Consider the following 72,089-nt stretch of genomic DNA (forward strand, 5'->3'; position numbering starts at 1 on the left):
AATTAAAAGATACATGTCCAGTTTTTTTTTTTTTTTTTTTGGAATGTTGTTTTGGTCGAGATATAGATTTATTCTTGTGATGGTTACATTATCGAGATTAGATTTTTTTATTATTATTTTTTTAACGGAGGAATCCGTAACCACTATCTTTCAGGAGTGCACTGGGTAAACCCTCAAATTGACGTAATAGCATGTAAATCACGCCAACCAGATAAACTACACTAGGTAAGCCAGGTGGGACAGGCTCGACTAAGAAAGTATTGGTAGGGAGAATCGAACTCGTGACCAAAGATTTTTGGCAAAAGCCACATGCCACATTTGGATTGGGGGAAATGGAGGCTTTAACAAAAAAAATTTCAAGAGACTTTTGTTTTAAAAATAGTTTGTATCCAATTCCTCCTTTATCAAAAAACATATTTTTGTTCACCAAGCATTAAATCAAAAAAAAAATTTCCTTGAGTGAATTTGTGAACAATTTGAGTAAAATCTAAAAAAAATTTCTTGTAAAGAGGAATTTTCCTTAATTAAAGAATCATAGTTGACTTTTTCTTTTTCAAAATCATTTTGAGCTTCCAAAAGTTTCTTTAGCTCTTTTTCTAATAAAGAAATTTTCTTTTTGAGAGTAAAGTTTTTGAGCACAAGTTTTTCAAATTCTACAAGAAGTTCATCAAATGAGATACATAATTCATCATATAAACAATTTTTATTTGAATTTACCTCATCATCTATAGTCATGAAGCACATGTTGGCAATTTTCTCTTGACTTTCATATTCTTCATGGTCATCGTTATCACTCTCGTCCCATGTTGATTGAAGTGCTTTCTTTTTTATAAATCTATTCCTTTGTTCACCCTTTTCTTTTTCCCTTTTGGAATCAATGATTGTAGCCGAAACTTTTCCTTTTCTTAACAAAAAGGGCTAGATCATCAAGTTCTTCATCATTCACATTTTCTCTTGAAGTGCCTACATCAAATATTGATTCTAAAGCAATTTGGCATTTTTCTTCTTCTTTACTTTTCCTTGTTTTCTCCTTTATCTCGGTGCGATTTAGCTCATATGTCATCAATGCTCCATAGAGATCTTCCAATGGATATTTGTTGATATCTTTGGTGTTTTCTATCAACATCCTCAATGGGCTCCATTCTTCCGAGAGTCAACTAATTACTTTCCTCAAAAGTTCACCGTTAGTGAATTTTCGATCAAAGCCTTTGAGGTAATTAACAATAACAATAAAATGATTGATCATGTCAACAATTGGTTCATTACTTTCATAAAGAAATATTCTTCCGAGAGTCAACTAAGCACTTTCCTCACAAGTTCACCGTTAGTGAATTTTCGATCAAAGCCTTTGAGGCAATTAACAATATCGATAAAATGAGTGATCATGTCAACAATTGGTTCATTATCTTTCATAAATAAATTTTCAAAATCTTTAACTAAGAGATTTAACTTGGTTTCTTTTATTTTTCTAATTCCGACATGAGTAATTTCTAATGCATACCAAATATCATAAGCTAAATCAAATATACTAATAGAGTTAAATTTATTTTTCATAAAGCACAATAAAGTATATTTTTGCTCTAACATTTAAAGACAATTTTCTTTTATCCTCTTCAATAAAATCTTCTCTAGATTTAGAAATTATTTGATTTGGTTTACCATCCTCTTTAAATCTTTTTAGGCATATCTAGACTGAATTCAATAACATCCCAAATATTATAATCTATTGATTGAATAAATATTGTCATTCTAGCCTCCAATAATTATAATTAGTACCATCAAAGAAAAGAGGGCGATTTATAGAACGTCCCTCAAGATTTTGAAAAGTATGGTTAGCCATTGTTCAAGATTATAGAGTCTTAATTTCAAAGTAAGCACCTCGCTCTAATAAAAATTGAAAGAGCTAGTGATGTGATCCAGGAGCCGCAAGCAACCAAATTAAGTCCAACGTCAAGCCTGGAAAAAGATCCGTTGAAAGTCGAAGGTGGACCTATAACACGAGCGAGGACAAAGCGAGTGAAAGAAGTGATGGGATTACTCATCAAGACAACCATTGATGAAATCATGTTCGAGACTCAAAATGGGACAAGTTTGGTGTTCGGGTCGAAGGCTAAAACCAATTGGATCAACACGATACAGACAGCCGAAGATGGAGCGAGAGAGAAGAACCATGTGATGCATGGTTAAAACCGTCTTGCGGTCACACGAAGTGAGACAAGGAATTATTCGGGATTTTTGAATGTTCCATGCGGCCGCATGGTTAAAATTTGACGTTTTTTTTTTTATTTTTTTCGCGAATTTCCTATTTTTGATAGAATTTGATACTCAGTAGATTTCTTACCATATTTGAAATATTAGGCACGTTTTTTACCTAGTTTTTTAGACCTAGTACAAATACTATTTTATTTTCAATTGTAAGAACCTTTTGACATTATTCGTAATTTGAGAGGCTATATTGCTTTCAACTCTTATTCTACAATTGAACAATTCAAGAACTTATCAAGATTTAATCTTGTGGCGTTCAAATCAACCGGGTGAGATTTCGTATTTTTGTGTAATCAAAAGGTCCGCACATCGTCGGCGATTCGGGTTGCTTGGTTCCAGATCTATTGACTTTAATCTAAAACTTTGCTTTGACTTTCTTGGGATGATTTCAATCTTGTTTATGAATTCCGTAAACCGTTTGCCTACACGGGTTCACATCAGTTGGTATCAGAACTTGACTCCAATCTAAGGTTATATCCCTTTTAATTCATGTTGACTCAGTTATTCCTTTTTCTTATTGTTCTTCGTGTTCTTCAAGTCAATTGTTATTTTTGAGTCTTTAATCCAAAAAAAAATTCCAAAAAAATTTCAAAAGTTGTTTTTTGGATTCAATTTGCATCTAAATCAACTTCTGTTTGTTGCGTCAGTCTTGCTTTTGATTTTTCAATCCCAAGAGTAAAATTTTTTTTATTATTCTTATTGATCTTGGGGAAAATTTACCGACTCTCTTTAGTTCCATTTATTATTTTGTGTCTAATTTAAAAGTTAGTCAGTAATTCTTTTCTTATTTCGTGTTTTTGAGTCAGTCTTTAATTGTTTAGTCTGAATTGCCAGTCAGAACTAAATTCTTTGGTTTTGTAGTCTCACTCACATTAGTTTGAAATCCACGTGATTAATTTTTTTTGACTGAGTTCCGAAATTATTCTTTTGGAGACTTGGTGAAAGCAACGAGTGGAAAAAGGCAGAGTGGTGAGAGCAATAGAGTGAAAAAGTCGTATTGAGTGAAATTTTGAGTGAAAACTTGTGAGCCAGAAAATAATTTAGATTTAGGATATCTGACAGGGAAGGATCAAATTCAGGAATGGTTGATGATCATGTTTCCATGCTAGAGGACTCGGTGCGGAGGATTAGCGGTTATGTGTAGATATGAGAGATCGGATGGATAGACGGGATGCACGAAGAGAAAGGCAAAATCCATTGCCAGCCAATACTTGAAGAGGCGATCTTAATGCACGGAGATAGGGTAGGCAGGAACCTAGGATGGAGGAACTTAGTGAATTTGAGGTTGATAGTGGATTGGATGAGGATGCGACAGTGGATATGGATATTGGAAGAGGTAGAAATGGAGGAGTTAAACTAGAAAGGAGAGGTAGGAATCTCGGTGGAGATGAGGTGGATGGAAACTTGAGTAACATTAAAATGACCATTCCTTCCTTCAAAGGTAGGAGTGATCCGGAGGTCTAGTTGGACTGGGAAAAGAAAATTGAGTTAATCTTCGATTGTCACAATTACTCGGTGAAAATTGTAGTTCTTGAATTCACGGATTATGCATTCACTTGGTAGGATTAGGTGGTGACTTTGAGGCGAAGAAGTAGGAAGCGACCAATCAAGACATGGGAGGAATTGAAAACTATCATGCGGAAGAGGTTTGTACCTACTCACTACTACCGGGAGCTTCATCAAAGATTGCAAATTTATATCAAGGCTCCAGAAGTGTGAAAGATTACCATAAGGAGATGGAGACACTAATGATCAAGGCAAATATGGAGGAAGATAACGAAGTTACTATGGCTCGATTTCTGCGTGGATTGAACAGAGACATTGTAAATACAGTGGAATTGCAGTACTATGTGGAAATTGAAGACATGTTACATGTGGCGATGAAGGTAGAAAGGAAGTTGAAGCGAAAAGGAACAGTAAGGTACCCATCTGGATCTTCGGGTTCTAATCCTTCTTGGAAATCGAAGTGGGAAAATAACAAAGGAGATGGGACTACAGCAACAGGAAGAGCTGAGGTACCAAGAGGTAAGGAAGAGGGTGCTAGCAAGCCTATACCAAAGGCGGAGTCACAGCCATCACGAAACAAAGACATCAAATGTTTTCGATGCTTGGAAGTAGGGCACATTGCTTCTCAATGCCCAAACAAGAAGACAATGACTCTACGAGACAGTAGGGAAGTGGAAACTGAAAGTGAAAGCGAATATACAGACATGCCATGATTGGAAGATGTTGATGAGGAAAATACAATTGAGTATACAGTTAACAGTAGGTTGTTGGTCACGAGGCTAGCTCTTAGTGCTCAAATCAAGGCGAACGACTTGTAGCAACAGCGAGAAATCATATTCCACACGCGATGTTACGTTAATGGCAAGGTATGTAGTGTAATAATTGATGGCGGTAGTTGTACTAATGTAGCTAGCACTAACATGGTGGAAAATTTGTGCTTAACACTATTAAAACATCCTAGACCTTATAAGTTACAATGGCTGAATGAATGTGGGGAGGTCAAGGTGACAAAAAGGGTGTTGATTAATTTTTTTATTGGTAGATATCAAGATAAGGTAATGTGTGAAATTGTACCTATGCATGCGGGGCATATTTTATTGAGAAGGCCATGGCAGTACGATAGGAAAGCATTGCATGATGGGTACAGAAATAAGTACAACTTTATAAAAGACGGAAGGTCTATCTCTTTTGCACCATTAACACCGGCACAAGTATATGAGGACCAAGTTCAACTGAAAAATGAAGAAGAAGTGAGAGTGAAAGAGTTAGAGAAATAGAGAGAAAAGAGTGAGGTGGCCAATAGAGAGGAAAAAAGAGTGGGGCCACATGAGAGAAAAGAAAGAGAGTCTTCCAAGAGAAGAGAAAAGCCGAAACAAAATTTCTTTGTGAGAGTGAATGAGTTGAAAAAGGTAATAGTTGAGAGACAACAAATGATATTATTGGTTTACAAGGAGTCACTCCTCAACTTTGAGAAGTATAACACATCCCTCCCTAGTTTGATTATTTCTTTGTTGTAGGAATCTGACTATGTATTTTCGGAGGACGTGCCTAGTGGGTTACCACTCATTAGAGGAATTGAGCATCAGATTGATTTCATACCTGGCGCTGTCATTCCGAACCGACCGGCTTATCAGAGTAATCTAGAGGAGACAAAAGAGCTTCAGAGGCAAGTTGAGGAATTGGTGAGCAAGGGATATGTAAGGGAAAGCAAGAGTCAATGTGCAGTACTTGTGTTATTGTTGCCAAAGAAAGATGGGTCTTGGAGAATGTGCGTGGATTGCAGAGCCCTCAACAACATTACGGTAAAGTATCATCACCCAATTCTTAGGCTAGATGATATGTTAGATGAGCTACATGCTGCATGTTTGTTTAGTAAAATTGTCCTTAAAAGTGGATATCATCAAATTCGCATGAGGGAGGGTGATGAATGGAAAACGGCTTTTAAAACTAAATATGGGTTGTATGAATGGTTAGTCATGCCGTTTGGACTCACAAATGCACCAAACACTTTTATGTGATTAATCAATCATGTTTTGCGTGCTTTCATAGAAAAATTTGTTGTAGTTTAATTTGAAGACATTTAATCTATAGCAAGAGTCTTGATGAGCATGTGGAACATCTAAAATGTGTGCTTGTGGTTTTAACAAAGGAACAACTTTATGCTAATTTTAAAAAGTGTATATTTTGCATGGATAGGGTTGTATTCTTAGACATTGTGGTTAGTGCTAACGGTGTAGAGGTAGATGAAGAGAAAATAAAAGCTATTAAGGATTGGCTAACACCTAAAAACATAATCGAGGTTTGAAGTTTTCATAGATTGGCTAGTTTTTATAGGCGTTTTGTTAGAGATTTTAGCACAATCACCACACCCTTAAATGAAATTGTCAAGAAAAATGTAGGATTTCATTGGAGGTTAGAGCAAGAATATGCATTCAACACTATCAAAGATTGTTTGTGTAAAGCACCGGTTTTAGCACTTTCTAACTTTGACAAAACTTTCGAGATTGAGTGTGATGCATCAAGAATAGGTATAGGAGCAGTCTTAATGCAGGATAAGAGACCTATAGCATACTTTAGTGAAAAGGTAAGTAGTGCGGCTCTCAATTATCCTACATACGACAAGGAACTCTATTCACTTGTTCGAGCTTTGGAAACATGGCAGCATTACCTATGGCCAAAGGAGTTGGTAATTCATTCAGATCATGAGCCACTAAAACATTTGCGGGGTCAAGGTAAGTTAACAACATGCACACTGGATGAAATTCATCGAACGTTTCCATATGTCATCCGTTATAAACAAGGTAAGGAAAATATAGTAGCAGATGCATTGTCGTGCAGGTATGTGCTTCTAACTACTTTAAGTATAAAATTGCTTGGTTTTAAGTATATTAAGGACATGTATGCTACTGATTCTGATTTTTCCGACATTTACAATTCATGTCATAAGGGGGCTATAGATAAGTTTTTTAAGCATGAGGGATACTTGTTTCGGGATAGTAAATTATGCGTTCCTAATTGCTCTATGCGTGAACCACTGGTTAGGGAAGCATATAGTGGGGGACTTATGTGTCACTTTGGGGTAGCATAGATTTTAGAGATATTGATTGAACATTTCTATTGGCCTAAAATGAAAGTTGATGTAGAAAGGGTTTGTTGTTAATGCATAAAATGTAAACAGGCTAAATCTAGGGTCTTACCTCATGGACTGTATAACCTTTGCCATTACCTAGTGAACATTGGGTAGATATTTCAATGGACTTTGTGTTAGGTTTGCCTAGGACTCAAAAGGGGTGAGATTCAATTTTTGTAGTGGTGGATAAATTTAGTAAAATGGCACATTTCATTCCATGTCACAAAACTGATGACGCAACTAACATTGTAGATTTGTTCTTTAAAGAAATTGTGCGCTTGCATGGGGTACCTAAAAGCATAGTGTTAGATAGGGATGTTAAGTTCCTTAGTCACTTTTGGAGAGTCTTGTGGAGTAACTCAGGCACGAAACTACTATTTTCTACAACTTGTCATCCACAAACAGATGGCCAAACCGAAGTAGTGAATAGGACTATGACACAACTTTTGCGCACTGTAATTAATAAGAATTGGAAGAATTGGGAAGAGTGCTTACCTTTCATCGAATTTACATATAATAAGGCCACGCAATCCACTACGTCATTTTCTCCTTTTGAAATTGTTTACGATTTTAATACTATAACACCTATGGATTTAATACCTTTGCCTGTTAATGAGCGAGGTAGCTTGGATGGAAAAAGAAAGGCCAAGTTGGTGAAGTCACTCCATGAAAAGGTTCTGAGAAGAAAAGCAATCACTATGCGGAGCAAGCAAATAAAGGCAGGAAAATTGTCACAATCGAACTAGGAGACTGGGTTTGGGTACACTTCAGAAAAGAGCAGTTCCCAGAGTAAAGAAAATCAAAGTTGTTACCACGGGGAGACGGACCGTTCCAAGTAGTTGAGAAGATCAATGACAACGCATACAAATTGGATCTTCCAGGTGAGTATAACGTTTCGGCAACTTTTAATGTATCTGATCTTTCTCTCTTTGATACAGGTTCAGACTCGAGGATGAATCTTTTTGAAGAGGGAGGGGATGATGTGATCTAGGAGCCGCAAGCAACCAAATCAAGTCCAACATCAAGCCCGGGAAAAGATCCGTTGAAAGTCGAAGGTGGACCTATGACACGAACGAGGACAAAATGAGTGAAAGAGGCGATGGGATTACTCATCAAGACAACCATTGATGAAATCATGTTCGGGACTCAAAATGGGACAAGTTTCGTGTTCGGGTCGAAGGCCGAAACCAATTGGATCAACACGATACAAAAAGTCGAAGATAGAGCTAGAGAGGAGAACCATGCGACCGCATGGTTAAAACCGTCTTGCGGTCGTACAGAGTGAGGTAGGGAATTATTCGGGATTTTCGAATGTTCCATGCGGCTGCATGATTCTACACCATGCGATCGCATGGTTAAAATTTGATGCGCTTTTTTTATTTTTTCGCGAATTTCCTATTTTTGATAAAATTTGATATTTAGTAGATTTCTTACCATATTTGAAATATTAGGCACGTTTTTACGTAGTTTTTTAGGCCTTGTATAAATACTATTTTATTTTCAATTGTAAGAACCTTTGATATTATTTGTAATTTGAGAGGCTATATTGCTTTCAACTCTTGTTCTACAATTGAGCAATTCAAGAACTTATCAAGATTTACAAATCAACCGGGTGAGATTTCGTATTTTTGTGTAATTAAGAGGTCCGCACATCATCGGCGATTCGGGTTGCTTGGTTCCAGATCTATTCAATTTAATCCAAAACCTTGCTTTGGCTTTCTTGGGAAGATTTCAATCTTGTTCGTGGGTTTCGTAGTATTTGCCTACGTGGGTTCACATCACCTAGAATAACTAACTAAGAGGGGATGAATTGATTTTCAAAATTTTTTCAAAAATTAATTCTAGATTTAAACCAATGTGATAGCAAATGAAACAATTAGAAAATTTTGTACAAATATACAGGAAAATCAAATAAGAATAAGTAATGAGCACAATATAAAAGCGGTAAATAAAAGAGGAAGGAAGGGTGCAAATGATATAATTATGGAAGTGATTACGCCTAAAGAATAATGCCGTAGTGGTAGTACAACTTTAGGGTGTCGGTTCCACAGGGAGATGGAAAATCACTCAAAGAATCCAAAAGATGAATGTTCTCTCGAAATATGTAGTGGGATTTATTTATTGATAGGAATTAAATTTAAATATAAATGGATGAAGTAGTGAAGAGCTGGAATTTCTTTAATTGGTGTGGACCATTCAACATTATCAATTCAAACTTATAACTTAATTAAAAATGTTAAACTTAACTCTCCAATTGGAAAATATAACTTTAAGCACCAATTCAATTCAACAATAATTATAAAGATTAAATTTCCTAAAACACATTCTCACATTTAATTATTGAAATCAAATTAAAAAGCGACCATATACATCAAGCATAAGGTAATAGGGAATCACATAGGGATGTCAATGGGCTAAGTCGTCCCGATTCGACCCTTACACGCACGAGCTCGGCTCGTGCTCGTGGCGAGTCGAGCTCGTGGCTTGAGCTCTGCTCGTTCTTTTAGGGCGTGCTCGGCTCAGCCCACGAGCTCGTCCCCTTTTTTTTACATAGAAAAACAAATGAAAATAAATGCATTTTTAAAAAATCAATTTAATGAAGACAATTTTTTTTTATTTCTCTCATATAGTAATATTTTTTTTATAAAAGTGTTAAATATTTATGTAATGAAGATGAATTTTTTTTGAAATACACTTACAAAAAATACGTTTTTTTATTTCTTTTAAAAATAGATAAAATGTAAACCCTCCTTTATCCGGACTTGGGATCGGATAGATCAATTTTAAGTAGACGGAGTTAAAAATTGTACACGAATAACTTGTTGTAACGTGTACAACTTTTTAAAGAAAATTAAATGTAACAATTAGAAAATAAGAAATTTTGATTAATATAATTAAATCAAATATCACTTACCCGTCGACATAAAATTTCGACGTATTTTTCTTGTAGTCGAAATGAGTGTTCTGTCAATCCTTCACACATATTAATGCTTCCAAAACATCATCTTTCAGCCGGCTCCTAACATTAGTCAAAACCCTTTTACTTGCACTAAAAACAGACTCCGAAGCAACAGTGCTAACTGGAAGTGTCAGCGGATCTTTCACAATTGTAGAAACAAATTCAATTATTTCTTTTGAACTTTTTTAATTGTTTTATCTGTTGACATATTCTGATTAAAATAATCAATTAATTCGGTAGGCATCGCATTTTGAATTGTGGCCGATGTTTGATGAGATGTAGATGTAGACGACGTGGTACTAGATGAACACATTGCAGTTGCACCATATCTATATGTATTAATGCCTTGAAATAAATTCATTATTTCGGCATCATCTTCGTCAATTTCACCAAAAGGAGCAGGTGTAGAGGATACCCGACTAAAATTCACACCCATTCGTTCCGCATATAATTCATACATTCCACATAATGTTTGTTCTAAATTCTTATAGGTGATAGGCGTATCAAACATTATGGCTTTGATTTGATCAATTACATATTTAGTTCCCGATAAATTATACCGGGGGTCTATTACGCATGCTAAAGGAAATAACATAAGTATATCTTCCCAATATTTTCTAAATTTAAATTCCGTAGTAGTTATAATTTCACTAAAATTAGGATCATTTTTATATTTATGAAATGTTCTTGCAATTATATAAAGGCATTTAAACACCATATAGCTTGTGGGATAATAAACGCCCGATAAAATCTTTGTGATCTCGTAAAAAGATGTCGAAATTTTTTTAACATTCAAAGCTAAAACCCAATCGGATTGTTATAAAATCTTCTAAAATGTTTATTGTTATAAAAATCAATTATTAAATGTTACCTTTACACGACTTTAATAGCAAGTAAGTAGAGTTCCATCTATGGACTACGTCGCTAATAAATGTTTTAGCAGTCGTCATCCCTGGTTTGGTACAAAAATCTTCAAAAGCTTATTTTTTACTAGGGGAGATCGTAATATATACTAGTGCGTTCCTAATCCTTTGAAGTTCATTATTTATTTATTTTTAAGTCATCTTGCACAATCAAATTCAAAATATGGCACATGCAACGAATATGAAACAAATACCCACCGAAATCAGGTTGAAGTACCCTACACAATTTATCGACGACTACCTTATTAACACTAGCATTATTGAAAGTAAAAGACCGAATTTTAGTCTCGCAATTATATCCTCTAACAATATTGATAATAACATTATATATATTATTAGCATTGTGAGGAAACTCAACAATTCTAAAAGTAATAATTTTTTTATACATGCATCAAAGTGGGTCTATATAGTGTACGGTTGTAGTTATATAAACTCTTTTAGTAATCCCTTCCCATATATCAGAAGTCAAAGATATAACACCTCTTTATTGTTGCAAATTCATGATTAATTGTTGTTTTATATCATTGAAATATTGTATTGCATCGGCATGAAGAGTGTTTTGACTTACCCCAACGTACATTGGTGGCAGATATTCTTTCACGTAGGAGACGAAGTATTGGTTGTCGGCAATAGCCAGAGGCAATTAGTGGCGGCAACAAATTTCACCATTCCAGTTCGAGCTTTCTTCTTCGAATACACCCAAGTGGATAGGAGTGAAGTCGTAGAACCGGCGTCTGGATTGTCAAATTGCAATTGTGTTTGATCGGCTGGAAGAAGTCCATGTTTGACAGCACATACTTTGTAGTGGCAGTTGAGATGGGTGGTACCAATTCTTTTTTGCCGTACCAATTCTTTTTTGACATACCAATCTTTGTTGTAGATTCTACAAGGCCATCAATGACTTTTCCCATTGAAATCAACTTAAAGTGATCCCAACATTTTGCTTTTTTTTCCTTTTTGTGTTCCCCTCGCATCTACGATGTTTAATTCGAGCTCTTTGTCCTCATGTTCTGCTTCAGGAATGTTAATATCATCCAAATTAATTGGATTGTGGCTTTCATGACCGTGAATGTGAACATCGTCAGGTATGGGTACGTCATTTAGATCGACAAATTCATTCTGAAATTGACTTTTCGGCGTCCTAGGTGATTCGCCATGTGGTCCACATCCCGTATCAAACAAGCTCTCAACAAATGAGCGATGATCCATTTGTTTGATTGTTTATGATGAAATCCAAATATAATAACTAGTAAAAGTATAAATGTATTGAGAAACGAGAATTGAACGAAATTTCAATAAATGTAGTGAGAAATGTGAACTGGATTAATTGAAATTGAAACTGAATAAATTGTAAAAAATGAATCAATATTGTATATTTTGTACAAGAGAGTTGAAACTTGAAACTTGATAGATAGAGAATTGAGTTTTGAGATAGAAAAATATTGGGGTTAATGGGAGTTATTTATAGAAGTGAGGGAAGAAGAAAAAAATAAATAAATATTCGGTGACCAAAACGGTCACTGAATTTTTCAATGAGCGTTTGGTCACTGTTTACCATAAAAAGTGACCACTTTTTCAAAAAAAAAATGATCATTTTAGTCACTTTTTTAGACGAGTCACGAGCCTTGCTCGTTACGTGACAAGCCACTAGCCTGGCTCGTGGCTTGTGGGCGAGCTCCCCACGAGCAACTCGCCTTCTGTGCAAGCCGAACCGGCTTGGCTCTCCCAATACCCAGGCCCACTCAACTCACACTCGGGCTCATCTTTTTTCGATCCCGAGCCACCCACGAGCCGAGAGGGTGAGCTGACGAGCCCCTCGACCCAATTGCCATCTCTACAATCACACCAATAACATTAATTAATTGAAATTGAAATTCAACAAATATTTCAATTGTTCAATAGAAAAAGCATGACTAAATCTATGAAAAATCTAATAAATGTTAAACCAATGTCAAATCACATTCAAGATATGAAAATTTAAATCCTAGAATTGTTTAACGATGAAAATACTAGACTGCATGAATTAAAGGATGTTGAAATCACCAAAATTGATTGAGTTCCTTCGTTGATTCACCGAAATTGTTAGTTCTCAATGGAGTTTCTTGTGCCAAAGATGAGAGAAAAGTGTCTGGAGGCGTTCTCTAGGTCTTAGATGAGATTTAGAGCTTATATATGGTTTAGAAGATTTATTTCCATAAGTGGTTGAAGGGAATTAGGAAACCAGAAAATTTACGCAGGACAACTTTCAGTATTTTGACCATAACTTTCGCTTCCAATGTCTGATTAAGGAGATTCATAGTGCATTGAAAAGATTACAAAAATGGCTACAATTTTGCTAGAAGTAGGTCTTTCCCAATTCAAAAGTTTACTAGGGGAAAAATGGATCACAATCTCTTACTGAAAATCTGAAATATTCTTGTGCGGTTAAAAATCAATTTATAAAAACGTTATGGTCATATTTCACTTTTTTTGACTTCTAATTCAAGCAATTGACCCTAGCATTGTCAAATCATCATTCCATCGCCCCGTCTCATAATTTGATTATTTACAACTTGGTCTCTGAACTTTCACTTGCTTTCAATTTGATTATTTTTCTCTCTTTTTCTCCCAAATTCCACTGTATCCATCTATTTGCAACCTAAATCAAAATATAAGGCAATCTAAATCAAAATATAAGGGTACTTAGTGCATTTAGGTTTCAATATATCATAATAATGTAAGTATAAATGGATGAATTACTTAACAATTTGTGATATTATCATACCCCCAACTTGCTTATTATTAGTTCCTAGCAATTTAATGCAAAACAAGACAAGTAAATGATTGGATCATACTACAATTTAAATTGTTAAGTTCCAATTTAACCATAACCTATACTCTTTTCAAACTTAACATCACAAGAAATTAAGAATGTCAGGATCATCAGATATCAAAAACACTTACAAAATGTGCGAGTATGTGTCAAGCCATAGCCATCTTACCGCCAACCCTAACACATGCAGCATCAAGTATGTCTCGAGCCAAAAGTTCAGCCCCATAACTCACGAGTATCACTAAACACAGGGTTTCCCTCTATGAAGCTAAGAAAGATATTCATCCAAAACATGGAGACTTAAACAATTACGCACAAACAATAGGCAAACATTGATCACATGATAAACACACTATTAGTTGAGAATTCATCTACTTCTTACCACAAACCCACCTAGGATCAAAATAGCCAATGGAAAAGGTTGTAAAGAGGGTTAAGTTGGGAGATATGTAAAGAGGGGTAAAAAGAATTTAAGGACTTCCAAGTACATAACTATGCATTTTATCAAGCATTTCAATAAATCTTATCCTTTGCATTAGTGCACTCCTCAATATTTCATTTCCTCACATCCATCTTCTTTTTCCTTTCTTCATTTTTCTCTTCTTTTTTTTTTTTATGTTTTTGTATTTTTTTTTCAAATTCCCCTTATTTTTCTTTTTCTTCTCTTTTGTGTTTTTCTTGCTTCACTTGAGCACTTATCAACTTTTATCACTTTCCTCATTACTTTTCTTCTCAAATGAACATTTGATACTTACAATACACTTGGAAGCATAAAGGTAGAAGAATATGTTTATAAACTTTTATTCCAATGTGAAGAGGTATGGATAACGTAGGTGCATGGAAAGAAATGGCTATATATGTGTATTGGCTCAAAGTGGTTACTAAGGGGTTATAATCGTGAAAAAGAACTTGTCTAAAGGCTCAAATTCAATCATAAATTGACTGTTATTAATTCACACGTATGATTAACCGTCTTGCCACAGACTGTGTAATGTTATTCTCAAAAGAAGTTTCCAATTCACAAAACCAATTACTACCTATTACACTTTTAGTATATTGTGGATCTTAATCCTCACCAATTCTCACATAAAAACTTTAGTAGGAGACTTCTCTAGCTATATTTGTCAAACTACCATCTTACCACAAGACTTATGTGCACAAAAAAATTCAGTAAGTGTCCTAATATCTAGACTCTCATTACACAAAATTAACTCCTATTGGCATATTTTATCATTCAAGGGCGTAGACATGTAGTAAATTAGAGACTCAAACAAAAATTTCCTCTCAATTCCATATGATTGCGCAATTAATTATGCAATTCACAAAAAATTCAAATTGATCCTCCCCGAACTAAATGTTACATTGTCTTCAATGCATAAATATGCCTTCCAAAATAACAAGAGGAAAATGTATCACCTGAATACTGTAGTGAATCAACATAAACTTGAAAGATAAGAAGCCTGAAACATCTCAGTGGAGGAATAATCCAAGGAATGAAAATAAACCCAAAAAATGAATGCAAAACATATTATGAAGAAAAAATCTAAAAATTAATGTACAAAAAAAGAAAATTGAAAGACAAACCTGAATGATGTTAAGGATGGTAAATGGGGTCTACAAGAGAAATTTCTTCTACTGCAGGCATCTGTTGCCCATAAGCTATTTTGAGACACTGTCCATTCACTTTGAACACTCTCCCATCATTAGGATCTTTAATTTCAATCGCCCCATGTTCAAAAGCTCGTAGTATCGTATAGGAGCCAGTCTACCTAGAACGAAGTTTTCCTGGGTACTTATAGAGTCTAGAATCATGCAAGTACACTTTTTGATTTGGTTTAAAAGTCATTTTTAAAATGTTTTTATCATTAAATTCTTTCATTTTTGCCTGATGGATTCTAGAACTCTCATAAGCATCATTTCTCAACTCGTCTAACTTAGTCAATTGAAAATTTTCTAGCTTACCTCCCTCTTCTAGATCGAAGTTAAAATGTTTAATGGCCCAATAGGCTCGGTGCTCAAGTTCTACAGTTAAATGGCAAAGCTTTCCAAAGATGAGTCTATATGATGACATGCCTAAAGAGGTCTTAAAAGCCACACAGCAAGCCCAAAGTACATCATTTAACCTTAAAGACCAATTTTTACGATTAGGGTTCACCGTTTTCTCCAAAATTTGCTTAATCTCCCTAGTAGGCAATTCTACCTGTCCACTAGTTAAGGGGTGGTAAGCAGTGGAAATTTTATGAATAATCCCATACTTTTTCATTAGTGCCTCAAATGAAGCGTTGTAAAAGTGTCTGCCTCTATCACTAATAATAACACGTGGTGTGCCGAACTGAGACAAGACATTTTCTTTGAAAAATTTAACCGTTTTATTGCCATTAGCCCTACAAAAAGCTGCATCTACCCATTTAGACGTATAATCTACTGCCACAATAATGTATAGGTAAGCAAAAAGAGGTGGAAATGGTCCTATCTATTACTAAAATGAGGTTTAAAGGTATTATATTATGTCAGGACACAACACCTAAATTTTGGCACCTTTCATAAGATCTACAATAAGCATTAGTATCTTTACACAAGGTGGGCCAGTAAAAATCACATTGCAAAACTTTTGCCATAGTCATTTTAATAGAAAGATGGCCACCACATGCTTGAGTATGACAAAAATTAAGTATGCTAGGTATCTCTTTACTGGGGACACAATGTCTTAAGATTTGATCAGAGTAGTACTTAAATAAACATGAGCCATCCCAGAAAAAATTACGTACCTCAACTAAGAACTTTCTTTTATCTTGTGCACTCCACTTTTTTTGGAATTTCACCTGCAGTCAAGTAATTTACAATGTGAGCAAACTATGGTAGAGAAAAAATAGAAAATAAATTCTCATCTGAAAATTCATCTCTAATTGGCGAGGTGTTTGTATTTTCTTCAAAGGCCAGCCTTAACAAATGGTCTACTAAGACATTTTCCACTCTTTTCTTATCTTTGATGGTGATGTCAAACTCTTGCAAAAGCAAAATCCACCATATTAAACACGCCTTAGCATCCTTCTTTGTAAGAGATATTTAAGGGTTACATGATCTATGAAAATTGTAATATGAGAGCCAATCAAATAAGATCAAAACTTATCAAGCACAAAGGCTACAGCTAGTAACTCTTTTTCAGTTGTGCAATACTTCTTTGAAGCATTTGGATGAAAGCATTGACTGGGAAAAGGCAAGAGCGGTGAGAATATTATAGGAAAAAGCCAATTTTAGTGATACACAAGTATATACCCGTGTTGCATGTATTACTTTAGATTTAAAATGTTTGACCGAGACGATTCTACTTCAAATAGGAACAAAGATTAAGTTAACATGTCGGAGGAGTTGATATAATGGTTCGAGAGGTTGTTTGAAGATAAAAGGGATAAGTTGAATAGGCAAAAGCCGTGGATGGAAAGAGAAGACTTATTGCTTGCCAATTTACGTGGCGGTGTTCCCAATGTAAAGAGGTAAGGTAGGCGGAGCCTAGGATAGAGAATTATGGTTAATATGAAGTGGTTAGTAACATTGATGAGGGGACATTAGTGGATGTTGAATTAGGAAGAATAAGGGATAGAGGAGTTAGGCATGAAAGAATGGGTATGGATCTTATTGGAGATGGAATTGATGAAAGCATGGGTAACATAAAAATAATAATTTCTTCTTTAAAGGGAAGGAGTGGTCCGAAAGCATACTTAGAGTGGGAGAAGAAGATTGAACTAATATTTGATTACCATAACTACTTGGAGAAAAAAGAATGTAAAGATTACAATAATTAAATTTATCGATTATTGTATTACTTGATGGGATCAAGTAGTGACATCTAGGAAAAGAAATCGTAAGAGGCCTATTAGCACTTCAGAAGAGTTGAAGCCTACCATGTGGAAGAGGTTCATGCCTAGTCGTAAAAAGGCAATGATTTTACGTGCCAATGGGAAAATAGTGAGTGACACTAACGGAGATGAGATGTTTGAATTAGAGGATGCTTGTGATAATAATGGAGTCTACCTGGTTGTAGGGAAACCACTAGTGGTGATGCATTCTCTCAATACACAAATCAAAGTGGATGATGAAGAGTTTGAGAACATCTTTCATACTAGGCACCATGTCAAAAATAGGGTATGTAGTTTGATTATTGATGGGGAGTAGTTGTACTAATATTGGTAGTGCTCTGGTTGTTGAGAAATTAGGATTGACTTTGATAAAACATCCCAAGCCTTGTAAATTGTAGTGATTAGATTAATGTGGAGATGTTAAGATATATAGGCAAGTCTTGGTGAATTTCTCAACTGGGAAGTATAGTGATAATGTGATATGTGATGTAATTCCTATACATATTGGGCATATTTTGTTGGGTAGGCCATGGCAGTATATTAGAAAGGTGAATCATGATGGATTCATGAATATGTACAACTTTGTAAAAGATGAGAAAGATGTTACTTTTGTACCCTTAACACCCCAACAAGTCTACAATGACTAATTGAGGTTAAGAGGTAAGGAAAAAAGGAAAAGCAAAGAGAGGCAAAATGAGAGTAGGAGAGAAGATAATGAGGTGGTTAAGTGCGAGAAAATAAAGAGAATCTTCTGAGAAGAGAGAAAAATCTAAAGTGAGTTTCTATGCAAAAATGAATGTGATTGAGAGTGCTTTGGTGAGGACTAAAAAACCTTTCCCCAATTTGAATATTTCTTTATTATAAGAGATCAAAGACTTGTTCCATGAAGACTTAGTGGGATACGACCCATTGAATATCTAGTTTATTCGATATAAATGGAGAATTTGATAAGCATTGAAGGATTAGCATTCAATGATGACATGTTAAAATATCAATACCCATACATAGATTGGATAATGGTCTAGCCAGTAGGAATATTATTTCACATGGGCATGTACCTTTACACATATTAACACGTTTAAAATTTCTATGAGAATGATCAATCATTTGTCACATGCATTCATAATCAATCGTTTAGTAGTTTATGATATTCTAATAGATTGCAAAAACTTAATTGAGCATGATAGACAATTGGAGTGTGCTACAACTTTAAGGTTGCAAACCCGAGTTTAGGTTGTCACAAGTAGTAAATTCGGAAGTCTGAGGTCGAACCACAGGGAATTGAAAGAAAATAACTATTCTATGAGTGGTAAATGGTTGGTGAAAATACGATGGAGAAGAACTCTAGAGCGTTGGGGATTCACTTCGGATAAATGAGTAGAAATTACTCTTGATCTTTTATATAAATTATGAAATATGGAAGATAAAACATTAATCGCAAATATACAAAAAGATAGATCTTGATAATTATTTGAGAGAATATTTCAAAATAAGTTGTTGGTATGTAGGGATTATCTAAACATTTATTGTGCCAAAATTTGTCAATAATAAATCAAAGTCTTTAACAAACCAAAACCATTTGTAGAATATATACTTCAACCAAGTAAGAAAATGAACATTGAAGAACAAAGTGGAAGATGAAAGACAATACTACACATTCACCAAGTGTCTCACCCCTAGCTCTAGCTAATGGTTTAGAAATACATAATGAAATGTTACAAAGGAAATGAAGGAAACTAGAATATGATGAAGATTAATTGATGCTCTCAAAATCTTGGCCAAGGTCCCCTTTTATAGGCAAAGGAACATCCAAAATGCAAGTGGACAATGCAACTTGTTTTTGTCCAGCTTCAAGACAGCTGGAACATGCAACTTGATGCCAATTTTCAGATACATTGTACAGTGAATTTGGACTTATGATCAGCTGATAAATTGTTTCCACTTGAGTTAAATTTCTATTGGTATAAATATCATGTTCATTGGATCTCTATAACTCCAGATATGGCTAAAAAATGAGTGCTGCTTCACAGGTAGAAAAGCTGTATCCGGCAGGTAACAAGCTGGAATTTGCACGGAAATTTTGGCTGCCTTATGATGGGAATTTGACTCTCTTGATAAACATGAAAGTTGTAGATACGTATCTTATCTTTCCAACCCAACTTGAATCACCTTGTTTCGATATCTACAGCTCGAGTGATGGCCATTTTACCGAGACAACTAATCATTTTTGACTTTTCAGCATCTTTTCTCCACTTGTTCTACCTTGGAAATACATCAAATAAATACTCTTTCAAAAGTATAATACTCATGTTGACATGTATTTAAATATGTATTTCGATTAATTGTACTTTTAACCATGTATTTATGGAAATTGAATTTACAGCAAAAGAATTGAAATTAGAAACTAACATTAGTGAATTTAAACAAATTGAATGTAAAATGCCTTGCAAATAAATGATATATCTTTGAAGCACTTTTAGACACTAATCAAGTGCATTGTTGGTGAATTGAGGCATTGGAATTTATATTTCAACCTTGAACTTCTTAACTGTTTTGGTCCAATGTGGGAAACTAATTTATTATCCTTTACTACTCTCTACTACATGTTTTGATATGGTTTATGGATCAAATCCACTAACTCTGTTTGATTTAATTACTTAACTATTGTTGTAAGTGGTAGTTTTAGTGGGAAAGCAGGTGATTGAATTACTTGTCTCACAAGGCAGGAAGTGAAAAATGCGTAAGGTATTCAAACCAGGTGATTAGGTTTGGATGCTTAGAAAAAAATGGCGTGTTCAAATGCAAAGAAGGTCAATGTTTCATCCTAGAGGAGATGGACCATTCTATGACATTGCAAGGATTGAAAGCAATGGCTACAATTTAGTCTTCAAGGTAGCTTTGGGATAATTTGCATTTTTGGATGTTTCTAATCTTTCTCTCTTTAATACAGGTACAGGTTCGAGATCGAATCCTTTCGATGATGGATGAGATGATGTTATCCCAGTTATGAAGTCCCAAAAGAGTGAAGTTAACAAGCTTAAAAACGAGATTCATGTTAGGCTTTGGAAGAGACGTGACATGGAATAACTTGGTTCAAATAATAGATGGTGGAGTAAAAGGATACAACTATGTGATTGCATAGTTGTACTAGAAGTGCGACCTCATGATCACAAGTAGAGCAACCGGCTAAAGACTTCAACAAGCCTATGCAACTGCATCCCATAATATTATGCGGCCACATAGTATAAAATTTGGTTAAATTTTTTCCAATTTCGCGAAATCTTCTATTTATGTTAAAACTCTATTTTTTGTAACTTTTGTGATATTTATACTTTAAATTCATGTAGACTAGAGTTTTATGGGTTTCCTATAAATAGAAATCATTATTTTATATTGAAAATAAGTTTCATTCATTCAATATAGATACATGCTTTCAATCTTGTGTTCTTCATTGAACCAATTTTATAAATTTATCAAGAGTTATTTCTTATGTCGTTCAAACAATCCGGATGAGATTCTTGAATCTTGTAATCAATCACAGGGTCAACATGTTTTCGACGATTGTATTGGTTCTTCGATTCAATATTTTTGGATTAAACTCAAAACTTTGATTTCTTAGCCTTCTTGGATTTGATTCAATCTCTTATGGGCTCGTAGCTATTATTGTTACGTGGGTTCGCATGATTCATGGATTCAGCTTCTTATTCTCCACTCAAATATTGAAGACAAACTTTTGACTTTCCTTGCACTTTTATATGTTTTTCCAAAAATTTTCCATTCTTGCTTCAAAGTGGTAGTATTTGACATCATTTGCAAAATCATATCATCAAGAGCATGATGAATCATGTTAAGAGCCTTTTGATTATTTTCTTATTTGCTTGTTGCAAATTGCTTTGTGCTTGAGACACACTTTCATCATATTGAGGTTCAAAACCTCTATCTACCAATATCGACAAATCCTGTCTTCCAAGATATGTCTTCATAAGAATCCATCACGTACTATAGTTATCATTAGTGAGTCAAAAAAAAAGAAGAGAATTGTTGCTTTCCGTCTCTTCTTTTTATACTCTTATAACCTCACTTTCTTACCACCTTGTTGAAAATGTAGAGATGGAACAACAATTTTAGTAGAGTAGAATATAATATTTCAAGAGAACACTCACTCTATTTCTTAACACTTCAGGATGACTTGTTGAAAATGAGTACAATCACTAGCCTTTTACAGGCTTCACAAAACATGAATCTAATCAAATACACATACTAGATATTAAATGCAATAACTAATCCTCAATATAGTTCATGTCTTTGGAAAATACATGAATAAAATAGTGCATTATTGTATGCATGAATAATCTCAAAAGACATATTGAACTTGAATAATAAATGATGAACTTAAATAAATGAGATGTCTGTTTTCAACAGAAATACTTCCTTTAGTGATTTACATTTATTAGCAAATAATTTTGATGGAAAGCTTGAAAAGAGATTTAGTTGATTGTACTATTTTGTTAATACTAGTTAGAGTTGAATGTATATTGCATGTCATACTGAAATATTTTATAAGTGTTGTAAAAGTAATATTTGAAATCAATTTGTTGGAAGAATTTTATAATACATGAATTTAAACAAACATTAAAATTCCTAGATACATATATAGAAATAAATTCATCAATAATAACTATAAATTCGTGTAGATTAAGATTCATCAAGTCAAGATTCACTGAGTTTAGATTAATGTGAATGTTAGTTAAGTGAAAATTAAACACATGAAATTCATACATGATAAGGATTTTGCAGTATTTATTGCATATTGAAAAACAAAAAGTAAGGTATTGTTAGAATAATTGAATTGTATTATGGTTAAAATCATCCAAAAAATGATTTTTACTTGATGTGATATTTAATATATTATAGATTATCAACTTTTACTCAAGACTTGCGTGCACATGAGCTATGAATTGTATGCCTCATGTATTCCCTCGATCAATTGTACACCCACGAAAATAGTGTTCCCAAATGAAGCGAAGGGATCTTAAAGTGGAGCAATACTTCATGTACAATGAATTTGACAATATTGTTGACAGCATGCCGTGCCATCATTGGACAATTTAAAAAATAGCCCGTCTTTTCAATCAATACTTTTTTGCCACACCTATCATTGTCAACAATGTTGTACAAAATCATTGTACAAATAGATTCGTTGTCTTAAATTGTGTGATCACTAGGCCATGGAGCAAAAGGGTACCCTAAGATTGAGCACAGTCTCATCTAGTACCTCCATTTTACATAGCACAATATTCAATAGAGTTCTCGATACACTAAAAGATTGATGGAAAGCTCCATGATGCAAGTTAAAATAAGTAGTGCATGATTGACAATTTCGATACTTATTCATGTCATCAATAGTTACAAGTTATATGCATAACATTGTTGTTTATGGTTGTGTTTATGACTTTCATAGGTGATGGAGAATGACTTCATAGAATTTGTAGAGTCACAGTAAAATTGGTCAACTAATGAAGATTTCCAATGGGTTGCCGAGAAGGAAAATTAGCATCGATAAATAAATTAGCATACTTATGCTCATGTGGCTAGAATTGCAACAACTAGGTCCTTACTTCTTTAGCATCAATCCATAAATTTGAAATTTACCAAGTGGACGTGAAAATGAATTTTTTAAACAGTGACTTAGAAAAAGAGAAGAAGAAGATAAATATATGGAGAAACCTAATGGTTTTCTAGTGAAAGGACGAGACGTAAGCTTGTTAATTTTCTTTATAGACTAAAGCAAGCATCAAAGTAGTGGGATGAAAATTTTGACATGATAGTGCCATCAAATGGATTTGAAAAACGCGAATCTCATAAGTATGTGTGTGTAGCAAATTTTGTGATGGTAAAGTCATGTTATTTGCTTGTACGTTCATGGAAAGCTTAACTTTCTTCAGATATAGAACATATTAATAATACAAAGAAATATCTGTACAGTATTATTGATAAGAAAGAGAGGGGAATGATCCATGTTATTCCTGGCAATATTAGAATGTTTAAAACTCGTAATAGCATTATATTATCTCATTCTCATAATTTTGAGAAAATATGAAGAATATTTAATCACTATACTTGTAGCGACTGAGGAAAAAAATGTTTTGTTTCATTTCAAAATAAAATTACAGAACTCAAATATAATTTGGGCTATATTATTAAGTCGCTACGACATTTCCTTAAGAGTTCAGATTAAAGTTTTGGTCACGATAGTAAAGTTTCCTGTACCTTGTTTTTTTTTAAAAATTTGTAAGGCGTCAAAATCTCTTTAGATGAAAGTTTTGATTTTGTTACGTTATTTTGACGACACACTCTACATTAATTGCTACCTCCATTATGTCCTTAAATTTTTAAATTATATATATATATATATATATATATATATATATCAATCTCCATTTTGTTAACTGCCAACACTTAGCATTTTAACTCCCCACTAACCATTTTTAATTCCCAACATCAGTTGCTGCCGACCCACTTTCATAAGGGTATTGATAGATATTAATTATTCAAAATACTTCTTTAATTTCCAATTGGAAAACTGCTACCATATTTTAAGAATATATATACCTACACGTTTACCCACCATTCAAGCACCTAATTAACATTCCACTACCACTTCATTTGAGGAATTGTAACTCCCATTTTAAGTGCATTACAAGGTCACATCATTTGAAATTTAAAAAAAATATAACCGTCCCTTTATTTTTATTTTAAATCACAAGTTTGTTTTGATAACTCAAATTTAAAAACTTCTTTAGCCCCATTTTCTCTCCTAATTATTTTGCCCATTTTTCCATAAAATAAAGTACCTTGAATCTGAAAATTTATTTGAAGAAGAGGCAAAAAAGTACACTGCATTTTAGTTCAATATATTGAACGCGAAAAGGGTATTCAAACTCAAAGCATTTAAGGCGGGGTGTTTCGGTGCTTTTGTAAGTGATGTAAGATTTATATGTTTGCGTTTGCGTTAAACTTCTTATTGCATTACTCATGATGGAATCGTCGTTTGGTGGTTTATACGAAATATGAAGAGATGATTATGATAAATGAAATGGCGTTATCAAAGCCTACAAGTAAGTGGACTGACTGATCATCAATTCGCTTGAAATTGATGGTGACATAATTGAATAAAGTTTGCATTCTTGAAAATATATATTTTTACCATTTACTTAAGTGCTTCCTACTGAGTATAATTTATAGTACTCATCCCTACCAACAATTTTACAGGTTAAGATCGAGGCATGGCAGTGGTTGGCATAGTGGCACATGTTATCTGAAATGCTACTCAACTTCTAGTAAAAGTTTCCATTTATGTAAAAATTTTACGGATACTTAGATGACACTTTTTAGAAATGCTTTTAATGTTTATTTTGTCTAGTTTCATAGAAAATGCATGTTAACTAGAATTTAGAAGTGTTGGATTGAATATGTATGAAGTTTAATTTATGCTGGGTTAAAATTTCAGATTCTGTCATCCTATTTGAGAATGGTATAACTTGGGCTACAATGCATGTTTTTAAGTGAAATCAGTAGAGTTTGAAAGGTCTATGAGTCTTCTAATAGTTGCCTTTGGAATTTCTCAAAAATATTATCCAAAAAAAAGTTATGCCCATTTTAGTAAACTGTGTCGGGTCGAATCCGAGTTTTCTGTCTAGCATATTTGAGCAATATTTTCATGCTTCAAACATTATCATCGAGACTCCAAATTTTTATATGTGGTACATATATGAATGCTTTAGTCCATGTAAAAATTTCATTATTTTTAATAGACATTTGCTAGGCCAAATAAATTTTTCTTCCGCTCTTGTTAAATTCTTAATTGCCGAATTGCCTCCAAATCTTTTCCAAAATCAAATTTTGCTATATTTGCCTAATTTTATGTGAATAACTACCTTCCATTATATTTAAATGTTTCAAAAACAAAAAGAAAAAAGTTTTGATTTATAAAATATTTTGGCTAACATCAAAGGGGTCGAAACAAAGAAAGAAATTATTATTACTTTTAACGCTTCGGGTTCGAAGAATTTGGGGCTTTAAAACTTGGTATCAGAGCGTGGTTTATTTTTCTGTAGACTTGTAATAGAAACCATATAGGAGAGTTGTGTCACGTATAAAGTTGATCAAATTCTTTTATTGAGGATCCTAAGCACTATGCTCGTCATAGCCGCGTCATGCCAATTTTGAGGTAAAGAAAGTTTTATGAATATGCTTGTATCTATGTGATGATTATGAAAAAGTTATTTTAGATACAACATTTGAAATGTATTTATGTATATCAATATATGTTTGAGTTGAATAGCTTTTGTGAATAATCATTATTTTGCAAAGTATTGTGAGAACATGACCATATTAAATGCTTATTTAAGTCTTCGAGAATTAACTAAAACTTGTTAGATACCCAATAATTGGACTTTGAATAACTGGTAGGAAGATGAGTTCATTGATGCCTCGTCGATGTAAGATCATGAGACAGTATGAAGAGTGCCAGTGGAATCCAGCGCACAATATGCGCGAGCACATTTGGGAGATACATGTAAGGTGGAGAAGGGTGAGACAACTAGGCTATATGGTCACTAGTTGTTGAGCCACCTGCCTTCTTATTGATACATTGCCAGAAGAGTGGCTGGAGACTGTCGAATCAATTTATGATTATTTATGGGGAACTACTGTGCCTAACAAGGGTAAACCAATGTGATCATGACATTGTAGGTGCTTGCGATGGGACGGATGTGACTTCCCTCAGTTGGTTTGGGTGGCATAGCCCGTTGCAGAAGTCCCCCCCCCCCTTTTTTATCCATTTCTTTAGTCTTTAGGGAGCCAAAGCTTGACTTGGTAATGGTTGGAGCAGCAAACTCGGATTCGGCAAGAATCTCATTTTTTGGTAGTACGAAGGGGGAATTGGCCCAAAAATTGGATAGGGGTCAACCATTCTAGTGAACCGGTCGAGGCCAGCAGCTATGAATACCCTGTGCCGGTTGTGCGAAGGCAGCAGATCGGGATCGAAGAGGAGTTGTTTAGCAGAGGTACCTTGCCTCAAGAGATTAACTATGAGGCCTTTTGCATAGAACTGATTGATTAGTGGGAGTTAGCTCGACTCGCAATCCCTGAGAATGATAGTGTATCTACTGAGATGTACGTTCATGATGATGCACCTCCACCTGTTTTCTAAGAAACCTAGGGTTTATGGAGGCTGGACTAGTGACGACGATGAATAGAGGATCAAAAATTTAGTAGATTTTATTAGGCTTAATTGTTATTGATGTCTAGTAGGATTCCTTTTATTTTCCTCTTGATTAGTGCCAGACGCTCTGTTATTGCTTTTTATTCCTCTTGAAGGATTCTATTTAGATAATAATAATAGATTTTGAGCTATAAATCTTTTCCCTATATTGTGTAAGTACTGTGGACTTCTCTGAATGAAATTACATTTATGATAAAATATATAGGACTATGGTGCAAGCAAGGACAATTAGGGAATTAAGGCGAGAGATTGATGAGTTGAAACAGGTCTTGGCTGCTCAGGCTACACCTACAATTCCACCAATCCCACCAGCACCATCGGTACCATTAGCATATCCACATATACCATCTATTCCAGCGGTAGAACAGTTTCGCAGATATTGACTGTCTATCTTTGATGGCGGGAAAGACCCTCTAGCAGTTGAAGAGTGGTTGCGTACTATTGAGAAGATTTTTTGGCACATATCTTGTTCAGAAAATCAAAAAGTATTATGTACTGAGTTTATGCTAATTGTGAGAGCAAGCCTTTGGTGGAAATCCTCGTCACGTACTCACACCGAAGAGGAATAATATAATTTAACTTAGGACCAGTTCAAAATGGAGTTAAGAGAAAAGCTTTTCCCACAAGCTCTATGAGACTTTAAGAAGGTAGAATTCTTAAGATTGGTACAGGGAGACATAAAAATTTTTGAGTATGAGAGCAAGTTCGAGGAATTGTCCCGATATGCCCCACATCTTCTAAGTACTGAGCTCATGAAGGCAAAATATTACGAGAGGGGCCTGCGCCCAGAAATCAGGCAGATTGTGAGTTCACACGATCTCACCACATTTTAGGCAGTTGTGAAGAAAGCTTAGATAGGTTATTCGGGGGTGAAGTTGGTAAATCAGGGACAGCGTAATGACTTTGGAAAAAGGCAGTGATCGGATAAGAATAAGAATTCTGGGCAGTTTAAAAAGCAAACACTTGTGAGCCAGTCTAGTAATCCTCCATCCCAATGTCTTAAGTGTAACAAGTTTCATGGAGTGGAATGCTTGTATAGAAAGTATGCTTATTATAAGTGTGGCCAACCTGGCCATGTGGTTTCCTCATGTCCATCAATTAAGAAACCCGAACAAGAGAAGAAAGGAAAAGCAAGGGTGTTTGCTCTGACTCACGATGACGCTGCCCAAAATTCGAACGTAATTGCAGCTATTTTATCCATCTCTAGTACTCCGATTTATGTCCTTATTGATTCTGGTGCAACACATTCGTTTGTATCTAATGCATGTCTAGCTAAGATTAATGCTTCATGTAAGATGAATGATAGTGTACTAGAGGTTAGCATGCTATCAGGGAGAACTATTGATACAGATAGGATAGCAATAGGGGTATAGATAAATTTTGATGGATTGACTTTAGAGGCCGACTTGTATGTTATAGAGATGAAAAACTTTGATATTATTTTAGGCATGGATTGGTTAGGTAAAAATCGAGCCACGATAGTATGTTTTGAGAAAGAGGTAATTTTTCAAAGATCGGGAAAAGAGGAATTCATATTTCATGGATCGAAGGTTAAGGTACTTCCTTGAGTCTTCTTAGCTTTGAAGGCAAAAAGCATGTTGAGGAAGCCTGACTGCCAAGGGTATCTTGTCAGTCTTATTAGTACCTCATCTCAAGAGAAAATATTGGATGATGTGCCAATAATACGGGAGAAGAGGCAAAGAAGTGCGCTGCATTTTAGTTCAATATATTAAATGCGAAAAGGGTATTCAAACTCAAAGCATTTAAGATAGGGGTGTTTCGGTGCTTTTGTAAGTGATGTAAGATTTATATATTTTCGTTTGCGTTAAACTTCTTATTGCGTTACTCATGATGGAATCACCGTTTAGTGGTTTATACGAGTTATGAAGAGATGATTTTGATAAATGAAATGAGGTTATCAAAACCTACACTTAAGCGGACTGACTAATCTCCAATTCGCTTGAAATTGACGGTGACACAATCAAATAAAAATTGAATTCCTGAAAATATATATTTTTACCATTTACTTAAGTGCTTCTACTAAGTATTATTTATAGTACTCATCCTTACAAAAATTTCCATTTATGTAAACATTTTGCGAATACTTAGATGACACTTTTTAGAAATGGTTTTAATGTTTATTTTGTCTAGTTTCATAGACAATGCATGTTAACTAGAATTTGGAAGTGTTGGATTGAATATGTATGAAGTTTAATTTATGCTTGGTTAAAATTTCAGATTCTATCCTCCTATTTGAAAATGGTATAACTTGGGCTACGGTGCATGTTTTAAAGTGAAGTCAATGTGGTTTGAAAGGTCTATGAGTCTTCTAATAGTGGCCTTTGGAATTTCTCAAAAATATTTTCCATATTTGAGCAAAGAAAGAAATGATTTTTAAAAAGACTTCTATTTTTAAGCGTATTTTGTAAGTTGCCCATTACAATTCCGCATGCACATCCCATTAATGTATTATTTCTCTCCAATGCATCATTCAATTAATTCAATTTAGTCCCTATGTCCATTTATTTGTGCATCTCAAGTCATAATTAATTCAATTCAAGTCCTTCCATTTCTAAAATGTGGAATTTGATCCCCCAGAGCCACAGATTTTATTCGATTTCATCTTTTGCGATCAATATTTGCTCCAATCCTGAGTTTTCCGAAAACACAAATAATTAAAAGTCAAATTTATAGTAATACTAACATAAGCCACTTTTGGTTGCTTAGATAAGGGTAAAATGTATGTCATAATTAAATAATGCTAGTGCTATTGGATGTTTAATATATTGAATAACTTTCACTATATTGCATGTGCGTAGCAGTCCTAGTAATTTTCATCGGAGAATTTGAGAGGTCGATCGCTTTAGATATCTGAAGAAGACTATTGATTATCACTTGTGTTATACAGCTTATCTAGTGGTCTCAGAAGGTTTCACTAATGACAATCATACACATGGGCGGATCTAGGAATTTTGAGCGCAAGGGCAAAAATTCAATGCCAATAACAACAAGAGTAGTTCATTAGGTCGATCAGGCAACAACAAAACTCATTAAGCTAACAAGGCAACAATTCAAAAAATACGATGATAATTAACTAATTTGTAAACAAGGTAACAATATTCCATTTCAATTTTTTGCCGACCGGGCAACAAGTAGTGAGATGAGGCACTTAGTAAGGAAAGGAAAGTATATTCAATCTTTTCCTTCAGGCTGCACGTCTGCACCTTCCAAATCTACTGGGGACAACACATCCAAGCTTTCTACAAAAGATGAAACACAAATTTAGGAAACTATTCAAAGCAAATATGTATAATGTATTGCTTTCCCAAATGTATAAGCTATAAATGAGAAATTGCACCCATTGTATAATGTATAGGCAATAGCTTTATGAGATTTGACCCAATCCAACCTTCTTAAATCTTTTCCCACTACACTTTTTAATTTTTATAGTTTTAAACTTCCTGACCAAGTGAGCAGTGGCCCTTGTGAAAGACAAATTAAACTAACAAATCTTAAATCTTAAATAATAGAAACACGACATAGGATCTTTGAAGGCAACTTGAACATTGTTATTCTCTGATTCAGACTCAGTTCCTGATTTGTAGATGCCTCCAACTAACCAAACCCAAAAGCCAGAATTTTATTATGGGTAATATACCACATCAATTAAAGATGTAACATTAATTACCCGGTTAGTGCTCTAATATAAAACCCGAGTCTTTATAAAACTCCACTCCGTAAGAGCAAAAAAAATAAAATAAGTAAAATAAAATAAAATAAAATTGAAAATGAAAAGATTACTTGTTCCATGTGACCTTGAGGAAAATAATAAACTTTCTCCATTTTTTGAAACATCCACCAATGGACCTACACAAAGCCTTCCATAGCTCTTTATATAAAACATCCTCAGCACCACACCCAGAAATTTTTGAAGAAAAAAAAGACATTATTGAATGAACGGATGGCCAGGGACCAAATTGAAAATCTGAACAAGATTTTTTGAGATACTAAAAATAAAATAAAACTTAAAAATTCTAACATACCTTCACCTTGGAACAATGGAGAAGAGACGAACAAAAAAGAGAAATGATTAAAAATGGGATTTTCATTTATGGGTTGGACTTGGAGATCGATGAAAATTGGATTTACAGCCAGCGATTAGAACAGATAATGGTCAGTGTTCGCGAAATATTTCTTTCGATTTAAATTACCGCAAGTGTACGGATCGTGATAAGTAATAAAATGGACTTTAGAAGTCCGAGTATCGTCCCACAGAAAAAGAGTAGTTCAATTTTACTTATTTTAGCCTTAACCGAAACTAATTGAGTTAAAATGAATTTTGGAATCAAAAACCCTAATTTTTGGGAGAAATCCCCAAATTAAAAAACCCTAATTTCAAATCAAACCCTAAGTTGGGGGAAATCCCCAAATTGAAAAACCATAATTTCAAATCAAACCCTAATTACTTAAATTCACTTAACTAATGACTCAATTACGAAATGTTATGAAAAAAAAATGAAATGTATTGTCAATTTATGAAAATCTATGTAAAACGAATGCACTAGGATCACGAATCCCCAAATAATTACTGATTAAACCCTAATTTCACAATTTTGATAATTCAATAAGAATTTGATAAATCAATGCTCCTAAATCTATTCAATACTCTCTCTCGAGATGTATTGAACCTATTCTCATAAATCATCAGCCTATATCTCTATGACGGATGCAATTTTACAAGAACGCATATAATCTTTTTGTGAGCAATTAAAGATTTACATAGGACATAGGGGTATATTTCTATCCTCTATCGGACCCTATGATGAATTATATATGCCGAGTCTAATCTAATTTTCTCAAATTCAGAATTAAACCACCAAGTTCACATAAATCAAGTGCACATTAATTGTGGAAATAAATAAACCAATATAATCCATTCAAATATCCATCAAACTAATAATTCAAAATCATGAAATAGCAAGTTTAATAAAAATTACATGGTTCATCGATCACCTAGTTGCAAAAATCTAGCCTATCATGATAAAAATAACGAAATCTAACAAAATATGAATAAATTACATCATCGGGTTATCAAAGATTGAAGAAATCTCGTAAATCTCGCATCAATTCTTGTTATTGCCTTCAATTCCACTCCCAGATGAATGTTTTTGCCTCCCAAGTCATTCGTGCGGCTTCTGGACGTCTTGTTGCTATTTAAACCCGTCCAAATTAGGTTACCAAAGGAGTTGCAATCATATAAGGAAACTGCAAAATTCGGGAAATATTATACCTATGCAACCGCATAGGTTTAAGAAAAGCGCCATTTTTAATCCCTGGAGGTTCACTCACGGTCGCATAGGTTTTATACTATGCGACCGCATAGTAGAGCTACTTTCTTGTTTGAGTCATTTTGGTCCTCAAGTTTCATTCCTTCACTCCTTGACCTCCTCTCTTGTTCCTAGTTGCTCCAATGTTCCCTTATAACTTTCAATTGGTGCTTGGCTTGATCAATTGCTTGATGTGTTCATCGGGTCAACTTTCAAATAATTGCAATTTGGTCCCAGAATTTTCATTTTGCTCCAATTTGGTCCTTTTTCGCCTCTTTTCTTTTGAATTTCACCACGTTCATCGGTGTTCCCTACAATTCACAAATATAACGTGATTAAGTCATGATTCAATCATTTTGCTCATTATTAAGTCATGTTTGTGATGTAAATAAGTGTGCAAAAACACACTTATCAGTCAGTAGATGGATTAGATTAGGAGTAGGTTTTGGGACTGAATTGGAGATTTGGACCAAAACATTCATTTTTACTTTTCTTTTGGGATTTGGCTACTTTTTTATTTTGGTCATGGGCTACTTTAAATGGACATGGCTCTCTCTTTAAAAGAGAGAGAGAGAGAGAGAGAGAGAGAGAGAGAGAGAGAGAGAGAGAGAGAGAGAGAGAGAGTCTGGGCTAGGATGAGCACGGTCTGTAGTCTAGGCCAACACGTGCCTAGATCTGCCCCTGATCATACAAGTGGTTGGATCGTCATTTTAAGTGGAGGTGCAATTTCACGAATTCTCCAGAGACAAACTTGTATAGCTAATTCTTCTATGACAATAGAGTTTGAAGCATTAGCTTCTGCTAGTAAAGAAATTGAATGGTTGAAGAATTTAAAATTAAAAATGTTATTTTGGCCAAGCCTATGCCTCCCATTTTGTAACATTTTGATGGTCAATCTACTTTAACTAAAGTCTATAACGGAAAATCTTGACATATTGGATTGAGGCATATAGCTAAGTGAGGCAATTGATTGTTTAGTGGGATTATCACAATAGAATTTGTGTGATCAGTTCAAAATTTGGCTGATCCGTCAACTAAAGGCCTTGTAAGGGAGGTGGTCTATAAAACATCAGGAGGGATGAGCTCAAAGCCAGTAAATAATGATCATAAATGAATGAAGATCCACTAAATACTTGAAGCACTAAGTTGAGTTTAATGAGTAAAGTACTTCATTTTTTTTTCTTTTTTGTTCGTAAGCACTTGTTATGTAGTGTTTACTACCTATAATCTTTTAGCAGCAGATGCTGAGTTTAATACTCTTGATAGACTTGTAACAACTATTGTTGAAATGCTCTACTTACAAGAACATACTTGACAGGTCTAACTAAGTAAGTAATGGAAGTGAGGTTGCTTCCAACTTTTGCGCTTCTGAACTCTATGATAATCGTTATATTAGGATATAGATTCAAGGCCACTAAGGTGACAGCAAGGACTATGTTTGAGATCTGTCTGGTTGACCAATTCAAGAGAAAACTTTTGGAATTTACAAATTATTCAACAGTGTAAGTATTATGTTGTAGGTCCAATTGATGTTGAATGTAAATAGTTTTGATGCATTTTATTTATGACACATCTATTATTTAATTAAATTATTATTATTATACATTAAATTTATAGAGTCTGTAGATTCGAGTCTTGGTCATATGTTATTCATAAGGAGTTTTAATTTTGATATACAAATTCCATATTAATAAACTTTAAATTAAGTGTAATTTGAAGTAATAACGATATATAAATATAACTATTACGGATAGACTAACACCTATTTCATTTCTCACTTATGAAGGGAAGAGTTGATCTTACAAGCTAAATTATAGTGACATTTAAATAGACGCATAGATGTTTTGTTAAGATAACAAGACATTGGAGACCCTTTATGGAGATTTTAATCTTAATTACTCATAATAACTAATTGAGGGGATTTCTATCTAACAAAGTGAAATTCTGTATGTAGTAGGTAAAGATTGGACGAGAATGCAACTTGTACAAAAAGTAATGATTTTGAGCGCATTTGGAGATTGATTCGGGTACTTCAAAGTCAATTGAGTTTTTAGCAAATAACCACTCTATATTTTCATTAGAACAAGTAGTTCCGAAGAAAGTGACAGGAATTCATGAGTTGTCCACGAATGCTCAAGTTTTAGACAAAGTAGGTAGAAGAACTGTTGGTAGATACACAAGCACAGTGGCAAATATAGCTTATTATTATTTTATTCGAAAAATCTGAATGTACATAATTATTTTCCAAGGAAAGATTACATACCCTCAAATTCGATGGACCCCACGTGTATTAAAATATTGTAAAAAAATAACCCACCCGCCCTGGTATGTGTGTATTTTGTAAAGGTTGTGCACCATTTTTTCTGTAAGTCTAGCTTTGCTTTATTTTATTTATCACTAGGAGAGTCGAGGCATATTTCAGGGTGAGATATCAAAGATCTTTGTAGTTTAACCCAAAATAAATATTTTGCGCTATACTTGGACGTTTGGTCTCTCATAAGTTTAATATGAGATTGTAACAATTTTTCATATATTAAAATTTTCTTTTACCGTTAATAATTTTATTTTATTTTTTTCTTTTGAAAGTTTTCACGTAAAATATTTTGTTCTTTTATTAATATCAATTTCTATTTCTTTATTAATCCTGGTATTTTCTTGAGGGAGGGACAAGTGGTAAATCAGGAAATTAGTCCAAATACACATAAGGAACAATATCCCTATAATAATTGCTAAATCATCAAAAACTGCACAAGATTAACTAAGCAAATCCCAAATTATTTTATTAGAAAGCATCTAGTGACACATTATTATTTCGAGATGAAGCATAGCCTACATTATTCATTCCTACATTGAAAGCCAAATCCAAACTTGAGACTAGAAATCCAATCGTGACAGTATTAATCTTCAGCAACTCCAGTGTAATAGATGAAAGTTTTCACATCATGAAAAAAGACAAGAGCAGCTTCGAAATCTAGCAACTCTACACCATGATAACCTCCTGGATAAAATCGATAAAACACTGGCACTTCATATAACTCTAACAAGCGTACAAACTCCTTTGACCGATCAATCAATGGGTCTCCTTCATCATCTTTAACAAACCATCTTGGCACACGTTTGACTCTATCGAACCCATGAATAAACGGATTGGAGAATTTGTGATCTCGATTTGCTTGGAATGGCAATGACAATGTCCAATAGGCATCATTTACGTACAAAGGTAGGTAAGTATCTTCTATAAGTCTGAGCTCTGATGAAGTCCTTTTGACTCCACCAAAAAATGCCTGATCCAATATCACGCCTTGGATTGTCATTGGTTGAAGATTATGCGTTGTTGCACGAAGGACTGCGTGGTAAGCTATGTTGCCACCTGCGCTTTCACCTAATAAGAAAACCTTTGAAAAATCAGCATACTGATCTAACCATGGATCGCGGTGATGACAACATTGTGCCTGGGACTTCAACCAAAGAATAGCATGCAAGGCATCTTCATAAGATGCCGGGAGAGGGTTTTCAGGTGCCAGCCGGTATTCAACTGAGGCTATCACAGCTCGAACCCTGGCAGTCATGTTGTTGAGATGGTAATGATAGATTGCAGATGAAGCGCGGTACTGCACAAAACCACCTCCGTGTATGTAGATAATAACCGGAAGCTTGGTTTCTCTTGGGATTTCAGTAGGAATATAGAGGCGTATGAAGGAGTTGAAATTGCTGCCAGGCAAGTTTAGCTGTACGTCCTTGGACAAGGCAATCTGATCAGGATTCTCCCTATGTGGGGTAGCGTTCAGATATGGCCCTCCGATTTCTCTGGTTAACGTCCAATTGAATCCAAGGAATTGAAATGCTTCTTTCCATGTATGGGATTTAACTTCATTTGGATCAGCAGTGATTGTTTGACATGACTGGCCGAAACACATGAAGAATACAAGGATGTATACTGCCCCAGCATGCCATGATGTTGGTTTCTGGAGAGAATGTTGTTCTAACATTTGCAGAGATTCAAATCAGAAGAGTGTGTTTCAAATTACTTGGTTTAGATAAAAGGAGATATTGAATAGATGTTGATATAAGTTAATGGAATGTATAGTTGAAAGATAGTTGTAGGTCCTATAAAATTTGTGATTAAACCCTTGTTTGACAACTATCATTTTCAAACTCTTTTTTCTACGTACTCATTTTCAACCACATATTTACACAATAAAATCTTTTGCGCGAAAGTCAAAACTTTTTCATACTTATAACAACACATTCGGCTAAAAAACACTATTCAAACCTATATCTTCTCCAATTAATGGTCATCAAAGGGATGCTAAAATTAATTGTTGATTTTGACATTATTTTAATTCAATTTTCTTGATTGTAAAATCATGGTTAAAGTAGTATGTTAAAATTATGTTCTTGATTTTGGGATTACATGATTAAAATTGATAGTCCAATTTAAAATCGTCTTGGCATCTAAGCTGGACTTCTAGTCCAAAATCGAGCTGCTATATAAGGTTGGTATGCAAACAAGTTCATAAAACAATTACGAACTTGAGGATTATACATAACCTGCATGGAGCTAGAGTCGAATTAGACTATACTATTTATGTGCCCTCGTCTCATTATCGTCCGTTGAATTAGTTATCTTTCAATTGATTAGAGTAAAAACTAAATTATGAAAATTTTTAACATAAACAGAAACGACACATTATAGTACACACGTATAAGAAAAGCAATCTTTTAAGTGGTATATTTTTCGATAAGGTTCTCACCTAGTTTATGTTCAATATGTTACACCTCATGGAATAACATATAACGTGTCAAACACAAATATCACTTTAACGACCTAATAAGAGACTAAAAAGTACAAAATCTGTATTTCACTTGACTCTCTATTGAATTGCCATTGTTTACCAAAAATTGTGAACACCTAATCAAGTTATAGACAATTTATAATTCGTATTTTATATATAATCAATTTTTGTAAGCTCAGATGTATCGTTAATTGAAAGGGATCTGAATAATTTGAAAAACTACAAAATGAGATTTTGCTTGCTCAGATGGACATAATTAAGAGGAAGAGAAATGTGCATATAAATTCTCCTATCTAACTTAGATATTGAAATGTGCATACTAGTCAATACCATTAAATTCTCCTATCTAACTTAGATATTGTTTCTGTTCCAAATTAGATTTATACCCCAAATAATATTCTTGTTTCAATTACAAATAAACTTATTCTAAAAAGAAATAATTAAAAATTATAGATTTATTTATTTAGCCCCCATTTGATTCCCATTCTTATAAGAATGAGAATAAAAAATATAGTTGTTATGAGATTCACGCAAAAGAGAGGAAGTCAAATATGGTGACTTAATGTGATGTATAACGGTCATATTTTTAATTTTTTGACCAAAAAATGGGAAACAAAAGATTTAACTTCAACATGTCCATCAATCACATGCAAGCAAACTTTATTTTTTTCTGTAGAATTCGTATAACATGCAAATTAGATAGATATTAGAATGAAAATGGATTCCGAAACCTTTCATTTCTATGTCAAAAATTGAAGAACTCTTCAAAAAAATTGAAATAATTCTTTTAAAAGTTTAAACTGTTGGATTAATGATTATTTCACATATTCAAACAGACGTGTCAATATCATATTCAATCACATATTAAAAATCAATTTAATAAAATTAAGTGGCCTCGGCTGAGTAAATAAACAGGCAAACATGTTATATATGACATATTAAAAAATCAATTTATAAACTAATTAAGTGGTCCAATGGTCCACCGTTATTTATGAATAGAGAGACACTTCAATATTTTTATCATTGCCGTAGTCTAATGCTATGTTATCAATAGAGAAACACTCACTTTCATATTTTTATCGGAGCTGTGGTCCAATGCAATTTGTGGATAGAAGGGAAAGTGTGTAAGAACATATCTAGAGGCACCAAATTATATTGGAAAAATTCATTATAATTGAAAGGGATGTGAATAAGTTGAAAAACTACTAATGAGGTTTTGCATGTTCAGTTGGACATGATTAAATGGAAGAGAAATGTGCATATTAGTCAATACCATTAAATTCTCCTATCTAACTTAGATATTGTTTCGGTTCCAAGTTAGATTTATACCCCAAATAATGTTCTTGTTTCAATTTAAAATAATTTTATTTCAAAAAGAAATAAATACAAATTTTAAATTTTATTTAGATTTAACTTCAACAGGTCAATCAATCACATGCAAGCAGGCTTTATTTTTTTCTATAGAATTCGTATAACATGCAAATTAGATAGATACTAGAATGAAAATGGATTCCGAAACCTTCTATTTCTATATCAAAAATTGAAGAACTCTTTAAAAAAAATTGAAATAATTCTTTTTAAAAGTTTAAACTGTTTGATTAATGATTATCATGTCAATATTACATTCAATCGCATATTAAAAATCAATTTAATAAATTAAGTGGGCCGACTCAGTAAATAAGCAGGTAAACATGTTACATATGACATATTAAAAAATCAATTCATAAACTAAGTGTTCCAATGGTCCAACGTCATTTATGAATAGAGTGACACTACAATGAAAACTTTCATATTTTCATCGGAGCCGTGGTCCAGTGCTATTTGTCGATAGAAAGTAAAGTGTGTTATTACATATATGGACATTAAATTGTAGTGGCAAAAATAATTATAATTCAAAGGGATGTGATTAAGCTGAAAAACTACTAATGAGATTTTGCATGCTCAGATGGACACGATTAAAAGGAAGAGAAATGTGCAATTAGTCATTACCGTTGAATTCAATTCTAAGTGAGATATGGTTTCTGCTCACAATTAATTAGCTCTGTACCCCCAAATAATGTTCTCGTTTCAATTGCAAATAAACTTATTTTAAAAAGAAATAATTAAAAATTATAAACTTATTTATTTAGATTTAACTTCAATAGGTCAATCAATCACATGCAAGCAGGCTTTCTTATTTTTTTTTTTTTTTTTTTTTTTTTTTTTTTTTTTGGATTTAGCAATCTAAAATGTTAAAACAAACTGCAATAGATCCTCAAAATAAAAACTTAAAAGAACTGGAAATTTAAAATTTAAAATACAAAGCATACATACCTAGGTAATATCAAGTTTCCTAAAAATAGGGAATTGTGAAAGGGGTACTTTTAAATTTGACTCAGTCAAAGGTTCAAAATTTCACTTTGACTTTAAAAATATTGAATATTATTACATTGGCATCTTGTATGGTAAAAGACAAAGATGACCTTACATGTATTATACAATTACAAAACAATGTATTGTTGAAAGGATTTTACTATCCCCTTGTAGTTAATAATTGGAAACCAAACACTTCCCCACTTATAAAATTTCAAAATGAGTTTCCAACACAGAAAAAACTCTTATCTTTTATTTGCTTGAACCTCAAAATCTCAAAAAACTTTCAAACGTTGAAATCGAAATTTTTTTTCATATCAATTACTTCACGTATAACATGCAAATTATATACATATTAGAATGAAAATGGATTCCTAAACCTTCTATTCCTATATCAAAAATTGAAGAACTCTTTAAAAAAAGTTGAAATAATTCTTTTAAAAGTTTAAAATGTTGAATTAATTATTATTTCGTATTTTTAAACAGACGTGTCAATATTACATTCAATCCCTTATTAAAAATCAATTTAATAAATTATGTAGTCCCGACTCAATAAATAAACAGTTAAACATGTTTCATATAATATAATAAAAGAATCAATTTATAAACTAAGTTGTCCAAAGGTCCAATGTCATTTATGAATAGAGAGCCACTTCAATAATTTTATCATTGCCGTAGTACAACGTTATTTTGTCAATAGAGATATACACACTTTCATATTTTTACCACAGCCATGGTACAGTGCTGTTGTGGATAGAAAGGAAAGTGTGTAATAACATATATGGACAATGTAGATATCTAAAGGCACTAAATTATATAGGAAAAATTATTAAGTTGAAGGGTTCTAAGTTATTTTTATTCCTAGTGCATGATATCAATTAAATACGACTTAAGAATCGGAATTATCATTCCCACAAGAATTATCTATCTAACTACTATTGATTTAACTATTCTTAACTTCTGTAACAGTAAAAATAATTAAACTTGATTTCAACTTAATATCTTAAATATTATTAATCGAAGGAAACAAGATGTGCCAGAAATATTTAATATTAAAACGAAAAGAAATCCTACATTAAACTAGACCACTAAATTGTCTTACATAATTTCGACATGGTTTTCTGCTCACAATTGGCCTTCTGCCCGAACAAGGGGCTAGAGATGAATTAGACTACACTACTTGTTAGGGATGACAATTCAAACCGTCAAAATCAAAAGTCGCGGTTAATCAAACTAAATGAGGCGAAAAAGAGAACTGATGGCACAATGGGGTGGATATGATATTTGATTTTAATACTTTGGTTTGGATTAGGATGGGTATGATATTTACTCCATCACCCCACCCCAAATAGATTTCCCTTAAAACAAAAAATTAATTGAGTAATTGGGCTTTCCATTATTCTTTCTATGATTCTGAGCCCATTACCGACCCAGCAACCCGCTAAGTTCAACTAACCTAATCCAATAATCCTACACCCTACTACAGAAATATTAAACATATATGAAAATTGTTTGTTAAATTCGAATTTTACATTTGAGAATTGGGATATTGTTTGCTAAATTGACTTGGTATTATGCTTTTGTTTTCATAGACATTTTTCTTCATAAATTTTTTTTTCCCAATTTGATGGTTGGACCTATAAAAAATAATTTATTTTCGTGGTTATTAACCGCCCGAACCGAAATACGAATCGAACCGAACCAACTTACATGGTTATGATGCGGTTATGGCATGACATAAAAATTGATGCCGAACCGTTGCCAACTCTACTACCCATGTGCCCTTGTCTATCATCCATTGAACTAGTTATTTTCAGTTGATCATTTTCTTTCAAGATTAGAGTAAATAATGCTTTTAAATAAACTAAAAATCCAAACTTAAATATGAATTTTAACAAAAAAAACAGAAGCGACACATTATAGTACATACGTATAAGAAATCCAATCTTTTAAGTGGTATATTTTTCGATAAGGTTCTCACCTTGTTTATGTTCAATATGTTCCACCTCATGGAATAACATGATAACATGCCAAACACAAATATCACTTTGACGACCTAATAAGAGACTAAAAAGTATAAAATCTGTATTTCACACTCTCTATTGAACTGTCATTGTTTACCAAAAATTGTGAACACCTAATCAAGTTATAAATGACTTATAATTCGTATTTTATATATAATCAATTTTTGTAAGCTCGGATGTATCGTTAATTGAAAGTGTTGGAAGAAAATGGGTCGCCCATGTGGGTTGACCCGACCCGATTTGCATGGAAATGAAATATGGAGGGAGGAGTTGAAAATTGAATTCAAAAAAAAAAAATTAACTCCCCCAATCTATAACTTCCATGTATCCATCCACTCTAAAAAAATACCCAGGAAACATGCAAGAATTCGGGTTTTATTCAAGGAGTAAAAAGAAATGAGGGTGAAGGCTTGATTTTTGGAAGATAACATCTCAAATTGGGTTCTTAGATTGTGGCTATCAAATTCCTTCCATTGCGATCGAATTTCTGACCAAGAGGCGGGTACAAGATGGTGTGGAAAGCAAGCGAATCAAAGGCAAGTAATTCAACCTCAATTTTGTGATTTCAAGTAAGTATCACTACTTGGAAGTCAGTTATAAGCATGCAAGCACGTTTTACATTGGTATTAGAGCCTAAGTAAGTTGTTTTCTTGCTTAAACACATGCTAAAAATGTCATAGAATGATTGAAATGCATTAATTTTGGTTTTTCTTTCAAAGCTTGAATGTCATTAATGGCAACTTTTTATTTACTTTATGTTAATTCATGAAATTTATGCTGTATGTTTATGATATTATGGAGAACATATCTGAATATTTTCATGTTATTTGGCTTTGTATTTTGGGAGGAAAATTGAACCCTAGTTGAGAAAATCAAAATTTGATCGCATGATAATTTCTTGCACGTTAAGTTTCACACTGCTCATTTTATATGATTGGGTAGATCTTCTCGATACTTTTCCAACGATAGAAAGAATATAAATTTTGGCCTTAAATTGAAAAAGTTATGACCTTCCAAAGTTTTAGCAGAATTCTGAAAAAACTGTCTTTTTGGGGACGATGAACAGTAAACGGGAAAAAAAAATTGGAACTATTGCTATGGAGTGGGATTCATATTTTGAAAATTGCATGTTGGTCCCTCAATTATTTTAGATGCAATTTGAGAAATTTCATGTTAGTCCCCATACTTTTAAATATTTCCAAATGCAATTGGAAAAATTGCATGGTAGTCCCCACACTTTTGAATGTTTTCAAATGAAGTTCAAAAAAATTGCATGTTGGTCCCCAACTCTTTTGAATGTTGATTATTCCAAATGCAATTTGAGAAATTGCATGTTAGTCACCACACTTTTGAATGTTTTCAAATGTAATTTGAGTATTTGCATGTTGGTCCCAAAACTATTTTTGATGCTGTTTATTCCAATACCAATTTGAAAAGTTGTATATTGGTCCCAAAATTATTTTCTTTCGAAAATTGATTATTCGATATTCAATTTAAAAGATTATAAATTGGTTATACATATGAGGATGTATGCGAGACCTTACTTCAATTCTGGAAATTACAAAATTGGTCCTTCAAATATTATTGATTTTTGTGTTCAATTAAAATTAAATTTCAGATGATAAAAAAAAAAAAATTTGGACTCAATTAAATTCTGAAAATTTTTATAAAGGTCAAGAATATTTGTTAAGTGGTATTTGCCCAATGGGAGTTTTTTTTAAGTGTTTCTTTTTTTTAAATGAAAAATACTCCGAATGTATTTAAAATACCACATTTTATATATGTTCATGAGTTGTATGAGTCTTGATTAGATTATGTGATCCATTGTGACTTGTTTCGAATTTTGTATATATATTATTGCATCTATACACATTTATAGCATCCTTAGAGGGAATGCTAGAGAAACAAGGGTTATAGAACTTGTTAAAAAGCCATGTGCTTATTATAATAAAAAAATACAAGGATTTGAAACATAACATAGTGGAATACGTAAATATTTTTGGGGACATTTTTGGATATAAGCAGAATATGAAAATTCTTATGTCACTTCCCATTTGTTGGGATTGTGTTGCAACTAATATTAAAACTTGATTGATAATCATGATATGTCATAATTGAACATTATGAAATTACGTTATTAGATAAATGTGCATATTTATGGAAATGCATGATATCCATTAACTCGTGTATTGTTATAAATGCTAAGGTCCATAGAATTAGTGAGATTTTTACTTAGACCTATTGATTGTCAGTTGAGTGATAGTTCGATGATTGGAAGATTTAGAGAAAATCTCACCAAGAACTATTTGATTCACCAACTGAGTGGGGTTCTGAAGTTGGAAGAATTAATGCAGTTCTCACTTAGAACCTATGGAATTTTGAATTGTTAAATTAAGTTTATGATAATGAAATAATAGGATTGCGAACGATGATTGGAAATATAGTGAACTTTCTACTCTGTGCCTAACATTGAACTATCGTAGATGTTAATTTGCGTTAATGCAAAATTAAATATGTGCATAAATGGGCATTGATTAAGAATAACATGCCTCTAAAAATCTGATAGATCATGGCATCAAAATCTATAGAAGTTATCTTAATAAAGGTGATAAACTAAATGCGATAACATTTGGCATGATTAGATTTTAAATGTACTAGAAGGACATGATGTTTTAGAGAACATCAATCACGTAATAGAAGATCTTATGTAGGTCATACTACTCTAGAGAATAAAGATTAGAACTTTGTCGAGTACGAAAAAAATGTGGATTTTAGTACTCAAGCATTTAAAATTGTTAAGTTCTGTTATAAATAATCTTTTTCTCAAATGTGACTTAGTTGATGGTTAGCACAATGTTAACATTTTCTTTGATCACATTAATTTTAGATGAGTAGCAAGTTCAAACTAGTCTCTTTTTAATATATGGAGTTTTGAAAGTCATTGTAACTTACAAATAGAAGTGTCAATTTTTTTATTGACACTACCCGCTATGTGAATTAAAAGATGTGTGACTTAATATTGCTAAGTCTCGAAGACATGCTTGTGTAGTAATGTTCTAGCTTGTTTAAGACTTTGAATCTTAAGCATTGGATGAGCTAAAACTAATGCGGGATGGATGTGGGAGACTGGTAAAGGGACCAAGAAGAACTTCAGATAATAAGTGAATGAAAGTGGTTTTGGTAGAAGATCAACGTTATAAAGGTTCAAGTGCTTCAACTATATGGTTTGAATCTCTTAGCTCGAAAGTGGTTAAGTTAAAGGATATTGCATTTGAATATATTCCTCTTAGTGTTGTTTGCATACCAACACTATACAAATTGGATCTTATCTTGTGTAGATAATGGATTCAAGGGTTAGAAACCCACTTCATATGAGATCAAGAAGTATATTAGTCTATTGTTGAGTATTTGACTTGATACGAAATAGATATGTACAAATAGTGAAGATGGAGTGGAGGTTTATATGACTGGTATTGCAACTTAGTGTTGTAAAGTGGATAAACTGACCTCCTACTTGATATTGAGATAGTATCAAAGACTTCACTAAATTTGATCTCAATTATTGTTCTTCCAAGAGAGGTCTCTTATTTGAATTTGTATGTGGTAGTTCTGTTGGTACTCACAGTGGTGATGTTTATTATGGTTCTGGATATTTGTGCAATGGTTTGAGGTTTTGAGTTGAGAAAATCATTCAAAGCTGTAAGAGTCGAACTTCTATAGAATAAATCAATCCGAATTTCTTTGTGGGCCGTGATCAAGACAGATAGAGATGAAACTTTACTTTTCATTACATTTATAGATGGATTTACGCACTTCAATTGTGAGATCGATTTTCTTAAGTTGAAGATATTGTATTGATTTACACTTTTATGAAGTCAAGTAGAAAATCAGATTATGGAAGTGAAGATTTTAAGAACTGTTTGACAGTGTGAATCTCTATCACGAGATATCAATGATCTATATAATGAGAGGAACTCTTATTGGATTGACTATTCTTTAATGTCTAATAATTATATCGTATATTGGATTGAAAGAATGAAATACTGCTGAATATGATTACTGATGAGGTTTAAGATATGCAATACAACTTGCGTATTTGCTTTTGGAGAGAGCGTTCGCTAACTACAACATATCAATTAATGGAGTTCTCTCAATGTTGGTACCTTCAAAATATATAAGTTTTGGACACATAAATAACCGAATATGGGTTATCATAGACTCTTAATGGATTATATATGTTCTCGATAACGAGTGTGTGAACATGAGTCTATTGAGAACTAGATGGGTCTCGATGACATACATGTAATCTAAAAAGGCACTTAAGTGAAATTTTGGATAGATATCGAGTCATAAGATGTGACATTTGACACATTTTCCAGTAATAGAGAAAAGATATGAGAACATCATTGAAATTAATAATATATGTATTGATGAATTGATTTTGAATATATAAGAGGTTATCCAAACTTCTTATTCAAGTGGAATAATTTGTTTCCGAGTTGGACCTATCTATCCGAGTGGGAGCTATATAATAACTATCTAATTTCAATGATACTTGGTTTTGAGTGGGACCTAAGAACAATTTAATATCATTGATTTTTGGTTCTGAGTGGGAGCTATCTATCCGAGTGGGAGCCATCCAAGAACTATCTAATTTAATGATTCTTGGTTCTGAGTTGGATCTAAGAGCTATTTAATGCCAATAATTCTTGGTTCAAAAAATCAGAAGATGAATTTTGAGAAAAGTAATGGAAGAATATATAAGGAGTATAGAATTTCGACCTAATTTGAGATATGGTGAAAGTTTTATTCAGACATTATATTTACCGAGAACATTCAGACTCTTGAAATTTAAGGAAGACTAATGAGTTTCTGATAGATAAAGCTCATTTTTGAAAAAGGTTATACTCAATGTGAGTGTAATGAGTTGGATAAAATTTTTCATAACGACGGGATTCGCTTCTGTACATCAATGCTAGCCGTGATGGTATGTTTAAATTTAGAGTTACACCAAATCGATCCAGAGACTGTATTTTTATTCTCAATTGAGAAATGATTAATGATATCAACATGAATCGACTTTTAAATTTCATGTTAAAGGCTTTTTTTATTGTGGTAACTTTATAGTTACATGCATGGTCTAATACAATCAGCTTGACAGTCGTACTTGAGTTTTTAATAGGGTTAAATCTCGTACAAAAATTTTGTCATATGGTCGAAAATTACTGTATTTGTGAAAATGTCTGATGATAGGTTGTAATTCTAACTTTGATATTGATGAATTGGATTGGCTAAGCATGATAAGGAGTGTATAGAGACCATTTTGAAATGGTTGTCCTCAATTTTTGAGAGAAAAGACATGGGTTTAGCAAATTGTATGATTTGTGCTAAGAATACTTTTCGTATGTTCTTGCTCTATCATAAGAGTTTTATATTATAAATGCTCATGTGAAATTGCAACTGTGACCATATAAGTCTTCATAAATGTCTAAAGATTTCATAAGTGCACAAAAAAATATCCAGAGAATCATGTCTAGTACGATTAATAGTTAGGAGATAGAAGTATAATATAATGTTTACTTGCCCTAACATAGGTCATGCCATCAATCTAGTCAGTGGATATCAACATTATCTTTTTGAAAATGTATTATGATACCTGAAGGGTTTGCTATTGTTATTCTATTTCGTTGTCAAACGAATAACTTGTGATTGGAATAGATATACAATTGTTGACTAAGAATGAGAGTTAGTCGAGCATAATTAGTTATTTGACTTGTCGCTTTTGCTATATAGAGTAGCAAGAAGCATATGTTGTAATGTATGTCTTGGCAGCTAAATAAATTGTTTGGTGTGAATGTATTGAGCATCTAATGATACTGGTTGAGAATATGAGATCCATGATAGTTACGCAACTATTTTATATGTTAAGATTTCAAGTATCAAGATGGAATCAAATAATTAATGGTAATTCTGGGAGAGACATTAGCAAAGAAAGTGTCTTTGTGATATATCTACGTAAATGATGATATGTAATCATCATACTCTGAAGATGTCTAGAGATATATTTGTTGATAATATAGAATCTCTAGAATTTCATAGAATATGATACTTGATGTATCAGACATACTCTTGATTAAGTTTTATGTGCCTATAGATGAACAATTTTGAGTTCATGTGTAATCTAATGTTGGGATCATGAGATAAATTATTTATATGCACATATAAAGTATGTCGAATGGGTTGAGATTGACTCACTCACACGAGCAATTGCCTCAGACATTTTGAGATGTGCTCAGATGAAACAAAATGATCATGTTGTGGATCATGTGGCCTTGATAGTGATCATGTTGTGTACATGATCCAGTTGCCTTGTTAAGGTATCAAGATGAGATTACAACAAGTAATCAAAATAGATTTTTCTATCCATTAAACCCGTTTAGTAGCTAATCGAGTTCTCGATTTGAGAATGTTTGGAGGAATGAATATAAGGAGAACTCAAGTCAGATATCAAGGAATATCTGAATTATGATTTGTACGATGTATTTAATTTGCAAGAATAGACATACCACATGTGCTTTAACGACCAATGAGAAATGAAAGAATTGATCCCTGATTCTTCATTTTGTGAGTCTCTGAAAAGCAAATTTGACCTCACTTATATATACCCTTATGACTTTTGACTATTTTTCAAAATTTTATTTCAGTGTTACTACTTTAACATGTTGTCAATAACCATGATTGATTTGGTTTGATGGGAATGTCTAGGAAAGCAACTGACTTGAAATTAAGTGATTCAAGTAGGAAAGGAAGACTATTTAACTAACACTTCAACTTTTATTCACCGACCGGACAATTGTGTTAATTATTTGAGTTTTGTGACACAATTGTGAATACATTATAAATGAGAAAGTTGAGTATATTCTATGAATTGAGGGGTCAGAAATACTCGAACTGGTGTTACAAAATATGTCCGGGGTATCGCGTGAAATATAATTCCTCTTCTAGAACTGCTATATATCCCTAACAAGTGTATAGTGTTGTGTGCTTTTAAATTAACTCGCTGGTCGCACGATTCATTTACTTATATGAACTTGGAAATATTGAGATTAATATAATTGATATTATATTAGAATCAGGTCAAGCCCATCATGTGCGAATGGGAGATGTTGGAAGAAAATGGGGTCGCCCATGTGGGTTGACCCAACCCGATTTGCATGGAAATGAAATATGGAGGGAGGAGTTGAAAATTGAATTCCAAAAAAAAAAAAAAAATTAACTCCCTCAATCTATAACTTCTATGTATATATTCACTCTAGAAAAATACCTAGGAGACATGCAAGAATTCGGGTTTTATTCAAGGGGTAAAAAGAAATGAGGGTAAATGCTTGATTTTTGGAAGATAACATCTCAAATTGGATTCTTGGATTGTGGCTATCAAATTCCTTCCATTGTGATCGAATTTCTGACCAAGAGGCGAGTACAAGATGGTCGCAAGCGAATCAAAGGCAAGTAATTTAACCTCGATTTTGTGATTTCAAGTAAGTATCACTACTTGGAACTTAATAATAAGCGTTCAAGCACGCTTTAGAGAAAGGGATCTGAATAAGTTGAAAAACTACAAAATGAGATTTTGCATGCTCAGATGGACATGACTAAAAACAAGAAAAATATTGTGCAAATTGGTCAATACCATTAAATTCTCCTATCTAACTTAGATATTGTTTCTGTTCCAAAATCCAAATTAGCTTTATACCCTAAATAATATTCTTGTTTCAATTGCAAATAAACTTATTTATTTAGATTTAATGTCAACAGGTCAATCAATCACGTGCAAGCAGGCTCTTATTTTTTTTTCCCCTTTGGAATTCGTATAACATGCACATTATATACATATTAGAATGAAAATGGATTCCTAAACCTTCTATTTCTATGAAGAACTCTTCAAAAATATTGAAATAATTCTTTTAAATGTTTAAACTGTTGGATTAATGATTATTTCACATATTCAAACAGATGTGTCAATATCATATACAATCGCATATTAAAAATCAATTTAATAAATTAATTGGTCCTGACTCAGTAAATAAACAGGTAAACATGTTACATATGACATATTAAAAATTCAATTTATTGAGTCGCACTTCAATAATTTTAGCATTGCCGTAGTACAATGTTATTTTGTCAATAGAGATATACACACTTTCATATTTTTATCGGAGCCATGGTCTAGTGCTATTTGTGGATAAAAAGGAAGAGGAATGTGGAATCACCATGCCAGGATCGCCTAGATGAATTGTATAGCTGAAAGATGAAATAGGACTCTTAAGGATATGGTAAGGAGTATGATTAATCATTCCACCTTACCAAAATCACTCTAAGAAGAGGCATTAAAGATCGCAACTCATTTTCTGAACAGAGTGCCAACTAAGGTTGCTGTTAAAATACTTTATGAGCTTTTGACAAGCGGAAAGCCTAATCTAAAGCATTTTCATATTTGGTGATGTCCAACAAAGGCTAGACATTATAGGTCACATAAAAAAAAATTAGACTCCAAAATAGTTTATAGCTATTTTATTGGTTATTTTGAGTGATCTAGGGGCTATAAATTTTATGATCCCACACTTAAGTCAATTTTTGAAACGGGACTACAATACTTTTGAGGATGTTGAGTTTGGGAGGAAAAATAAAGTCAGAGACATTGTCTTTGAGGAAGAAGTTGAGGAATAATTGGTTTCAATTCGTACTATTATTTTTGACAATTTACATGTTTCTATACCTATCATTGATTAAGAAGTATATCCAGAACCCCCAAAAAACAATGTTGAAGAACCTCCCATCCAAAATGAGGTAATTATTTCAAAAGTACAAACTCAACAACCTCAAAAACTAATACCATTAAGGAGATCCACGTGAGAAAGGAAAAGTGCTATTTCGAATGATTTTAGAGTATTTCTCCATGAACATGAGAAAAATAATGGAATGGTGAAAGATAATCCAATCAATTTCCATCAGGCCATGTAGGGTTCCAACTCCCAAAAGTGGATTGATACCATGAATGAGGAGTAAAAGTCTTATGGAAGACAATAAAGTTTGGGATCTTATCTCGTTACCTGAATGTGTGAAGTCCATTGGTTGCAAATGGATTTTTAAAACCAATGGAGACTAGAAAGATAGTGAGGAAAGATATAAGGCTCGTCTTGTGGCTAAAGGCTTTATCGAAAACGAAGGCATCAACTTCAAAAAGAATTTCTCTCCAGTTTCAACGAAAGACTATTTTAGGACAATTATGACACTTGTTGCGCACTTTGACCTTGAATTACATCAAATGGACGTTAAGATGGAGTTTCTCAATAGCGACATTGCTGAGACGATCTATATGGTGCAACCAGAAAACTTTGTATCAGGAGACTCGAAGAATATGATTTTCAAATTAAAGAACTCCATCTATAAACTCAAGCAAGCTTCCCGTCAATGGTACCACGAATTTCATCAAGTAATTATCTCATTCGGTTTTGAGATGAATGCCGTTGATGATTGTGTGTATTAGGGATTCAGATACATCGGGATTACTCTCGAGGTATTCTTAGATTGTCACGAAAGAGCTATATAGATAAAGTACTTGAAAGGTTTGGCATGCAAGACTGTAAACTAGGTGATGCCTTTGTCGCTAAGGGAGAAAAATTTAGTCTCAAACAATGCCCGCAAAATGACCTTGAAGTTAAGAAAATGCAAAAGATTTCCTATGCATCAGCTATTAGGAGTCTAATGTATGCTTAAGTTTGTACACGTCCAGACATAACATTCATTTTTGAAATGTTAGACAGATATTTAAACAACCCTAGGACAGATCATTGGAAGACAACCAAAAGGGTTATGAGGTATTTAAAGAGAACAAAAGATTACATGTTCACATATAGCAAATCGAATAAGTTAAAGATCACAGGGTACCCGAATTCTGATTTTGCTGTATGCCAAGGTAGTAGGAGATCCACCCTGGCTATATCTATCAACTAGCTGGAGGAGCTATTTCCTGGAAGAGTGCCAAGCAGACACTCATAACTTTTTCTACCATGGTAGTAGAGTTTGTAGTGTGCTATGAGGCATCTAACCATAGAATATGGTTGCGAAATTTTATCACTGGGCTTTGTATTCTGAATGGCATAGAAAGACCGGTAAAGTTATATTGTATTTCTTGAGGATAACATGTTTTAGTGGGAGTTTGTATTCTCATTTATGTTTAGTTTTTATGGACATATTTGTGTATTTTGATATTTTTCTATATAGAATGAAGTATTCAGTTCATTCCAATCTATTATTATGTTCTGTATTGATCTCACTTAAGAAATAAGGTTGGACTAGTTGGAAATAGACATGTTTTGGTCACATAATATGTAGTTTCCATGCTAGACTCCCATGATTGATCTATGTCATTTGGTTGTATGGGTGTATGTGATCATTGATGGATTTAATTATACTAAATGAGATGAAAATCGCTTTAATCCTACATTAATATAAACGATGGACAAAATTGTTTGGAAATACCCTTAATAATGATAACAAATTTTTGAGCTCATAAATCTGAGCACATTTGTAATATTACATGTATGGTCCAGTAAGAGATTATTGAAAAAATTTCCAACGTATGAGACCACACATGTGTGTGTGTGTGTGTCATTATATATATATATATATTAAAATATGTGGTGCTATTTTAAGACTTATTCAATAAAGTGATCCGTTAAAGTCAATTATTGGACTAACGTGTATTAAATGTCATGGGAATAGAGAATAGAGATCGGACGATGTTATTTTAAATTAATGAGGGGCCAATTTGAAATAAAACAAAATTAATAATTGCGTAATGTAGTTATTTATCATAGGGTCATGGTCCCCAATTATATGTGATTTTTCATATCTCTCTGCATCCCTATCAACAGAGAAGAAAACTCCAAGAAATTATGTAACAATTGGAGGATCTTAACCCATTCAGAATACTAATAACTATGGATCAAGGTACGTTTCCACTTTTTTAATGTTCTCTTTGATTTCAACATGGAGTATTTATGTGATTTTGTAAAAGGATTTGATAAAATTTTGGTTTCTTTCAATTCCTACATCACCTTTCCAGTTATCTTGGTGTGTATGGCTAGAATATATGTTATAGTGGACTAGAAGTGTATCATTGCATCATAACTCTGCAACAAATGATAAAAAGCATAAAGTGATTGGTGCAAAACAATGTCAAAGGTATAATGAAGATGGATATTACAAGTTTTTCTTCTCCACATCCATTTGTCTTATCTCAGAATATGCTAGTGCTGCCTAATACATAGATATGAATTCCCAATATAACCCTGTCATAAAGTCGATCCACAGTTCAAGAGATAAGTGAATAATATAATTAGGCTTCACATAGTCAATGTATCCCTATGATTAAATGTATATAAGCAATTCAAGAGATAAGTAAAAAAATATAATTAGACTCTACAGAGTCCAACAATTACTATATTTATCCTATAAGAGTAGCACAAATGAACAACATCCAATTCTCACTTGCAAAGATTCATATGTTAATATAGACAGAAGCATGTATACTTACCCTGAAAATGAAACAATTGCCACCATCACTATTATTAGAGGGTACAAATCTGTCATAAGTCTCGTAAAAAAATCTCGTCAACTGGTCCAATGAGGTCTACTCTAGGCTTTAGTTCAACTTTGGGGTTGTTTGTCTCTGTTTCTACTGAAACAAAGGAAATATATTTTCCTTTTGGTGCCACATTGTGTGCATAAGAGCAACAAACCATATACCTTTTGTAAATAAACAATTATGTCTTTGAGGATATCTTGACTAATTATCTGAAAATGATCTCTCTTGTAGTCCAAATGAAAAATATTTGCTCAAATATTCAAAATATTCATCATGGTAGCAATACATAATAACTTTCTACAAATGTCTTGAGACTGACAGGCATAGGAGGTCCACATGATGATACTACAGAACACAAATAAATGCCCTTAGTTTGGATCATCTTTGTCAATTTAAAATTTCTACTTCACGCATTTTTTGTTTTTATTGTTTCTCTAGGTTTTTTATGTACACCCCTCACATGAGGGAAGGGGCCCATGCCCAATTAATGCACGAGCCCCATCCCCTGTGAGGGGGCTGTACACTGAGCTGTAAAGCTTAGTGTACATGTAGCACCCTCCTGTGAATATTATTTTGTATACATCTTCACAAACATGTATCTACGCTACTGTACAAAGAGCGTAGCCATAGTATATGTAAGAATTTTAAAATGCACATATGATATATACATTCTTCGTAATAAAAAGGGAAGAAATGATATATAAGGTAATAAAATGTGCACATTATTTATCACTAACGAAGCCTCATCTAGTATGCACATATTAGGAGGAAATCCCCCCAATGGTCACTGAATCTTGCAAAAAATCCCCTAGGTGGTCACCGAACTTCAATACATCCTTAAATAGTCACTAAACTTTTCCGAAGTCCCCCACAAGTGGTTACCGAACTTCAAAACGTCTCTGAATGGGCACTAAACTTCGCAAAAAATCCCTAGGAGGTCACTAAACTAGTAATGTATGGGGTCCCAATTTGCAACATTGAGTGACCTCTCTGGAGGACTTCGTTAAAGTTCAGCGATCATTTAGAGACGTTTTGAAGTTCAGTAACCTCCTAGGGGACTTCGGCAAAGTTCAGTGACTATTTAAAGACGTATTGAAATTTGGTGACCTTCTAGGAGATTTTTGCAAAGTTCAGCAACCATCGGGGGGATTTCCTCCACATATCAACATATAACCATACATATTACAAGTAGCACTAAAAGGTTCGATTATGTATATGTGATAAATATTGTTGAGCGGAAGATGATGACCACCAAGGCTTGAACTGGGCTTAGTTTTTTTCCCAGTCAACACCATAAGCAAAACAACCATAAACTCCCTTCACAGCCTCTCCCACTTACGGTTGCTATAGTTACCCACTTAGAGAACCACAAAGGGGAATGAAATCACAATGAGAATAACCACAGAGATAGCAAAATGAGTGAACAGAATCTAGGTAGAGAGATCACAAAAGAGGCGGCTAGTTTTTCTCACACAAAGAGAGACCGCGACAAGGGAAATATAACCAAAGCAATGTGACAATTAAGGTAAGTAGAGATAGGGTATGGTAATGGGTCAAAAGGAGACCTAACACATAGTTAAATGGACTGCTAAATGCGTTACGCTTTATTTAGCCGTCCAGGTAAGTGAGATGGGCCATGAGTGGAACTAATTTAAATTAGGCTGCTTCTAATGGCCCAAAATAATTTTGGGGTTGGATCATTTCATTTGAGGCATTGGTATAACGTTCAGTCATTTGGTCAATGTTGACTGAAAAAATAAATCGAGATCACGTCGTTTGACAACAATTTGCCTACGAAATATAAGGAAATTGTGATACCAGTATCAGTTAACCTTCATTTTATCACTTAATTAATTACCAAAAATTCACATTTGAGCATAAGATTGTTAGAAAACAAGTTCAATTATCTTAGCATTCTTAGTTGCCTCCACAATCTAACAAAAAAGGTACTTTAACAATTGACAACTTTTTATTATAGGGAACATTCATTGATCAAGCAATGACGGTGCTAGAATAAAGGACTTAAATTTACCTAGAAATAGTAATGTCTAATGGACAATTTTCTAGTTACTCCATTTCAATTATTATCAGACACAAAACGGTATTTTACAAAAGAAGAAAAGAATCTACGGTTGGCCGACTAATAGTCTAACTGTCTAATTGAAAAGTCGAGTGATACCAATATTAACCAAGATTCTAAAAAACACAATCATAAACTGAAAATAAAGTGCAGGAAATAAAAATGAACATAAGGATTTTTTTCGGCCGAAGCTCCAAAGGTTTGGCGATCACTTCTAACCCCTATTGAGCATCCATTAAAATGGATAAAACTCGATTGTACTATAAAACCCCAAAATTTGGCACCAAAAATTACAAGAATGTTCCAGTAGTTACAAGAAATAAAGTTACCAAGACTTATCTTTAAAATGAAGCACAAATCAAGCCTCACTCCACTAAGGAATCAAGAAACCCGGATCACACAGGTCACAAAAACAAACTGCCTTCTTCGAACCGCAGAAGAATGAGTGCTAATACACAGTGTATCACTTTCTATCGAGAGACTATACACAAAATCACAAAGATTTCACAGAAATTTGAACTTCCAACATGAATCACGCAGATTCGTACACCATACCAAAAAAACAAGTATATTAACACAAGTAAATGGAGTAGAACTTCATCATCCCCCAAGTATACACGTGAGAATCACTCAAAATTGGCTTGAATATGTGAAGAAAAGGGATTTCATACACAGAGAAGAAGAGAGATGAAGAGGCGAAACCAAACCCTAGAGAAAATCTCTCAAATTTGAAAATGTAAGAATAAAGTCTCTCTCTCCAATCTAAAAAATCATGTTCCTAGTAGAGAGTCACAAGATTTCATGATTGGAAGTCTCTAGAATCTGATCGGATGGTCGTCATGATGCTTCTCTATTTCCACCAAAATCAAAATCTGTATAACCCTTTAAAATTACCCTCCCTTTGTCCATTTTAAACATCAAACCCAAGTTGTATGAACCCTTTAAATATCTCAATAAGCACTACAAGGCTTCCCAATGAGTTTCACCAGGATTTCCCATAAATTTACTTAAAACACTAATACATGACTGAACCAATTGCATTAGCATAAGGTATTTTAGACATTCTTTCAAGTTCATCTTCACTTTTTGGACACGAATCAGATGTTAAAATAAAGTGATTGGCAAGGGATAAAGTCACAGGTTTACAATCAAACATATTAAACTTCTTAAGAATCTTATTCACATACTCTTCTTGGCATAAAAACAAGCAATCAGATTTTTCATCTCTTATAATATGCATGCCAAGTATTTTCTTAGCGGAACCAAGATCCTTCATATCAAATTCTGATTTTAATTTGTGTTTGATATCATCAATTTCAGATTTATTGGCACTAGTAAAAAGCATATCATCAACATAAAGCACAAGATACAAAGAATCTTTATCTCCATTTCCTTTACAAAAAAGATATGTATCATAATTGCTTCTACTAAACCCAAACTTCAAGACAAATGAATCGAATCTTTTATATCATTCTCTCGGAGCTTGTTTTAGGCCGTACAAAGATTTTTTCAACAAATACATTGTTTTTTCAGGATTTCTTTTAATAAATCCTAAAGGCTATTTCACGTAGATCACTTCATCCAATTCACCATATAAAAATGCAGTTTTTACATCTAGTTGATCAAGTTTCCACTTAAATTGTACAATCAAAGCAAGAATACATCTTATAGTTGTATATTTAACGACGGTGGAAAAAATCTCATTGTAGTCCACACCCTCTTTTTGTGTGAAATCCTGGGCAACAAGCCTAACTTTGTATCTAACATTGTTAGTACCACCTTCCCCTTCCTTTATCTCATAATCCAGTTGTAATCAACTAGCTTCTTATCCTTAGGTCTATCAACCAATTCCCAAGTTTTATTTTTGTATAGGGAAGACATCTCTTCTTCCATAGCACTTAACCACCGCTTAGAATCTTTATATTTTAAGGCTTCACGATAAGAACTAGGTTAAGTTTTAGATTCATCTTGATAAGTGAACAAAGACACAAATTCACCACTATTAAACCTGGCTGGTGGTCTAATTTATCTCCTATCCCTGTCTCTAGTGAGATGGTATTCATCTAGAGGTGTGTTATCATCATTATACTGCTCAGGTTCAGCCAAATCAAGCTCGTTTTCAGCCTGATCAGCCTCATTAGTTGCTATTTTTAAGGGGACAGAACTCGTATTATCAATTTTAATAGGCTCCACCTCAATTTGGACATCATTTTCAGTTAAATTTCCCTTCCAAACATGGCATACATGACTCATTAAAGATCACATTCCTTCTTATAATAAACCTATAACCTTTTCCCCATAAACCCAAAGCCTATATCCTTTAATATTTTCAACATAACCCAAAAACACATATTTAAGGGATCTAGGTTCAAGTTTCCCTATGTTTTGATGAGCATATGCAGCACAACCAAATATTTTCAAGTAAGAATAGTTCACAGGCTTTTGTGTCCACACAGATTTAGGCAAATCAAAATTTAAAGCATTTGTAAGACTTCTATTAATCAAATATGCATCAGTTTTAAAAGCTTCACCCCCAAAAAAATTAGGGTAAATCAGAACTCAAAAACATACACCTAACTTTATTCAACAAAGTCCTATTCATTCTTTTTGCAATGCCATTTGTTGGGGTGTGTAGGTCACAGTCCTATGTCTTAAAAAATGCCATTCAACTTGCAAAAATTATTAAACTCATAATTGCAAGATCCTAGACCATTGTCGGTTCTCAAAGTTTTGATTTTTGAATCGGTTTGATTTTCAATTTGAGTTTTCCAATCTTTAAATGTGGCAAATATTTAATCTTTAGTTATCAAAAGAAATACCCAAATTTTTCTATAGAAATCATCAATTATAAGCAAGTAATACTTGTAACCAGACAATGTAGGGGTGGATGCAGGGCCTCACAAATCAGCATGTAAGTATTCTAGAATTCGCTTTGATTTATAAGTACTAGTGGGAAAATGTAAGTTAACTTGCTTTCCAGTCAAACATTGTTCACATTTAGACAAATCACCAATATTTGATTTTCCAAATACATCTTTGTTTTGTAAAGTCTTTAAACCTTTTTCACCAATGTGACCAAGTCTACAATGCCACAATTTTGTAAGATTAAAGTTATCATCTAAAACTGCAGCTGAAAGGCCCAACAAAGGTTTTGCATTTAAAAAGTATGAATCATGGCTCTTTGGGGTAGAAGTGATCAAATCACTACTCGTAAAGATTTTTATGTGTCCTTGACCTAATTTTATGTCAAACTCTGTCATCCAACATTCCTAGAGACACAAGGTTTCTTTCTAATTTAGGAACAAATTTGGCATCTTTTAACAATAAAATTCTGCCATTTTCTAAGAGCAATTTTATGGTTCCAATACCTTTCACTTTGCAGGTTATGTTGTTTTCCATGATAAGTTGGTCCCCTTTAGTTTGTTCAAAGTCCAAAAAATAGTTTTTATTAGGGCACATGTGGAAAGAGCAACCTGAATCAAGAATCCATTCTTAATTTAGGTTTCTTTCAACATTTACAAGAACCAAGCCGTTATCAAATTTTTGCTTATCATAGGACAAAACCGCATTACCCTCATTTAACTTCTTTCCTTTCAAATCATTTTCCTTTTTGTAGCAATCTTTTGCAAAGTGACCCAACTTACCACAATAATAACATTTCTTTCCCTTTCCCTTTGTTTTAGATTTCATTTTGTCATTGTTTCTTCTCTTAGGATCATTTTGAAATTTTGAATGAAAACTAGATTTACCAGCATTTTTTTCTTTTATCAAAAGATTTTCTCCACTTTGTTGGTTGATAAAATCTGATTTTAATTCAAGAACCCTATTTCTTAAGGCATTTATAATGATATATGCGGTAAGCTTGTCTCTACCATATTATAAGACATTCTTTAGGTCTTTAGGTCTATCACTAATGGAGTTTAACAAGACCACAGCCAGCCGATCTTCTGATAATTTCTCATCATAGTTGGCAAGGCCCTGGGTCAATTTGGTAATTCTGTCCAAGTTCTCATCTAAGCCAACAGAAGGATCTATTTTGAAAGAAAAGAATTGTTTTAGCAAAAAACATTTGTTTGGAACAGTTTTTGGCTCATATTGGGCTTTCAATTTAGTCCACAATTCTTCAGGAGTTTTAGTTTCACCTATAGACCTGATCACATTGTCTGAAAGCTACAAGAAAATAGTACTACATACTATTTCTTCCAACTCAGTTCTTTTTGTAGCAAACATTTCAGTAGACCAAAAATTATCTAAGGCTTTAGCACATTTCATTTGCATTAAGATAGCCCTAATTTTTTGGCTCCACATATTAAAGTCCGCCCCCATCATACATGCTCACTTCAAACTTAGCAGTAGCAATGACAAGATTCACCAAGACAGTTCACAAACACAAGTTTGAATTCAAAAACACACAGGGATACACAATAAGAGTACTATAGACAGAACATGGGATTTGGTGTCAGTGACCAATGCAGTTATATTATTTTCACAAAATGGTAAACACTTAACACTAAGTATAGAAGGCAGAATCACAAAGAATAGAGATGACAATCCTATGCCTTAACTAACTTCTCCGGCAAGACCTTCCAATTGCACTCCTACTAGTGTTTTTATCTCAGATTCCTAAGACTTCTTGAGTCTTTGGACAAAGACCAGCCATAGTAGGTTTTGTTAGTGCAAGGTAAATCAAGGGAAAAATTAGGAGACCCTACTACAAAGATTAATTGCAGAATGCAGGAAAGATCTCACCAATGAGTTTGATAAAACTCAATTTCCACCTGCCAATGTTTACTGCAGGTTTCAGGAATAAGGTTTAATCAAGAAATCACAAAGCTCCAGTAGTTCAGGTTGTTTTGATACCACTGAAAAGTCGAGAGATACCAATATTAATCAAGATTCCAAAAAACACAATCATAAACTGAAAGTAAAGTGCAGGAAATAAAAATGAACACAAGGATTTTTTCGGCCGCAGCCTTATAGGTTCGACGACCACTTCTAATGCCTAATCCCCTGTTGAGCTTTCATTAAAATAGATAAAGATTAGTTGCACTATAAAGCCCCAAAATCAAGCACCAAAAATTACAAGAATGTTCCAGTAATTACAAGAAATAAAGTCACCAAGACTTATCTTAAAAATAAAGCACAAATCAAGCCTCACTCCACTAAGGAATCAAGAAACCCGGATCACACAGGTCACAAAAACAAACTGCCCTCTTCGAACCACAGAAGAATGAGTGCTAATACACAGTGTATCACTTTCTACCGACAGACTATACACAAAATCACAAAGATTTCATAGAAATTTGAACTTCCAACATGAATCATACAGATTCATACACCATACCAAAAAAACCAGTGTATTAACACAAGTAAATAGAGTAGAACTTCATCATCCCTCAAGTATACACCTGAGAATCACTCAAAATTGGCTTGAATATGTGAAGAAGAGGGATTTTATACATAGAGAAGAAGTGAGATGAAGAGGCGACCCCAAACCTTAGAGAAAATCTCTCAAATCTAAAAATGTAAGAATAAAGTCTCTCTCTCCAATCTGAAAAATCACGTTCCCAGTAGAGAGTCACAAGATTTCATAATTGGAAGTTTCCAGAATCTGATCGGATGGTCATCATGATGCTAGGTGTCGAAATCTTGTTAATTGGCACAAGTAATAGAGTTGCCATTTTGAAAACACGTTTTTCTCCACAGATTTTTGGAAGCACACTTGACAAAATAAAAATCAGAAGTTTGAATTCTCAACACCAACTTTACGTGGAAGTGTTCAAATAATTTTGTTAATCTTGATTCAACGGAGAGAAATTTCTTCCTTTCATAACGGTGGTTTTAGAGAAATTCAAAATTTCCGTAATGGGATAAAAACTCTTTTGGTCACCAAACTTTAATATGTACTTCAGTCATTGTAATTATTTTAGCATAAATGGTCAGTGAACTTATAAAGTTGTTCCAATTAAGTCACTGGCTATGAATCCATTAGTTAAATTTAACACATTTGGGGATGTGCCTACAAATTCGATCTCACTACGGTGATATTCAATTTGACAGTTTTTTTTACAGTGTGTGACGTGGCACACTTTTTTACCTTTGATTTCAACAACACTTAAAATAATTCGTGGCACATATTTTTACGTCTTATAAAATGTCAACCTTAATGTATACATAGAATGTACTAATAGCATTTTCCCTACAAATTATTGCAAGAATTATGTGACAAAAGAAATAGCAATAAACTCAAGTCAAATTAATATCCACTTCAATGATAAGTGTCTAAGTTTAAACATTTAAGCGAGTGCTATGAAATCAAAATCACATGTGATGCAAAACATAATTGTAATGTTGTGTTGCTCATTGGACTGTTTTCATCCAAAATAGACACAAAATTCCTTATAAAATTACTTCTTTAAATCCTAGTCTAATGAGCAAAACACAACGGCTTTACCCCCTATTTACGGTCCATTTTAGTCAAAATTCATCGTTTAGGGTTTCGAAAATGATTTTTTTTCACGTTTTTAATTGATTTTGTTAATTTTAATTAAATTAGGATTTTAATTCCTTTTAGGATTATATTATCTTTAATTCTTATCATTGTCTGAAGTAAGTCGTTATCTAGAAGTTTAGTTATTATCCATATTTTAATTATTGCGTTAAATATAAGTTGGAAGCCTTAATGGTCTTAATTGAATTTAATTATAATAAAGAGCTTTTAGAAGTTTCTCAAAATTATTCCATCTTTCTTGACATTCGTGAGCGAATCAACAAGTTTGAATTTTTTCGAGTTTTTGTTCTTCCATATAAGCTTCCGCTACGTCAACATGTCAAACACTAGCTTATTAATGCCATCTCATAATTCTTATAACTACCGTCAATGACATAAACAACAACACCTAAACAAAACCATAAACTTTAGTAATTGATATGGAAGGATTGTCTTAACTGAAATATCTTTGTAAGTTTACCGACAATCTATGCTAAAAGGGAGTTACTAAAATGTCACATTTTGAGAGTTTGATGACCAGAAAAGTTTGTTAACCTATTCAGAAATTATATAAATATAAAAATGATGAATACTAACTTCACGTATCAATGTTACATACTAGTCATTCTCATCCAAGACACATGAGAGCGTAGTTGAGATTGAAGACCAAGAGTTGAGGCATCACATGGAATTGACCCATAATCTCCATTGCCTCCTCCTCCTCGTCCTTCCAATTGTCTCCCATGTCTCTCCCCTCTCTATTTCTTGATATCGTTTTTTTGTGACATTATTTTGTATTTAAGATCTGTTTGCCAAGCTAAATGGTTAATCTCCTTTTACAAGATAAATAAAGTTATAAAATTTGAGAAATTGTCGCAAATGCTCACTAACCTTAGTCTACCTTGTGGAAATGGTTTATAATATGTTTCTTGGCACAAAAGTCACCGACCAATGTGTTTTAGTGCTATTTTGGTCCTTTTTATGAAAAAGACCAAAATGCTCTTAAATTTTTGTTAGAAAAAATTGCAGTTGGGTTCCTAAACTTTGCAAAAAGGTGCAAATGGCTACTTTACCGTATCTTCTTACAAAATAAATTGAAGGAAACTAACAAGATCATTTTTGTTCCGATTTAAAACTTTATTGATCAAACTGATTATATGCGTGAACATTTTTTATTTTTTATTTTTTTGTGTATATTTTACAAATCTATTATGAACTAATTTAAGTTTAAACTTGTACTTAATTAACTATAGCATGTTAAAGAAAATTATTGGTTGTATTATTAAGTAATTACGCTGTTTTAGAATTTAAACTTTTATTTTATATTTATAACAAAAAGATAATAGAAAACAACATTTTATCACGAAGACAAATCCGTGAGTATTAAGCGGGTAGATGCTCTCAAAATAAAGCAGTCGGCTTGGATACAGCGGTTGGGTGATTATAAAAAATAGACTTGTGTTATATCACCAAATTACAAGGTAGTGAACTACATGTTCAAATAAATGAATTTCGTATCTTAACATTTAATCTAGCCAATGATTAAATGTTATTTATTGTCATGTGTACAAGTTAATTAACATCAATATTGTTACACAGAATTATTCTTTCAAATTAGGCGAACCTGTTTTTAGCAATTGTTAGACTTTATTCATTATTTTTGTTGAAGGGTCAAATAACTGGAGTCATGGTTATATTGTTTGGCATTATTATATATGTTAGTGGGGTTAGTGCAATTAGTGGGAAGTATCTTGTATATTTTATCTATATCTACATTAAAGAGTGTCAGATTGATGAGAAAGGTTCGATGAATTAATTATTTTTGCGAGCGTAGGGTTTGTATTTAAAATTCCATTGGTTCCTCGAATTCAGTATATATTAAGAGGTGTACATTAAAAGGTCTGAATTCGCTCCAATCATCACAATTATTTTTGTAACAAACATGGATTAAATGATATGTTTGGCCATGACATCATAGTTAATATACAGTGCAACTTGCAAGTGTGAAAACAACATTCCTACCACAAATGAATTTCGAACTCTACTTGAGGGGAATGGGCTCAAATAGTAAAGCTAAAATGCGATCTTTAGTTTCATGATTTTGAATTCCATGTCCATCTCCATACTGGTACATGTATTGTGCCATTCGAGGAAGATTCACTGCAATTTCAATGAATGTTTGTGAGAATGGACAATTTGCATCTCGACCTGTTTTAATCTTTTTCCAGGTCTCGCATATCAAAAACCTTATGTGTTTGTGTGACTCATCTTCGGAAGCACCAGTCTCATTCATGTAACATTGTATTGATTTAGGAACGTCGCCTCTTTCCAATTCATCCTAAATTAATAAAGCATAAAAAACACCTTTAGTTGAAAGGGTTAATTTCGAATTCCTATTGTCTCGTTGATTTCATTAACCAAAAATCTTGTAAACATGAAATGAAATGGCTTGCTGCATACGTACCGATGATGTTGCTAAATCATCTGCAAGCCTTAAAATCGTAGCCGACCAACGAACTATATCAGGATATTTCTCTAAGCACTGAATGGCTTCTTTCTCTATTGGATTGGTAACAGAGAAAAAAGAGTGTGACAATATTACATGAGCTGATATTGAAATCAATGCGTTTTCCATATACTCTTCCATTGTTGGGGTGTATCCAGTCAAGCACCATTTTGCCTCTTGAAAGTATGCTTTGCATAAATCTGTCCACTGTGACATTGATTTGACATGCTTATTGTAAATATCTTAGATCAGAAAATTTTAAAGATATTTAAAACATATAGAGAAATTTATGTTGGTTGTAGAAAATGATAAAATACGAGATCGCATAGTATAGAAACAATACTCAATATAAGGGCTCGTGCAATTGTGCTACTCCTCTTAACTTTGTTAATATTTTAAGATAGAAGTCTACGACCCAGAAGGCGTATCATACAAGATTTGACAATAAAACGAACAATATTTTCTTTTTCTTCTTTAATATTATTTGATGTTATCTAGCGTGTGTTTGAGCCACAGAATTTTGAAAGAATGTATGGTTAAAAAATAAGAAAATGTTTTGGATTTATGTGTAATATTATTTTATTGAAAAATATGTAGTTGAAATGATGTTAAATTACTTTTAGGAATATATATATATAATTTTTTTTTTTTGAAAGAATGCGATTCAAACAGACCTGATATTCATCATAATACACATGCTAATAAGGATATATTCTTGAAGGAAACTAATAGTACCACTTTTCTTAAATATGGAATAATTACGATCCCTTTTTCTCTGAGAACATCATAAGCCATTTCATTGACGAAGTTGTTGAGTGCTAGATAGAAAATTTGCATGTAATCTGGAAGTTGCTCGATTGCATTGACATCCCATCTGTAAAGTTCCAAGAAGAAATAATTGTAAGAGCCACAAAGAGAAAGGAGGCTTAAAAAGAAACATTTGGAGGACGTTGCTAACCTTTCAATGATGAATGTAAAAAGTTCCAGTTCTTCCAAGGTACCATACACATCATATATATCATCCATAACTGTAATAAAAACATTTACTTTGGTTGCATCTATTCGTGAAAATCCATATTGTGGTTCAAATAGCACTCCTATATTCCAAAAGAAACATTCCACCAGCCTATCCCTGGCAAATGGCAACATCTTGGCAAGGCATGTTCTCTCCCACCACCTATTCACATACAGAAACAAAGGATGGTAAGGTTAGGAGCTTAAAATACGATATATTTAGCGCACTTGGCAATACCTGGAGACATATTTTAGTTCCTCAAGATATGTTGCTTGAACAATGTTGAAATCCAGTTTTGCGAGTTGGAGAAGAATTGGATTCTTGTCTGGTCTCTTCTCTCCTCGAGATGTTTGATAGTGAATTCTCTTGCCATTTCCAGAGTACTCTCACCTTCTATTGACAAGAAAGAAGCTTCATACAGTTGTAGTAATCCCTTTGTATCATTACATAAGCTTGGCTTGAAATCGCCCTTCTCATTCTTGAAACAATCAAATCTCTCTGCTATCAGCCAAGCTTTGGCATGTTAAGCGAAAAAAGTGCGAGAAAGTGATGTAAAAAATTAAACCTTAATTTCTACTTAGGAGAGCAATAATAAATAAAGAAATACTAAGATCTTTTGTGTAGTGGACTATCAGGGAAATCTAATACATGTAGGAAATATACAATATACCCCTGAAAAAATATTACATCCGTGCTCGATTCTATAAGTGTGCATTATGATTAGGCTACAAGGAATCTGACAATAAGAAATCATAAATCAACAGAATAAATAAAGGATTCTAAGTTGTTTTTTGTGCACCTTGAGAGACATTAAAGCCATGTTGTCTTAGTAGTCTAAATTCCAAAGCTGTAGCATACAAATCCTTAATCTTTGGCTCTTTGCTTTTGCTATATTTTCTGTCTATGAAAGCCAATATTTGCTCAATTTCATCCTCAAAATGGTAAGATATTCCCAGCCTCTCCAAGTTATCAATTAATTCCAACTGATCCAGTGGTTCCATCGTTTCATCAAGCATCATCTTCACTTGCATCTTCATCTCAGAAGCCCTTGTTATGTATCTCTCTCCCTACATTATGCATATCATTTTTTGTCAGTCCTTACAATTAAATATAGGTAGAAAAAAAGTTCTGCAAATGATGATAATTACCGTGTATTCACTATGTAAGGACTGAATATAATCGAATTCCCATATAGGGGGCTTGTAGTTTCCTGATCGCCTAATCACGGTCTGATTGCAAGACATAGAGGCAAGAATTCGATGTTGCATAGCATTATAAGGAAGGCTCGCAGTAGTTGTCCCTAAAGCAAAACGGATCTCCATTTTTGGAAGCTCTGTTTTGAACGTGAAAACACAAATTGGCCTCAGAATTTGCATGTTGATAATCTCTCTCTCTCTCTCTCACTCTCTCTCTCTCTCTCTCTCTATATATATATATATACACACACACAATATATATATATACACACACACTAGAGAGAGAGAGATGATCTATCAAACGGGCAAAATGTAACCCTGTGGCGCTTTAGTATTTTGAATAATTCTAAACGAACATAGCCGACGATATAGAGGATGACATAGCACTCACATAAAATGCGTGCGCCCCGGGGTGAATAAAAAAATGCCGACCCCCATATGTGAGGGCTATGTCAATCTCAATGTCATCCTCTATGTTCATCTAGCAAGGTTCATGGAATAAAGTTGTCGGTTGTGGCATTATAGTATTTTTCACATGGAATAATACGAAGTCACCGTGTTAAGTGTTAAAATTGGCACCGACAACGGAAAGAAAGTTGATATTTGCAGGAATTTCTCTGCTTGTACAGAGCAGTGCGGCCAGACTTAATACACATGTTGCCATGCTGCTGTGGCAGCATCTGTTTGGTCTGTCATTTTTTTTTTTTTTTCCAACAGGAATTGCCAAGTGTTTTCTGTAAAAATTTTGGCAGCATATTTTCTGCACGAATAGCGGATCTCTATTTGCAGTAAAAAAGAAGAAATTTATGTACGGACAGGAGACCAAATAGGGAAGATGGATGAGTATTTTTTTTGGCAATTCCATGAGTATTGTGCACCCAGCAAAATTCTTGGAAGTAATTCCTTCAAAAATGCACAGTACACGTGATTGCATTCTCTTTGATTTTCAACATTTTGAACCAAAAATCTATGTATCAGAATTCACTGTATAGATGAGAATTTGGTGAGTTAGATTGATTCTGAGTCCACGTATCATTACTTACTTTTCGTTCTAAAAACAAAAATTTCTAACGAGCTTTGAATGTCGGAGACCCAACACATGAGTGATTCACTTCTCATTGCTCTTCTTATTAAACCAGACAAATAGATGGAGATACATCTTAATTCGTTTATTTATTTTATCATCTAATTGAATACTTTTAATTAGGAGCTATTTTGTCATTCATAGTTAGGATTCCTCACTTTTTAAACTCGTTTAAGAGCGTGTTGTTTTCTTTGTTGTTTCTTATGATCTAAATAAAATTGGATTTTTTCCCAATTGATCAATCTTATTTAGCCAAAATCAACGAAATTCGATTTGTGTATATTCGTTCTCACTGCTTCACTATATAGAGTTGGTACAGTTAGAGACAATCTTTGGAAGAGATGCATATCAAGTATATCAATTATTATTTTATTATTATTATTATTATTTTTTTTTAAATTTGTCTGTGTCTTCGTCGTCGATTTCGGAAATATTGACATATTGAATTTTTAGGACAAATTGCACCGAACATGCCTATAATTTACAAGTTTTGAATCTGTTAATGTATTTGCCAAACTATTGTAGTGGATTGTAATTTTGATTTCCACGACTTAAGCACAAACGAAATTGAACATGAGAGAAATCTTCTGTCATTAATATAGTGGTGGCAAGTTTTGGGCCTGACTCGATTTCTCATGACGACCATTATTCTAAATGTGAACCATTATTCTTGTCTAGATCTTTAGATGAGCCATTGTATAATTTGCCTAATCATTGGAGTGGTAGGAAAATTTTGACTTTGTTAGAATTAGGGTGTGACCCGAATTTTATTTGAAAGATAACTGAAAATTTTAATTAAAGTTGACTTAAGAAAAATTTTATTTCGAATGCTATTTTGAAATCCTATTCGAAGTTTGTTAGGTAAATTCTATTTGAAATTCTATTTGGAATTCAACTGAAAGTTGAAATTTGTGTTGAATTTGAAGAGATCAAGATATAGATTAGGAAGGACTTCTGGCGCAATCATGCTTGCTTGGCGCTTGACTGGAGCTCGAGTGTCCAAAGTAGTGAAGCCAGCGATTGCCTAATGCTCGAGTGCCATATTCATCCTACCTAGGCCCATTTTCGCATTTTATAAGCATTTTCAACATTCTATTTCTTCTACGATATCAAGACTAGGGTTATGGATGTCTTCTATTTGTTTCCTATTTATATTTGGTTATTCTTTACAAATTAATCAGTTTGTTAAACCTCATTATAAGTTAGACAAATTATAAACATAAAATCATTGTATTCTTTATCCATATTCTAGTGAAATATCATTTCCTCTACAAATTATCTTGTTCTTGGGTTTGTGTTCAATTACTTCATATTGTGCCATAAATATATTATTCACTTCTCGTCCATTATTACAACAAATTATTATCAGAGCAATTCGATATCTTACAGACTTTGTCGAAATAAGCAAAAAAGAAATAGAACATAACAAGTGTCATTAATTTAGGGGTTGAGTGACCATTTTTTCTCTGTTGCTGCCTTAAGATTTGGGTTTAGTAGAGGTGGGTTTAAGTGCAAGTTGACGTAGCCATCGAGTTCACATTTTTTATTATTTTATTTTTTTGAATACTTATTTTACGCAATAGTATAATTGGCGTGGATGATTTGAGATCTTTATATAGATCATATTTGGCTAGCCTGAAAGGTACCTTCCAACAAATTTTGCGGTTGACTGTGTTTACAAGTTTATTCAACAAAATAACTATTTTATCCTCAACTATTTTATTTATCAAAGCTAAAGAAATATCCCTTATTCACACGAAATTTGTGGTATGTAAAAAATTATATATATCATATACATTTCATGTTCAAGTGACAAAGTGACAAGTGTCATAATATTTTAATAAGTTTAGTGATAACTCGAATAACCTTTGAAGTTCAACGACGTCTAAGAAAAACTTGAGAAAATTTAATAGTAACTCGCTTAAAGTTGAAAGGCAATTGAGAAACATTAATGTCCAATAGCAATAGAAATTTTTAACTCTAGATAAGACCCTGTTTGACATCCATTAAAAGGAATATTTTGAGAAAAATGTGTTTTGGAATAAAGATTTTTTGGAGAATTAGTAGTTAAAAAGTAGGAAAAAGTTTTAAATTTGCGTACAGAATATTTTATTGTGAAAATGTGTGATTAAAAATGAGTTAGAATTATTATTTTTATTATTTATTATTATTATTATTATTATTATTATTATTATTATTATTTATTTATTTATTTTTTTTTTGTAAAAATGATTGTCAAACACTTAGTATGAAGAAGATGTATTAAATGTGATTAAAAAGAATTCTACACATCTAGATTTAGAATATAAGTTGATACAAGCCTAACTAATTTAGCTAGAAAATACAAAGTTAAATTACGCGATAAGAATGTTGGAATTAATTGAATTTGATTTGGGTTTAAAATATTAAATGTAATATTTAATGATGTGGGCCATTACAATTAATTTGGGTGAATTGGAAGTCTCCAATATAGGCACATATGTTGATAAGCCCATTTTAAGTGTTTTTATATGGAAATGAGTCCCACATCGAAAGTTTACAAGAAAATAGTCTTGTTTATATAGTAGGTTGTGTGAATAATATATAATTTAATAAGTTACCTACCACTTGACTAACTTTAGCTAGCCTAAGGCTAGCAAACTAGCTAAAGGCTAGTCTCCGCTAGAGTGGTGCTTCACACCACTAGCATCGCTCCCTGGACCCGGACCCGGCATACGCACGTCGCACGTACGCATCGTCGCGAGGAGGTGGAGAGCCTTATAGTTTTCGAAAATGGACTCGTGGTTCGATGACATGGCAATGCAAGGCTCGGTGAGTTGGCATTCTTGGTGGCGCACGCGTGGTAGGTCGTGTCCCTTCGTCCTTCGTGGCGGTTAGATGTACGCGTGGCATCCGCATGGCTGTGACTGTTCAGGAATTGGTGAATAGGCATGATGAATGGACACTTCACTTCATGGTTCAATCTGGGCCGTCAGATCACGAAACTAGTGCGATCCAATGGCTAAGTCGAATCAGACCAAGTGGTGCACCAGTTCCTGAAATGTCACACACCTATTCCATGAGACACTTCAATCTCTATAAATAGAGAACCCTAGATTCTTTTTTGACACACCAAATCAATTACAAATTCAATTGATTTCTAAATTCTTCTCTCTCCATATTTTGCTAAAAAAAAAAAAAAACTCTTATATTTTCGTGGTTATTCCGTTCGAGTACGATCTTTCATTGGTTCGACCGACAAGGTTGGTATTGTGCAGTATCGACTTTGGAAGGAGCGTTGTATCTTGGGAGACAGACGTCCATAATCCCGTTTGCACTTCATTGGGGGGCAAAATCTGTCTTAAGGAGATTTGCTTTAGCATACCTCGCTTCATCTACTTTTCAATTTTTTTTTCTGCTTATTTTATTTGTTCTTTTGATTGCGTTAGTCGAATTACTGACAACAATCTTAAGACAGATTTTTATTTTCTCATTTCTTCTACATTTCTATTATTGATTATTTTCTGTAATTGTGGTTTTACAGAAAATGGCTAGTACATCAGATAATAATACTAGCTTTGTGATTGGTACCGTTGAAAGCAATACTAATGCTGTGATTGCGTCAAATTCTGGTTCCAATCAATTTATCATGCCACCAGCTTCACAATATGAGAAACCAAAAAAGTTCAATGGCATGGATTTCAAATGTTGGCAACAGAAGATGCTATTCTATTTGACAACATTGAACTTTGTAAAATATCTGCATGAAGAATGTCCTGCACAAACATCGGAGAATGCTACTGATAAAAATACTCAGTTAGCTATTGAAGCATGGAAACATGCGGATTTCTTATGCCCTAATTACATTCTCAATGGACTAGATAACAATTTATATAGTGTGTATTGTAATTACAAGACAGCTAAAGAACTGTGGGAGTCTCTTGACAAAAAATACAAAACCGAAGATGCCGGAACGAAGAAATTCATTGTCGGCACATTTCTAGATTTCAAGATGACTGATTCAAAGACAGTTATGAGTCAGGTTCAAGAGATACAAGTTCTACTTCACGATATTGAAGCTGAAGGTATGACTTTGAGTGAATCTTTCCAAATTGCTGCTATGATCGAGAAACTACCTCCACTATGGAAAGATTTCAAAAATTATCTCAAGCATAAATGGAAAGAGATGACGATGGAGGATCTAATTGATCGACTTTGCATTGAAGAAGACAACCGGGCTGCAGAAAAGAAGAATAATGTCCGTAACATGGAAGCAAAGGCTAACATGGTGGAAGACTCGGGGTCTAAGAACAAGAAAAGGAAGCGTTCTGGCTCATCTATGGACAAAGAAAAAGTCAACAATACAAAACTGTTCAAAGGCAACTGTTATACTTGTGGGAAGTCGGGACATCGGGCTAAAGACTGTCGAAGCAAAAAGAAGGATACACAGAAAAAGAAACCGCCCCAAGCCAATATAACCGGAGTGGATAAAATTTCTATGGATGTTGGAGACATGAACCTATCTGCTGTTGTTTCTAAAGTTAATTTGGTATCTAATGCCAAGGATTGGTGGTTGGACACAGGAGCCACTCGTCACAACTGTGCAGATAAGGGTCTATTCGCTGAATATAAGACCTTGAATCATAATAAGTGTCTTTACATGGGAAATTCTACAACATCCAATATTGAAGGGATTGGAAAGGTTATTCTGAAATTCACATCAGGGAAGGAACTGACGCTTAATGAAGTTGTACATGTCCCAGATATCAGAAAGAATTTGATTTCAGGAGCTATTCTTAGTAAGAAAGGATTTAAAATGGTGTTTGAATCTGATAGATTTGTACTTACTAAG

The 72,089-nt window shown here is 33.4% G+C and overlaps 1 protein-coding gene and 1 pseudogene across 1 annotated transcript; both read right to left on the reverse strand.

Annotated features, from left to right (window-relative positions):
* Positions 1-34,962: 34,962 nt before the first annotated feature.
* On the reverse strand, positions 34,963-50,366 carry LOC111411261 (carboxylesterase 1-like). Its single transcript, XM_023041809.1, has 4 exons — positions 50,348-50,366; positions 41,195-41,269; positions 40,970-41,077; positions 34,963-36,047 (listed from the first exon to the last, which is right to left on the reverse strand). Exons 1-4 carry the CDS (start codon positions 50,364-50,366, stop codon positions 34,963-34,965), a joined length of 1,287 nt encoding a protein of 428 aa, XP_022897577.1.
* Positions 50,367-63,349: 12,983 nt separating this feature from the next.
* Positions 63,350-66,390, reverse strand: LOC111410225 (annotated as a pseudogene).
* Between the last annotated feature and the right edge of the window lie 5,699 nt (positions 66,391-72,089).

The sequence above is a fragment of the Olea europaea genome, chromosome 15 (assembly GCF_002742605.1).
Source record: "Olea europaea var. sylvestris chromosome 15, O_europaea_v1, whole genome shotgun sequence".
NCBI lineage: Eukaryota > Viridiplantae > Streptophyta > Magnoliopsida > Lamiales > Oleaceae > Olea > Olea europaea.

What these genes read in the sequence shown, in the direction of transcription:
- LOC111411261 (XM_023041809.1), bottom strand. An exon ending in ACATATTGAACATAAACAAG is followed by an intron (nt 41,078 to 41,194) that starts GTGAGAACCTTA and finishes TTGGATTTTTAG; the next exon opens with TTTATTTAAAAGCATTATTT. An exon ending in GGGTAGTAGAGTTGGCAACG is followed by an intron (nt 36,048 to 40,969) that starts GTTCGGCATCAA and finishes TGCAAATGTTAG; the next exon opens with AACAACATTCTCTCCAGAAA.